Here is a 66,175-nt window from a genome sequence, read left to right as displayed (position 1 = left end):
ATGCTTTTCCACATACAATACCACTCTCCAGTTCTTTAACCTTTCACACCATAATCTTGGAAATATCTTATTGCTTAAGTGGCCATACAATTCAAATTATTCTTTATAGAAACCATCATATTGCTTTTATTTTTCTTTTATATTATAGAGTTAATTACACAAATGGGTCCTGTGGTTTATATCTAGTTTCGTCTTTGCGTACTAACTTTTTTTTAACAGGTTTAGGTTTTATGGTTTCAATTTTGTAACACCTTTGGGTACTAAGACCAAAATTAGTTAATTAATGACTAAAATACCCTTGCATTTTTTTAAGTTTATCAATGTAAAACATTTGAATACTAACAACTAATTTTATTTAAGTTTAAATCAATTTTACAAAATCTATTTATTTTTTTATTTTCATCTTTTTATTATATCTCTTAATTAACATAAAATCTATTTATTTTTTTTATTTTCATATTTTTATTAAATTTCTTATTTAACATAAAATCTACTTGTTACACCAGTATTTTTTTAAATAGAATTTTTAAATAAAATCTACTAGCTATATAGTTTTATGTAAATTAAATTTCTTACTCATTTTAAATAATGTAAACCTTACTCTTTTTCAATATTGGATAGATATGATTGATAATAATAAATATCTTTTATGTAAAAAAAATTAAGCCATTTTTAACTCGTTTTTTTGTTCATTTACATTTTACTATTTTAGAAAAGTATTTAATTAACATAAAATCTACTAGTTGCACCAGTAAAATCTACTAGCTATATAGTTTTATGTAAATTAAATATTTTTTTACAAAAAAAAACGAGTTAAAAAGGCTTATATTTTTTTAGTTTTATCTAAAATACCTAGCTATATAGTTTTATCTAAAATACCTACCTATATACTTTTATGTAAATTAAATATTTTTCTAAACTAGTAAAATGTAAATGAACAAAAAAAAAACGAGTTAAAAAATTGCTTAAATTTTTTTTACATGAAAGATATTTATTATTATCAATCATATCTATCCAAAATTGAAAACGAGTAAGGTTTACATTATTTAAAACGAGTAAGAAATTTAATTTACATAAAACTATATAGCTAGTTGATTTTATTTAAAAATTCTATTTAAAAAAAATGCTGGTGTAACAAGTAGATTTTATGTTAAATAAGAAATTTAATAAAAATATGAAAATAAAAAAATAAATAGATTTTATGTTAATTAAGAGATATAATAAAAAGACGAAAATAAAAAAAATAAATAGATTTTGTAAAATTAATTTAAACTTAAATAAAATTATGTGTTAGTACCCAAATGTGTTACATTGATAAACTAAAAAAAAGGATGCAAGGGTATTTTAGTCATTAATTAACTAATTTTGGTGTTAGTACCCAAATGTGTTACAAAATTGAAATCATAAAACCTAAACCTGTTAAAAAAAAGTTAGTACCCAAAAACGAAATTAGGTATAAACCACAGGAACCATTTGTGTAATTAACTCTATATTATATACACACATATATAATGATATATTTGTTATCCATATTTTAGTATCATTTAAACCAATATAAAATATATATTACTCCTACCTAATCGCATAATCACAATTTACACAAAACCTATTCGTAAATCATTATCAAAATCGAAACTAAAGGCAACATCACGTTTGACTTAAAATGAAAAGATTTTAAAGTTTCTTCCATCAATTCAACAATACACATATCGACTCAATATACATATCATTTCAAGTTAATGATTTTCTATGGTTGTCAATTTCCTCCTTATTGAATCGTGTTTGGGGTATTGATTCAATACACATGCCAAATCAAACATTAGGGTGGCTAATTCGGTTGATCTCACGGGATGGCTCCGAGGAGATCAAAGATGATAATAAATTGAAAATTTTATTTTTTCAAAATGATTCATGTTTATTCTCTAAGTTATTTAGTTTGTTTAAAATTTGAAGTTATAGGTATACGTTTCGGATGTGATTTGTATCTCGTCGTAACACATGTGCTAACATCAATTTCTTAAAGTTCAAAATATAGTCTCATCCGATGATAAATAAATAAATGAACAAGCTAGATTACTTCCTAGGATTCTTAGGCAATCTACGCTTTGTTGGAAACTCTCTCTCTCTCTCTCTCTCTCTCTCTCTCTCTATACACACACACACACATATATATACAGGGGAATTATAGAGAGAACTCACTTGAGTTACGAAAACTCAAAAAAACCTTATGTAACAAACTTTTTTTTCTTAAAAAATTAGGGAATGTAAGTTACATGTTTTTGAACGTTTTAAGCAAAAAAATAAACAAACAAAAAGCGTCGAGTGGTTTTTTTATTATTTTTTTGAAAATTCTGTGTTTTTATATATATGCTAAAAACTGAATTTTCAATTTTTTTTATAAAAACCCACTCGGCGCTTTTTGGTTTTATTGGCTTAAAATGTTCGAAAACATATAACTTATATCCCTAATTTTTTTAGAAAAAAAAATTTGTTACATAAGGTTTTCTTGAGTTTTCGTAACTCAAGTGGGTTTTCTCTCTATCATTCCTGTTAGGACCGGTTTTGACTCCGAAACGATTGCGAACCGAACGTGTGACGTGCGGAATCCGTACACGAACGTGACCGAACACACGAGATGTAATATAACTGTGATTCTATTAGAAATCTGAAAACGTACAGCACCTTGAATCACGTACAACGAGCTTTCTCTCTCTAGACTCTCTTTCTAGCCTTTAGCTCTCTAACTCTTCAAAATATCAAAAGTCTCTAAAGTCTAACACAAAGACTTCTATTTATAGGCCTTGGAATTAATGAGACTTCTCATTAATTACCAAAATGTCACCATGCTATTTCTAACTAGATATTACATTATAAGCTTGAATTAAACTGTTTCAGCTACGTTCTGAATTGATGGAGGCGATAGACATTACTGCACCAACAGACTCCCCCTTGGATATTGCCGCAGTCAATCCGTAACATCTTGTCTTTCTCTCTCTCTCTCTCTCTCTCTCTCTCTCTCTCTCTTTCTCTCTCTCTCTCTCTGAGTCTTCTTGAAGCTTTAACATGTTTTCATCAACGTAGACTCCCTCTTGCTTGAACAGAATCCCCGTGGATCTGTCTTCAGCTTCAGCTCCCTCTTTCTGTAGACTCTTTTCTTCAGGCTCCCCCTTTCATCAAGCTTCTGTGCTTTTGTGATCGACACCTTGCTTTCCGTGTACAAGCTCTTATGGGATAGTTACATGGCTCCTTGAATCCACCCTTCCTCTTGTGTTGAGCTCATCTTCAGACTCCCCCTTAGACTCGGCTGTCGGGATCGTAGTCTGGTACAACATCTGCAAATCTCAAATATTTATAAGTAAAACATTTTGATCATCCACGATTGAAAACCCTGGCTCTCTCAGCATAATCTAAAATATTTTGACAATGAAAGCAATTTCGGTTTTCCAAGAATCGTAACCTGGCTCTATTAAACTTTCTAAATCAAGATCCTGACTCTAAAATATAATAATATGAATATTTCCAGGATTACTTGATTCTCTCCCTTAATCAACAATCTTTATTGATTTGGCAGTTTTAGCCAACAGGATCGGAAACTGGCTCTTTTACAGATTTTAACAATATGAGCATCCAAATCCCTCATAGTTAATCATCCAAGTCCAACTTAATGACCTTGGAGATATCACAAACTGTTTTTTATTTTTGATTTTAAAACTACAAGTTTCAAATTAATGAACTTGATTTATTTTCAGAAACATGATCAGCATACTAGATTTTGAAACTTAGCACTTAGACATTGGTTGTCGAAAATAAAGCAGAAATCAAAATCTTTTTGTATTTTTCTGAAAACATAAAGCAATAAATAATTATTTACAAACATATTTACAGACAATATTTTTGTTTGAGTTTGCGTCAGAGGATCATATCAGTTTATGACAAATCACTAGCACCGTTAGCACCGTTGAGCTTTAAACACTTTAAGTTCTAAACGATTCACTTAGATTGTCAGTATACTGATCCACTTAAATTTTCACACAAACTTCAATTGATTCGAGATACGAGATTAGTGTTTTAAGAACTTCACTTATTCGCGTGTCCCACCTCGGAATATACTCCCGTATCAAAATTCCCTAGATTCAGTCTTACAGGTGAGTATACCAATCTGATATCTGTTCTCTGGGTTAGTGCGAAACCTTGAGAGCTCAGGTATGAACTTCCGTTCAGTCAAAGAGATGAAGGCTCGACTTTAGGTGTGTTCCCTTTAGGGAATCTTTCTTCAACTGCAATTGATTCATATCTTTCGATATTTTTCAATTTTTGTGCAGAGTGTAAGCTTTAAAAGCGCGTAAAGTATTATACGAGGTCTATGCCATTGCTTTCGCAAAATCAGAAGACCAGGTATAATACCCCAGATATCAAACAGTATAAAGACCTAGTATCTCAGAATCAGACAATCTCTCAAACAAGATTTCGGGGGTTACCCATATATCCGAGAGATGTTCCCCACGAGATAAGTAAAGTATTGATATTTAGGTTTATATCTCGAAAACAATCTACTAAGCGTGTAAAAACCTACTGGCATATCATTAGTGAGACCGTTTATCACATTAAAACATTCCATTTCTTTAGCGTACTGTGATTGTCTACTGATGTACTATCATTTCCTCTTTTTACACAAAAACTCTTTTTCATTTTCTCATGTTTTTGTCGTTTTTCAATATTTTTCAATTCAAAATGAGTTTTGAGCTTTTTCAAATTTTCAAATGTTTTTGTATTTTCTGAAATTTTTACTCCCCCTAAAATCCAAAACATTTAAAAAAAATTTGACAAACCGACACTGATAGCTTTGTCTTGCTATCCATTTTTTCTGTTTTTCGTGCATTGATTTTGCAGAAAATATAATGTACCCCCATAATTTACAACACGTTGATTTTTTACAGTTTGAAAACTGTTTTTCAATCTTGTGAAATTAATCATGTTTGTTCCGCCGTGAGGGTTTCGGCATATTCAAGTAACAAATTTTTGTAATTTTTTTCGAATTTTTGCAAATTTAAAAACAAACATATTTTTAGTTTCTCAAAATTTTGACAAAATAAAAACATATTTTTGGTTTTTTTAAATTTTTCAATTTTTTAGGGTTTTTGAAATATTGTTTATTTATGTACAGAAAACAAACAAACTCCCTGTTTCTCAGTTGCAGGGACCAGCAGCCTCTTCCTTTCGTGCCAGGCTACTCCTACATTCTTCTTGTTGACATTCAGATTTCTTTGGAAGCACCTGCACATTCAATAATTGAATTATTTGAACAATTTAGCCCAGGTCTGTTTGACCTTAGGCATTTCAACACAACATGCATCATTTAATTTTGGAAAATCTTTGTAATTTTATATAAAGACTTTGTCAATTATGACTTCAACTTTTTCATCATTTACCGAAGCAATTTGTTTCTTTACAGACCATGTTTGACCTTTTGGAGTCCCTCTTTTGTAAAAATGTGATTCTTTTTTAACATTTTGATTTTGAACAACATTTGGTTTCCAAAACTCGTTTGGTTTTGTTGCATCGACAGTTGTTTTCCATCTTTGTGTTGTTCTTAATCTGGGTGTGTGAGAATTCCACGTCTGTCTAGAATCGAACCTATTCGGGTTTGATTTCCAAGTTTGATTCGAAACAAACTTGTTTGTGTTGTACCTCCAAGTTTGTTTTGAATCAAATCTGGTTGACCTTTGTTTCACATTCTCAGATTTCTGTCTTTCAACATCATCAGATTTCTTTTTCGACTCAACATCAACAGGTTTCAGATTTGGACACTTGCGAGCAAGATGTCCTGTTTGATTACATTTGAAACATGTTCTCTTTGAGACATCTTTGACCTGTGGTTGTTGTGTTTTCTTTTGAGCATAGAACTCTTCATTAGACTGTCGTCTAAATTGGAGTTCTTTCTCTTCTTCGGAACTTGTTTCGTGAACAAAATTCATCTTTTGTTGATAATTTGGAATTTCATTCCGTTTCCAATTTTGTTTCTTTTTATAACCCAAACCAGCCTTCATGTTTTTCTTCTTGAAACCAGGTTTGTTATAAAAAGTTTTATGATCTTTTCCAGCAAACTTTGGAATTTCAGATTTTTCAATCTCAACCATTTTGAAAACTTTGTCAATCTTTTCTGAAATCACATTCTGAATCGGGAATACAACATCTAAGAATAATTTGTCCGATCCAATCATGGAATAAACCAATCCTTTTGAATCATCATTCAAATTTTTCTCAGATTTTGAGTTTTTCAGATATTCTTCATGAAAACTACCTTAATTTTCATCCTGTGATTCAGATTTACCTTTTTCAACCGACTCTTCTTTCAACACACTTTCAACGACCTTACCTACCACCTCTGAATCACTTGAATCATCAGATTTGGAATAGGTTACGTCAATGTTATCTGGCAATTGATCTACCATGTTGAAAGCTTTTTCGACCTTCTCATCATCATAAAACGCGAACTTTTCTGGTGGTGGAACTTGATGAAACTCTGAGCCAATGCCCTTTTTGTTTTTCTCAGAATCATCATCACCCGGTTTTAGATTGAAAATTCTTTCAAGCACATATGATGATGCATGATAACTATGTAACTTGTTGTTATCCTGTTCTAAATCAGCTATTTGACGCTTTAGCTTAGCAACATCCTCAATGTAAGAATTGACAACTTGTTGCTTTATTGAATACTGTCGCTTAAGCGTATCAGTTGTTTCAGAACAGTATTTCAATCTGGATTGAACAAGTTTCATTTGACTCTTCACATTTTCATATGACTCTTTTGTAATGTGATAAGCCAATTTTATTGAATCTTACTCCTTTTTCATTTCTTGAAAAGCATTTTCTTTTTGTAAACATTCATCTGTCATTTTTGAAACCTTTTCTTTTAAAATTTCATTTTTTTCTAAACTCTTGCATTTTTGTGTAAGCTTTTCGTCATTATCTTTTAAAACTTTTTTGTTTTCAAGCATTTCTTTGCATTTATTTTTGAAAACTTCTTCTATTTTGGTAAATTCAAGATCTTTTGTTCTGAATTTTTGAACTTTTTCAGTACAAGCTCTGCAAATTTCCATGTCTTTCTTGCACTGTTCAACAGTTTTGTTTAAGATTTCAAATTCAGTTTTTACCTCAGTGATTGGCACCTCGGCTTTCACTTCCTTTTGTGCCTGATCAGCTTCACTCTTCTTCTGTTCCTCTTCAACAGCTTCATCAACATCAATCACTTCAACCGAACTTTCAAGCTTCTTCTCAGCTTCTTCAACCTGCTATTCTTCAGTAACAGCTTCTTTTTCAACGACTTTTTCTTATACCTTCTCTTCCTCAGCAATCTTCACATCTTCTTCTTTAACAGCTTCAACTTTGACTTCCTCAGCAACCTTCTTCAAATCATCAACCAAATTTTCAACATTCTTTTTCGTTCTTTCTTCATCCCTCTTTATTAAACTCGCGGTCATCACGTCACGAATTATCTTGTACAGCCTTTTCAAATAGGTTTTATCTTTCGCAACATTCGAATAGTATTCGCCGAACAGAGGAATTACTGCAAGAACATCTTTGAAAACCACTTCTTTTCTGTGAACGACAGGATCACCATTTCTGTTGACATAGCAATCTCTCTTCTTGTCATATCTTCCACAGTATTTTGCATCTTCGTATTCTTCTTGCATTTTCTCAATCCTGTATCCTGCAAAGAATCTTTCTCTTTCGGTTTTCTCACTCAGAATTTCTTCTCGAGTTTTCTCCTTTATTTCAGCAACAAAGGCACGATGTTGGCTCTTTGATATAGTTCTGCCATGAGCCGTGAAACGATTATCAACACGATCTTCTTCTGGAAGAATCTCACTCCAATCATACCCTTCATCATCATGGATTACAGCACATGATCTTGACTTCTCTTTGGGATTATTTTCGATCATTTTCGTCTCTTCTTTGCTACGGTGGTAAATCACCTTTCGGTAATAATCATCATTGAAAGGATGTTCATTTCCATCAACTGCAGAATTATTGCATTCTCTCTTGAAATGACCTTTTTGCTTGCATTTGAAACAGGTCACTTTAGATTTATCAAATCCCAGCTTAGTTGATGGACCACCAATTGATTGCTTCCCAGTAATATCCATATACCTCTGAGCTCTTCGAATGAAACTTGCTTGACACCAGCGTATGTCAATGAGTTTAATTTCTGTTGGATCGATCTGGTCGTAGTCTTCCTTTGTCAGCTCTGAGTTTCCAATTTTTCCAGATACTAGACCTTCGTAGGACTCTAACACAGATGCCAGAAAACTCATTTGTTGTTTTGCTGCATTGATGCTCATAGCCGGATAATTCTTCAGTTTAAGAGCGATGTTGCAGAGAACTTCTTCAGATTCTTCAGGGCTTGCTTTTGAAGAAGATGAATGGTATCCAGGATTGTAGCTTGATGAGCTTGTTTGTGGTTCTTTCGTCTTTTCAACGCTGAATTCGGTCTTTGGTGATTCACCAACTTTCACCGAAGGTGTGCTAGCTTTGTAATAAAGACCGACATTCTGATGATGCGAAGAACCGCTCATCTTGCTTTGCTTTTGTAGCTCAAGCTCATGACTTTCTATCTTTTCTATCAACACATCAAGAGTAATTGAATCATATAAAACATCATTTTTCAAGATAAAAACAAACGTTTGCCACTGATCAGCTCATGGTAACGCTTCAATTATTTTGTCAATTACTTCTTCTCGTATTTTTACTATCCCAAACCTATCAAGCTCAATTTTTAGATGACAAAAACGTTCAATCATTTGCCTCACTATCTCTCATTTCAAACTATCAAACAAATCAAATTCTTTTTTTAGTAAAGTTATTTTGTTTTTCTTGATTTGTTTACCCCCTTCGGCTTTAACCCTTAACGCTTCCCAAACCGATTTTGATGACCCATCATGATTTAACAAAGAAAATATATCATCTCGGATAGATTGTTGAATCAAAGCGATCATCTTCTGCTCATATGAGAATTTCCGTTTGTCTTCATCGAAAAGATCATTGAGATGAATCTCTTCTTTCTTGTCATTGATCGGTCGACTGTATCCAAACTCTAAGCAGAACCAGCTCTCGTGAGCGTATGCCTTGGTCCAGTTCAGGAATCTTTCTTTCCACCAAGTGTAATCCTCTATATTCTCAAGCTTAGGTGGTTTCGAATAGGTTCCATAGAAGTTATCATGTTTTATGTTATCATTGATTGTTTTTGTTATTGATTTCGGTTTGACGGTTGATGTCTCAGACGATTCGGATGTAAACGCGTTGTAGAACGTGTTGTAGAACACTTCAGCCATGTTATGAACTTCTCGAATCACAGCACCTTTTAATCACCTGAATCACAAATACACAAGATTAGTTCAAACACTTATCAATTAACTGAATCGGACTGGTACTCGAAATGGTGAATATTCTATGCGAACTGAGGTTCAAATTGTCAAACCGTGTGAACTGCTATGACCCGGATCAAATTCAAATGACCTGACCCTATTTCGTGCGAACTGATGGACTTTGAAACGACCTAAAGGGCTATAACCACTTCACACGACCTGAGTGACTATCTCAAACGACTTGGAAAGTCTATAACCACTTCACACGACCTGAATAACTATCTCAAACGAACTGGGATTAATTTCATACGAATTGATGAACCTTTCAAGTGAACTGAGTCAATTATGTTCAATTCGTGTGAAATGGAAGACTTTTGAGGTCAACTCGTGCGAATTGAATGATCTGTCAATCACTTCATGCGAACTGGAGGATACTTTCACACGATCTGACTGAAACTCACACGAACTAGGGTTTTTCACGCGAATTCGGACCAAAAATCTTAGATTTCTCCCAAACGGCTTTGAATTAAGATTTGAAACTTTGTAGGGTTATAGATCAGGTATTTTCGCACATCATATCCAAAAATCAGCAATTTTGAACCGTAAAATCTTGTGTAATTTGGCGATTTTCAGTTAAAAGCGTGAAGATATGAAAAAGATGAAGAAATAGATCAAATCTGATGCAATTTGGATTTGAATTTGATGAAATCCTGTACGAATCTGTGTGAATGATCCGTGCAATCGAGCTCCCGCTCTGATACCACTTGTTAGGACGGGTTTTGACTCCGAAACGATTGCGAACCGAACGTGTGACGTACGGAATCCGTACACGAACGTGACCAAACACACGAGATGTAATATAACTGTGATTCTATTAGAAATCTGAAAACGTACAGCACCTTGAATCACGTACAATGAGCTTTCTCTCTCTAGACTCTCTCTCTAGCCTTTAGCTCTCTAACTCTTCAAAATGTCAAAAGTCTCTAAAGTCTAACACAAGACTTCTATGTATAGGCCTTGGAATTAATGATATTTCTTATTAATTACCAAAATGCCACCTTGCTATTTCTAACTAGATATTACATTATAAGCTTGAATTAAACTGTTTCAGCTACATTCTGAATTGACAGAGGCGATAGACATTACTGCACCAACAATTCCCTTTTATATATGTGTTTGTAACATTTGACTCTCATACCACCAATATTGTTCGTTCAGTGTTGATGCTTTACCCATCCAAGAACTCATAGATTTGTTTTTGATTGCTCTGGTCGGGAGTTCCCAGGAGGTCAGGTCACCCATCCCAGTACTACTTTCACCTAAGCACGCTTAACTTTGACTTTTTCATATGCTCGACAACTAATGTACCCAAAATGTGTTGGTAATTTAACAAGGTAATTATTCCTTATGAACCAGAAATTTCTTCTGACCACGACCAATGTGAGATTTGCCTAGGTTGTTACAATGGTCCATATTAACCTTATATGTATCGTTACTATATATATAGTAAGGATCATGAGAAAACTCTCCTTCATCAAAACTAAAAAACTTCTTATTATTAATCCAACAAAACAAATCGTTCCGTGAAGAAAGACTAAACTAAAAAACTTCTTATTATCAATCCGAGTTAAATGTCTGGTTGGTTCCTGTGGTTTGCGAAAATTACAGACTTGCTCCCAATGGTTCACTAAATACAGAGTTGGTCCTAGTAGTTGTAATTTTTGCACTCGGGTGGTACTTATCACTAACCTCTGTTAAATTTCTCAATTAAGTTGATGTTAAATGACCAAGTTACCCTCAATCATTAAAAAAATAAAAGTAAAAATAAGAAATAAAAAGAGATGGGCCCACCCCATCATCTTCTTCTTCCCCCCCCCCCTCTCTGACACCAGTAACCACCATCAGCCGGGCAACCACAACCACCACCTCCGAACACCAACCTGAAACCAGCACCGCGAACCAACACCGCCGCATACCACGACCTAGGGTTTCGTATTGGTCAATTAGTGCAAATTGATGAACTATAATCTGAAGCATAGTAGTTAATATTAATACATAAAAATCAAGTTTGAACATGAATTGCTCAGGGGTTATCTAGTCATTTCACATACATTTAACTAAGAAATTTAACAGAGGTTAGTGATAAGGACCACCCGAGTGCAAAAATTACAACTATTAGGACCAACCCTGTAATTAGTAAACCATTGGAACCCAGTCTGCAATTTTCATTGTCACGACCCCCGACCCACCCTGGACGGAATCAGGTGCCGTGAGCAGTCCAGTGGTATCGGTGATTATTTTGAAAAACATTGCAGCGGAAATTTCATCAGGACCGTGAGTTAGGAAAAATATCAGAGTTTAGAAAACACCGGATTTTTTTTATTTATTAAATAGATAGGATAAACCCATGTTTTATAATGGTAGCTTTAATAAAGATAAATTTGAGTTACATAAAACAATATTTTTCTTAATTTGATTTAATTAATAAAATAAACCACTTCTTGAAGTCCTTTAGTGCCGGATCCAATCCTTACTTCAATTTACTATAATTACCTGAAACGCGTTTTAAAAAGGTTTTGTCAGCGGGAAATACTGAGTGAATCATTCAGTTTACTAAAACGACTCATTTGTTATAATTTACACTATTAAGAGAGATTACAATGTTTCTGATATCAACCCAACTACCCACAGTATTTGTCACTCGACTCATTTCGGTGACTGTGGTCATATCCCCCATTGGCTGCCCCAATGGTGACGAATATCACTAATTAGGTTCGCCCACCTAAAGTGATAACAACAGTAGTAATGTGCACAATACCCCACATACCGGCTGTAATTTGGTGATTACATAAACTTAATCACTGTAATTATAACTTTGGAAAAATACTTTGGAGTATTGCAAAACAATTGATAAAAAGAGAATGACTCACATTATAAGCATGCAGATTCATACGGGCAAAGTTTAATCTACAGATAAGCCTTGATATATTGCAGATTTAAACAGGCAGAGCTTTAGCCTATTGATTAGCCTTGTAACCTAGTGCACACGAACTAGGTAAATAACTAATACAGCTTTTACGATAACTCACGAGATTAAAACCCTCACAACGAATGACAAAGTGTAATCACTTAAACATCCATCGGATTCACAACGAATGACAGAGTCTACCCCGAGTTTGGGCGGCACTCAAACATCCTGTCGGAATCACGACTAATGACAAAGGATAACACTTAAACATCCTGTCGGATAGTTTCAGTCGATCGGATATCGAATCGTAGCAGCGATCGAGTTAATACCCGGTATCGTAGCAGTACCCCGATATCTTAAATTTGAATTTTGAGTGGTGAGAATTCACTTTTGTGAATTAGTTTTGACACAGACGAACAGCTTGTGAACTAAGCTATTTATAGCTGAAAATTGACCCCCTCGCATGACGCGAGGGGTCCCATAGGGGGCGCCGCGTGACGCGACGGGCCACGTTTCATCATAGGCTTGCTACATGCATTTATAGGTTAGCTGATTCGATGAAACGATAATTTCAAATTTTGACAGCAAATTATTATGGATAATCGTTGAGTAGGGAATACCCCCCCCCTCCCCCCGAGTTTTAGGAGCCCTGATCCTGATTCTGATTGTTCTGAAAATTTTAGGAGTTGTGCAGGATTACTTGGGTGTCTCAACTAGGGTTTCCTATTGGGTAAATAAAATAATAGATATGACTTTTGTTTACAAAATAGAATAATAAATAATAGTTTTGGGTAAATCACAAAAAGGAAATAAAATGGTGAGAAAAGAGAACGGATCCACTGTGTAACTTTAGGGTTCAACTAGAAAATTTCCTGGTATAAATTTTGGGTATAACTTCTAAGCTATATAAAAAATATATAATGCACTCGTGGTAAGTATAGTACCCCTAAATCAACCTTGTCCCGATGTCCTGAGACAGAATCCCATCAAACTTAGTCGGGCAGAGCCCTGACATGCGTTATGGGACTCAAATCAATCGGAAAGGGTAACGGTGATCGGGAGTTACAATACTTAAAACGGAACATGGCTTTATTATTATAGTATAAATAATAATAATAAAAAAATAAGAATACATGAAAGATAGATGGCGAAGAAGAGTGTAAAAAGAATAAACTGAAGATGTTTGAGGCCACTTCTATATATAGTATCTTCAACTACTTGGGAAGCACTCAAAATATTATTTCCTTTAATTTCGGCCGGCCACGTACTGTTACACATGTCTACTTTAGTTTTAACTAGTTGGCGTTCCGCGTGTTGTGGCCGATCAACCAAGTTTACAACATAGATGAACTATAAAATTCATAGGTGAAATTTATTTGAAGTGGTTAATGTTATGTCTCCTTCCTCTCCTATGACCATTAGCCTACTGTTTCTTGAATTTTGATCATCATCATAATGATCCTAATTACCACCATTGATTCTGTTATCTATTGGATTTCTAACCAGAGTGGAATGAAGGTTTGTTTAGGGGCTGCTATAGATGCGCCAATTTAAGAAAACTGCATCTAAATCGACATTAAAGGAATTCGACTTCTTTGGGGCATAAAATCAAACACCTAAAGTGAAATTAACAACAAATTTAACACTCACCTTCAAGCATCGTGTTTTACTGCATATAATCTTTCAAAGTGTTTAATTTAGTTGTTGATGTTTTAGAAGGGTAAACTCCGATTTTGAACCAACATATCGACTCGTAAATACCAGTTTTTCCCTGCAAGAAATGAAGTACGAATATTATGGTAGATTATTCACTGACCTAGCTCTGAAAAGGAACTTACTGGATCTTTGTCGGAACCAGAGCCTTAGTCGGAATCTGAATCTGCACGCCACCTCTTGAGCCATAATCACCGATCAGCGTACTCGAATCAACACTATCACCCTCGCAGCCTCTCGTACCTTATCGCCGTTGTCGCCTGATTCTGCGTCACCACTATCGTCGGAAACCTAGGGGTTCGACGGAAAACTCTTGACCGACTCCCCTTTTCACTCAGTCTCTTCGTCGCTCTCCCTTCCTTCTCTGCAGAGTGCCTGTTCGCTTTCACCATCTCTTTCTCTTTTACTGACTATATATGTGTGACTATATATGTGTGGTGTCTTTAGAATGAAGCATGAGACTTAAGTGGTAAAAGTGAAAATCATGTAAAGTGGCCTGTAGCACTGTAGCAGTGCTACAGTGAACTTGAGTTGTTCTTTAATATATATAATAATAATTTTGATTATTTAATATTTTATTTCTTTACACGTTCATATCTATCATAATAATATTATTATTTTATTATATATATATATTATAATTAATTCAACTGCTTTACTTATTGTCGCTTATAACTTCTAAAATATGACGTTCTAGAAGATAATAAATATGTCTTTAGAACGAGAATATTTTTATCTACATTTGGGTCTAAGTTTTATTAAAAATGGAGTAGATCCAAATACAATGTATTTTTACAATTTAATTATTATACGGTTTATAGGTCCGTCTAGATACTTTATATTTCTTACAGTTAATTTACTCATAATCTACCTGTTTATTTATATAAGTTTTTATATACTTTTATTTTAATAGAACATGTCACCCATATACAGGCCAATTAATTAGAATAATATTTCAACCAACTATATATTATAGTGTTTAAAACTATTTGGGTTGAATATTTATACTAAAAATAGACTAGTTACTAGTGGTTGATAAATTTAACCAAACCTATAATTCTTATAAAAATAGGGATGTTACATTCATAAACCACAGAGACCAACCAGGCATTTAACTCTTAATCCAACAAAACAAATCGTTCTGTGTAGAAAGACTAAAATGTTGCTAATATATCCGTGAAGAAAGACTAAAATGGTGCTAATATATCAAGTAATCTCATACATTGTACTAGGTTAGAACCCCGTGTATTACACGGGTTGAATAAATGTAATTTTATATATTAAATAATAAAAAGTTATATCTTTATGAAATTCGCATATTGTACGGGTTAAATAAATGTAATTTTATATATCAAATAATGAAAAAAAAGTTATATCTTTAAAAACCATGTGTATTACACAGATTAAATAAATGTAATTTTGTATACTAAAAACGTCGTATCTTTAAAAAACCCGTATATAATCGGGTTGAATAAATCTACCAAATGATAAAAAAATTACATCCTTAAAAACCCCGTATATTACACGTGTTGAATAGATCTAAAAAGAGTTATTTCTTTAAAAACCATGTGTATTAAACAGATTAAATAAATGTAATTTTGTATATTAAATAATAAGAACATCGTATCTTTAAAAAACCCGTGTATAGCCGGGTTGAAAAATCTACCAAATGATAAAAAAAATTATATCCTTAAAAACCCTTAGTATTACACGTGTTGAATGAATCTAATTTTACATAACAAATGATAAAAAAGTTATATTTTTTTCAAACTTTGTGTATTACACGGGTTATAAAAATTTAACTTTGTATAGTAAATAATAAAAGTTAAATTTTAAAAACCCAGCGTTTTACACGAGTTGAATAAATATAATTTTGTATACCAAATAATAAAAAAAGTTATTTTTTTATAAACTAGGATAACATTTAATTTTAATTTATTATTTATATATATTTAATATAAGATAAGTAGGAAAGAGAGGTATTTATTTTAAAAATATATTAAATTATCAATTTAGATTTGAGGATAATATTTTATTAAATTATGATAAGATTTAATATTAATTTATTATTTATTTATTTAGTTAATATAAGATAAGTATATATATGAGGATGCCTTCAATGAATGACATGTGTCCAAAAGTTGGTTTCTTTTATTATAGTAGACTAGCGGTAAGACCCGTGTGCAAACACGGGTCATTTCTTAGAAACCATGCATAACATATATTGACAGAGAGTAAAAAAATAATTACTGCAGACTTACAAAATTGATATAAATTAATGATTAATAGCTTTATTCAACAGCAATTCCATTATGTTGAGAACAAACTACTTTACAAAATTACTTTAATGATAGGGTGACTTGGGATTTTTAAAAATGTTTGTTTTTGTACTACTTTACAAAATTACATAGAATTCGAGAAAACGAAACAACAAATTAAACAGATATTGAGTTATTCAAAGTTCTGTTGAATACTAAATGAGATGTTGACCAAAATTAAAACAGATGTTGACCAAAAGTCAATCAGATGTTGACCAATAGTCAAACAGATGTTGACCTTAAACAGATGTTTGGTTTAACGCCACAGATCTGTTTATGGCCAAACATCTGTTTAAGTCCAAATATCTGATATAGAAGGCCAAACATCTGTTTAAGGAAACATTTGTTCAAGGTGAAACATATGTTTATGACCAAACATCTTTTTAAGCACAAACATCTGTTTAAGTCTAAACCTCTGATATAAAAGGCCAAACATTTGTTAAAGGCCAAACATCTGTTTAAGGCCAAACATCTGTTTAAATCTGAACAGATATTTAACTTAATTAGATCTACTGTCTTCTCACACTGTTTTCCTCTACAAAACACTGTTGAACCTAACATGGGTTTCCATTAACTATTAACCAAAAGTCAAACAGATGTTCAAACCACTGTTTGTTCTTGTATTTCCATTAACTATTGACCAAAAGTCAAACAGATGTTCAAACCCTGGTTTTGACAACATGAAACACAACATCATCATGCCAAATACAGTCATATACATCCATCCATTATTCTGAATTCATAAACCCATAAATGCAGAAGAATGTCACATTTGCGATTAATAAAGCAAGTTTCTACTAATTGCAGTTACTATTAGCAAAAAGAAGCATGATATCATCTATATATAAAACATAAAGTGCTAATAACAGTGTTTTATCATGTTAGCTATACATAGCAGCAAAACATCAAGTTAATAATTTAAAAAAAAATATACAATTTCACTATCAAAAAATTCATAATTATAATATCTGATATCAGAACATACTTAAATGTCGTTGTTAAACTGAGGTAACTTGATTTAATATGATCTTCTGTTCCGAAGACACGTATGTGAAGTGCAACATATCACCAAATCTTAACTTATTCTCAGTCATAAACTTTCGCCAACCGTCCAACGCATAACGTGGCTTCAAATCATTTAACTCCGACTTAACATCATAAACCTCTACAACTCCAACCATGTTTTGAGCTTTCAAAGGATGAAGATCAACAGAAAGACCTGCTCGTCTGGCAACTTCAACAGGAAGATGCTACATGTATTGTGTGGAAAAAAAATAATAGTTAGACAAATAAACATAAATCATTAGTTTGTTATAAAAAACGGTATACCAGCCTATAGTCTCCTTTGCGATCAAAATGAAAGAACTCAGGGTCGAGAAGATGTCCAGAATGTTTTTTTGCAGTCTTTATAATCTTATTTCTACAGATAAGCTTTTTCTGAACATTGGCGGCTCTCTTCCCCTTGATGAAAAAGTAAACATATACATGTGAATTAAAGGAATGTTGAATATATGAACAGAAAAAACAGTTTATATAAGATATACTGATTAAGTGGCGAGTATAGATACCTTAACTTTGTGAGCAGATGAAGAACATCCAGTATGATCACTTGTGTCGACAGGTAAGGCAGCATTTCCCTTAGTCATATTCTTGACCGTCTCCTTTCTCTCAGAAGTAACTTTACCCTTCTTCTTAACCTGTTATCATACAGTGACTTTAATAACCATAGTAATATAACAATCTTTAACACGGTAAACTTACATCTTATGTTTTATTCAATCGTGAAGACATGCGTCTCTTCGACGTGCATTCGGCATTCGTTCGTAACTTCTTCTAAATAATACATTATTGGATAAATGTAACATCAGTAAACAGCATTACTAATAGTTGTAAAAACATTAAATTCTTATATGTGTTAAATTAAAAATAAATAATTTTAATAATTTAGTAAGTACCTGAGTAACAGTTCTTCCTTCACCTACAGACACAACTTCTTCATCCTCACAGATGTACTGGTCAACATTAATGAAATAATTAATATAATGCTAAAATAATTAAAACTTTTACTGCTAATGCTAAATACATACGTACCTTGAATGCATTCTCAACATAATCAGCCTTCGATATCTCAAGTACACTATCATCATCAGATTCAGCTTTCTTCGAAGAGCAAATCTCAATCTCATCTCTATATATAAACTACTACCTCAAAAACAACATCATCAATTCTGCTAAACACAAGCAAATCATCCTTAAGTATCCCAACATCCTTGCACAGTTCAGGCCATCCTCTAGCAAATACAAAGTTTGTATCAACCTTAGACACCTCAACATTCCAATAGGAACCCTTATAACAGATTTGAAATTTGCCACTTGGTGGGCTGTTTACATAAAACTGTTTAATGAAGCAGTCTTCGATTACCTGCATAAAATTAAAAATAATGAATACTATATGTGAAGTATGTAACTTATGAGAATAAGTGCTGACACGTTTAAGATGCAAAAGGATTGAAGTTAAGATCAATAGTCATACCGTAGAACCAAATCTTGCATAACGATTAAACGTGAAATAAGATTCACCACACATCCCATCAACAAAACATGAAAGTTCAAACCCAAAATCACCTAACGCTTTGAAAACCAACAAAGTATCCCTCGGCAGATTGAGATCTTTAACAACATTGTCCCAACCGTCAGTTATTATTGGTGTTGAATTTTCTGTTCTGACCTTCATAACCCATTTTTTACCAGACTCATGATAGATTCGCAACTTATTTTTTTTTGCCAACAATCTCCCCACTTTTGATTAGCAAAGGCTATAGGTACATCTTGTATATAATTTTTAAGTAGTGTAAGAAAATATAAACCATAACAACTGTTAAATATATATCTCAATAAAAATAAATTATGTATATAAAAACATTTCATACCAGTTTCAAAGATTCTGGGTTATCAAGAAACTTGACAAATGTAGTATACATGACAAAACCTGAATCAGTAAAGATGTTAAAACATTGAAATTAAAAAGTTGGCTTCGAAGATGAACATTAACTTTTTGTATTAACAGAGTATCTACTGAAATTAATCATAGAAACAGAGTATGAGTTAAAAATTTTCTGCAAATAATAATTATTTTAATATGTTATCAACAAATGATTCAAACACCTAACTAAACCCTTCTTGAATGTATAGCAACAAACTTAAAATCGTATTTTTAGCAAGATAGGATTTGATTTTTTTTTAATTAAAATCGGTTAAACAATATAAAGTATTACAATATGAATTTACATACCAGTTGTTGAAGAAAAAACAACAAAACCTCCAGTGATTCAAGTGTAGAAGACGGAGAATAAGAAAGTTGAAACCCTAGAAAATGACTGGGAAGAAGAGATTTTTGAAAGAAGTCAGATGATAGATGTTTGATGTGTAATAATGCTAAAGAAATAATGACATTTGTGTTTTCGTTTTCCCATATTTTCAACAAATGAAAAATATTTACACATAGACCCCTTATTGAATTTGTTATTTATATTTACAAACTTAATAAAAGATGTCTAACAAAATGTGTTTGGAAACCTCTGTTGGTCGTTGGAAACAGTGTAAGTCAAACAGTTGTTCGATAAACAGAAGTTATGACAACAGATGATAACTTTCAGCAGTTGTTTTATTTTTAGCTAACATCTGTCCACGTCAGAACCTCTGTTATCATAATGCATGACAGTCAGCAGTCAGCACTATAGTAAATGAACAGTCATTAGGAAAAATAGAAATTATGATAACAGAGGGTACCATTTAGCAGTGGATGTGTTTTTAGGCAAGCATAAGTTTCAAAAACAGTTGTTTTCAATCAGTGTAATTCAACAGTGGTAAGTCTAACATCTGCTATTAGCCCAACCACTGTTAGGAATGACTGAAATAATTAAAATGAAGATGCGACAACAAAGATTAATACTATTTAAATTTATGTCATTTAGTCAACAATGGTAAATCAAACAGTCGTTAGCATACACAGTTGTTTCATCATTAGCAGATTCTTCAAAAAACTACTATCAATGATCAAATTCTGAACATTTGTTTTATCTTTGCACTCATCTGTTCACCATCAAACCAACCCCTGATGCTATTAAACCTCTGTTGACTTACCAAGCAGATGTTCAGACATAATGCAACATCAACATAATCTGTTAACCATCTAACCAACCGTTGATACTATTAGACCTCTGTTGACTTACCAAACAGATGTTCAGACACAATACAACATCAACATTATCTCTTCGCCATCAAACCAACCCTTCATATTATTAAACTTCTGTTGACTTACCAATAATTAAACTAATTCAAACTAAAAAACTAAATAAATAAAACTAAAAGGCAACATAGATTCATAAGTTTAAAATTTATTCATTTATTCATGACATTAAAAGTCCAAAAATTACATCACATACTGAACAACATTAAAGTTCAAATCTAACAATAACAACAAGAATGAAGAAACTTTAGCTTCAACTCCATCGATTGCTGAACCTCTCGATGTATGTCCTTCAGCATCGCCATGAACTCCACGTCTCTATCACCGCACTCTATATTACTAACAACACAAAGCTCACGAACGGAAGTTGAAGGCATGCGCATAACATCTCTGGAAACCTGCTCTCTAGTGAGCAGGCCAACCTGCAATCCATCAAAACATCTCTTCAACTCTTGAAGAGTAGCCCTGTCTTCATACACCTCTTCCTCGATTTGCCTGACAAAACGCTGCTTGAAATCATCCGATTTTGCATCTGTGAATGAGGCCATATGAATAAACTATATAACTCGACTTTCCTGAAAGTATGATATCTTCTTAGGAAAACGTGATGAAAAAACAGGTGAAGTGATTATGAGTTTATATACTGAACTTTGTAATTATCAAAACGTGTAGATTTAATATATATAAACATAATCTGCTTCATTAAACAGTCTTTTAATGCAAAAACCTTTTCAAAACCCCAACTTTTATGGAAAATCCGTAAAATTAAATACCAAGAAACCCAAGGGATAAAATATCGAAATTCAAAGAACAAAAGCAGATTATGAAAATTACAATTAAACGATTCATTTTCCATGTAAACGCGTTTTTTAAACTCTATAAAAAACCGATGATTCGTTTTGATTCAAAACATCAACAACTCGTCCTACAAATCACTTTCTGTCAAAAATAGTTCCAAATCAGAAAACCTACAAAAAATCTACATGGAAAAGTTCAGTTTCTACCACTAGCCAGACACCACCGATCTTAAAACACAATTCTCGATGTGGTCACTCAAAGAACAAAGAACAAACCAAGAAGTAAACAGGAAAGTTGACATAATTAACAACACTAATAACAACAAAACCTGGAACAACATAGCATTGCTCGATGAAGTCCTCCACTCTCCTCCATCAGACTTCCAGAAGAATGCAGAAGAGTTTCTTACACAACTTCTAGAACAGGATCAGAAAATCTGCAACATGCTAACTGACCTGAAATTAAAAAGAGAGCATGAAATCACATGGAGAAAGGCTAGAGTCTACGAAATCTTAGCAAGTGTTAATCCTAGCGTGTAATACTTTATAAATATTTCATTCAAATTCAATATTTTTCTCTGTAGTAGTTCATTTTAATAATATAAACATGCATCTTAACAGTTAATAAAAAATAAGAAACAAACCTAAAATGCAAAGGTCTCTTCTCAACTGGTGTAGCACAACTGACCTTTTCACGATAGAAGATACATATCGTCGGCTGAAGTTGCAACTCTCCCATCAAAGAATGTAACATATGCAACTTTTCATGATGTTGCAACAATTATATTGCAACATCGACATTGAAAGGTTGATGTGTCATGGCCAACATCATTGATACGACGATGTTGGAACAATGATACCGGAACGATAACATGTAAACAGAATCATCAAACATTCGAACAAAATTGTGTAATCGGAGAATAGCGGCTAAATCACGAGAGTCGAGAAAGATGCATTTGAGAGAGAGAGAAAGACACGCTTGCAGATATCAGCGAGAGAGATTTGAATGTGCAGCCAGATAATTATGTCTTATTTATAGAATGGTTTGAATTTTGAATTTTGAATGTGGAGCCAGAATTTGAATTGGAGAAGATGTTGATTAGAGAGAGTAATTGATTGAAGAAGATGATATGTTATATATTTGGAGCCACTGTAATTTTGAATTTTTAATTTGGAGCCATAATATTGAATCGTTAGAGGTTTTAAAGTTTGAATTTTTAATCATCAGTGGTTTGGTTACAGTGGTTTCATTACATTCGTTTGAATGGGCAGACCTTTGAATGGGCAATGGTTTTGATTACAATGGCTTGAATGGACAGTGGTTCGTATGAGATTTTGAATGGGCAGACCTTTGGAATCAAAATATGGGCCAACTTTGAATTTTAAAGTCTTTTAATATTAGGCTTTATGATGTAATAATGAGATAAGAAAAGCCTTGTTGGACATGCTCTCAAGCTGACACATCAGCTTTTCTTATGTCACTTGGATTTCTCCTTTTATAAAAAGTATAGATAGATTTGTATTACATGGTGCTAGTAAAGTTGTATACACTACATACACCCAAACTTTAAAATTAATATTAGAGTAAACTGCAATTTTACCCCCTGTGGTTAGGGGTGATTGGCACCCTTACCCCCCCCCTTAACGAAATAATTGCAATTTTACCCCCCACTGTTCACTATTATGTCGCAACCTTACCCCATGGCCTCAAATTTGTTGACTAATCTGTTGACTATAACTTGAAATGACTATAATGCCCTTTCATATTACCCCCTGTCTTTTGTGCACTCTGTGATATTACCCCCTGCCACCACTGCCACCGCCGTTCACCACCACAACCACCACTGTCACCTCCAACCACCAAAAAACTGGATATCCCTTTCATATATAACACCACTACTGCCGTCACCGTCATCTTGTTGTATGATTTTCATGTTTTTGCATTGTATGTTTTAATCTCTGTTTGGAGGAGAATTGAATTGTTATCATGTTTTGTTCATTCTTACTAGTGAAATATGTGTACTTTGAAATTGTGATGTTCTGTTAATCTGATCATATTATTTTGAAATTGCATTTTTTTGAAAACTACTTCCAGTTCACATGGTTAATGATTAATGAACTTTCAAGAAATGTGCAATTTGGGTGCAGATTGCGTAGCAATTGTCATAATGAAAGCAGATATGGCCCAATTTAAGAAAGTTTATGTCATACCTCAGTCTGCACATTCCAAGAACATATCCTAAAAGCTTACAACTTTCTTTCGATCATTTTGTGTTTGATTTCCCCCAAGATCATCATCACCTTTATCACTAAAAACAATTAATGGATTCAAACATCGAGCAACAGATTCACTATCATCTTTCTTAACGACTATCAGAGATTATGATTATGATTATCACCGTTACCCAAAACCACTAACAGAAAACATCATCATTCTTATTGTTTTTAAACAACTAACAGAGTTCACATGAATCATTATCATCAAGCACAACTCTTAAAATGATAGCATTCTAACCTGGATTCCATGTCGTAATAGTGTGTGTGCTGAATAAAAGAAATGGAGTTCCGAGTTGAGGAGATGTGAGCTTCCGTCAAGCAATCAGAGTGAACCGCCTTCGAAATGGTCGGAGTGGGATGAGGTTGCCAGAGATTTGATCGGAGAAGTGAGGGAATAGCCTGAGGTGTTGCATGGTTTTTAGAGAGAGAATGGTTAGAAAGAGAGAGAGAGGATAAGAGAATGTTTCTAGGGATTTTGATTTCCCCCAAAATCCTACACACTCTGTGAGATTTCACATATAAAACTTGTGAGGATTTTCATCCAAGAAGTCTGATGTGCGTGAAGTGTGCTATATTTTTTATGTATATTTTAAGCCCTTTTTACACTTTTAGCCAAGTTTTAAATTTACAAAACACGATATTTACTAACACTAAACACACATATGGGCAAGTGCACCCATCGTGGACGTAGTATAGTGTTGGTAAGATACCGAGGTCGTCCAAGGACACAAGAGCTTTTAGTACCGGTTTATCCTCAACGTCTAACCAAATCAAAATGTTAGAAAAGATTTTTAAACTAAGAAAATAAAACTAACTAAATGCTTAAAAATAAAAATAAAAATAAAAACAGATAGACAAGATGAATCACTTGGATCCGACTCGTGTATTAGTATAACCTTTGATTATTTTCGCACTTTTGCACTTGTTTAAGAGATTATCTTAGTTATTGTAGTAGGCCCCTCTTTTGAAGGCGACGTTACCCTCAACCCAGTAGTTTGAGTCAGCAAGGATACAATCCTAAAGGGTCGGATTATTGAAAGATAATGAATTAAGTTATTAATGCAAATTATGGTAGGCCCCTCTTTTGGAGGTGACGTTACCCTCGACTAAGTAGTCTGAGTCAGCAGGGATACAGTCCTAAATAGCCGGGTTATAGTATTAATAGTAGTTAACTTATGAGGGGGTCAAAGAGTTTGGATCCCCGCCATCCAATACCTTTGGGTATTGAAGGAGATCCTACTAAATTTGACCCAGGTCCCTTGCAGGACCTCTAAACGCTGAACAAGGGCAAGACCCTTACCAAACCGTTCCCTTAACCCCCGACCAGGTAGCTAACATACCTCCATAAAGGCCGTGGAGATATGAATGGTGAAAATATTTTATTTTATGTAGACAGTAAAATAATGCCAAGACACCACGGACAAACGATAAGGAAAAGTCACCTTCAACATAAGCAACTAGTTATTAAAGTCATTAATACAAAACCAAATAAAAAGTGCAAAATATGAAAAATAAAAAGTATTATACTAAACACTTGTCTTCACCAAGTGATGTAAGAGACTTAGGCAAACATGGCCTTGATTGTCAAGAACTCTTACGATCAATCTTGGATCCCGAGACGACTCACACACTCTATGATGGACAATGGATGATGGTGGTGGATGATGGTGTTGTGATGGTGGTGGGTGGTGGATGAAGTGTGAGAGAGGTGGTGTGCCAAGGGATGAGTTGCAATGAAGCCAAGCACTCCTATTTATAGGCTGAACAGAAGCCTGGGCACGGCCCCGTGCCCGTCTGACAATCTCTCTCCTCATTAATTGTAATTCGCAATTACAATTAATGCGCCTGCAGTACTTTCGTCACGCCCCCGTGTTCACTGGGCACGGCCCCGTGGTGGGCAATAGAAGCTTCTATAGGTTTGTCTTATCTGCTGCTTCTTGGGCACGACCCCGTGTTGGCTGAGCACGGGGCGTGTTCAGTCTTCTGCCTTCTCTGTTTTGCTTGGGAGGATGTTGTCGAGGGGTCGGGCTATCCACTTATGTTCCTTTTCTTGTATTTATGTTAGATTTAGATGTCTTTTTGCTTCTTTTGTTAATTTGAGCTCATTTAATCCTGAAAATACAAAAGGAAGACAAAAACACTCTTTTTCCAACATTAGTACTTGAAAAGGGTTAGTTTTATGCCTTATTTGATGTAATTTATATGTTGCATTTTACACACATCAAATATCCCCACACTTGAATTTTTGCTTGTCCTCAAGCAAAACTCTTTAATATGTGGCTTACACTCCCAAATGGAATGGGTAGAAGAGAAGGTTTTTGGCTTGTCATAGAGTGTCGGGAATCCAAGATCTTTATTGGGTTTTATTTTTATTTATCTACAATCCTATTTGTTATGATTTATTTAGAACGTTTCATAAGAGAAATTACTTATTTGGGCATAACATGCCTTTTTAAATTTCCATTTATATACGAGTTCACATACCTCACGGGAGAAATCACTCACACTCGGCCGAAGGTGTATTTTTAGTGAATCACTCGAGAGCGGCATGGAACTTATTCCTACCATAGGCTTGCCAAGCAATCAATCCTCCTCTTTTTTAACTTGTTACCTTTGTAAATATCAAGAGGACTTTTTGGGTAAAGGCTTGGGCTAAAGGTGGATGGTTGGGTTAGTCATTAGTAGAAAGGGGCGAAAATCGTAAAAAGCGTCGGTTTTCGTAAAACATTTTGTTTTAGTGACTTTTTATTCTTAATGAAGTATTTCTTCAAACAAGCTTTTGAGGAGCTTTGTTTGTTTATTTCTAACTTCATTGTAAGAGGATTTTTTTTTTGGTCACATGAAAACCGAACTTGTTACTAAAATAAAGGGTAAAAATTAAAAAAAAAAAAAAAGGTTTTTGGTGGGTAAAAAGGGTTTTGGGTTAAGAAATGAAAAGGTTTAGGCTCAAAGGGGTTAACTAGGGGGAGTTTTTGGGTAGGTGAAAAGAAAAATAAAAATAACGGTTTTGAAAGAAAAAGGGTTAGTCCTAATGCCTCCATCATTTACTTACTTGGGTTTAAGTTGGTAAGGACCGGGAATGAATTGTCGTGGCAAGTTCTAGAGTCGTAAGAACCAAGCGGCTATTCACACAAGAAACGAAAAATGAGCATTTAGCGTAAAGATGTATATTTATATGCTCAATAAAGGCTCAAAACTCACTTTTGTAGGAATGGGTTTTTCTATGTGATCAAGTATATATAATCGAATTTTAACTAAGCTTGCCATGTCGTTTCATAGTTTTCTTATGTTGGTTCTTTTTATCACGACGCTATCGGTTGTAAATTTGTAAAAATATAACCTTATTGGTCTTAGAATTCCCAACTTAAACTTTAGACAAGTAAAAAAAAATGAATTTTTTTTTTTTTTGAAAAAAAATGGGGTGATTAGCGGTTCCAATAGAGTTTTGTGTAAGGCTTGTTATTAGGACTTGCAAAATTCAAGGTTTTAGCATCCCCCCACACTTAAATTACACATTGTCCTCAATGTGTCCCAAAAATAAATTTTTAGGTTGATTGAATGTGTAACATGGTGTTAAAAGCAAAAATTTATGTTACTGGCAGTCTAGACACGGCCCCGTGTTCAGGCGCCAGTAACGATAATTAAAGAAAAGAAACAGAAGCCTGGACACGAGGGCGTGTCCGGTGAGCACGGCCCGTGTCCAGTTACCTGAACTGGGCATTTTTCTGCAGGGTGTTCAGCACGGGGCCGTGTTGGCTGGGCACGGCCCGTGCTGAACCTACTGTAATGGAGAAATTGTTATCGGGTGGCCTTGTTCTTGTGCATGGGGCCATGTTTCTCGTTTCCCTTATCATCCTTTACCACCATGAGTGTGTTTTATTTATTATGAACCATTCAAACCTTAAAACCATTATTCCATTGAGACCATAGAGAGATCTTACATAGTCCTAAATTTATATTAAGCTAGATAAGAAAACACAAGAAGCATTAAACCATGGAGTTCTAGCCTACACGTTATTTTAATTTAGCAAAATTTCCAAGAAGCTAGTAGTCTTGGTTAGATATGGCCTTATAGAACTCCTTCTTCCGGGTGTGGCTCTCCTCACATGTCGGCGAGCCACTCCTCCACCTCCCTTGGAAGGAGAAAAGGGGGCTCATTAGCGTTAGTTTGAGGAGTTGTGATTTCCACCGGGATCTCTTGTTGATGCTCCATGGGAGGTTCCGCCGGAATGTCGTCCCACCCGGTAGGGTTGTTAACTTCGAGCGCCAGGTTCCAATCCTGTTGAGGGAGGACCGGTTCCATCGGGGGTGTTACAAGAATATTTAACCTCTGGTACAAGAGGTTAATCTCTTGGAAGCTACTCTCAAGTCCCACCGTAAGATCGTTAATACGGTCGATTAGGACCTCCTCTACTGACGTCATTTCATCGAGAGCCTCCCTTAATGCTATGATATAGTGCATAAGTGTAGCTTCAATGGAGGGCCTCCTTCCTCTTCGGCTGTTTGATGAATGCACGGAAGATGTTTCGCTGTTTTCACTTGACATTCTACGAAAAATAAACTGAAAATAGTTTATTTGCTGGAACAGTAGACCGGACACGGCCCCGTGCTCATTGAGCACGGCCCCGTGTTCATCTTTCTGCAGAGTTTTTGAGCAAGGAAACTTGAAGTTTTAAGTTATTTTCTGAACTTGTGGGGTCTTTTTAAACATTAGTAACTTAAAACAATGTTATACAACATATTTTTGCTAAGATTCCTTGAACAAAACTCAACAATCCCTACCACAAAGCTTGAAAATTCAAACTTTAATGGAGGTTCTTGGAGAAAGATGAAGAAGAAGGAAATGGTTAACAGAGGAAAGGACAAGACGGGTTGTTGGAACCTTCTTTTAGAACATACCTAGGATAGTTGAGAGAAGATTCCTTCAAATCTCTGTCCCAAGATGGTCCAAATGTGCAGAATTCTTGGCTTCATTTATAGAAAACGACAGCAGCCTAGACACGGCCCCGTGTCCAGTGGGCACGGCCCCGTGTTCAGATAGAGTTCTGACACAGTTTGTCTGTATTCTGAAGTAAGGGTCAGAAGGGAATCTTTTGGTGAACACGGGGGCGTGTTGGCCGGACACGGCCCCGTGTCGAGAGGCTGGTTATGAAGTTTGTCTAGTCTTTTTAAGGAACTTTATTGTATCGGGTGGTTCCTGACTGGTTGGAACAACCCCAAAGTGCCTAAGATACCTTAATTGTCCTAGACTAAGGCGAGAACGCAAGAGGTTGTCGGTGAGGGTAATTCCTATTTTTATTCTAGGTGGACAAGTCCAACCCTTTCCCGGGCTCTTGTTAAAGAAGGTATATGCCGAATCTCTCAGGTCTATGTATGCACCGAACGAAGTCGATGGAGAGTCCTTCACGGCACAATCGGCACAGGGACGACTATCGTCCAAGCCTTCGCTAGGTATGAAGGTATTTTTGGGAGCAACGAGGTTGTTGGAATGCGATCCCAACATTTCTTCATCGTCATCGTCTTGGGGTGGATCAAGGAAATCCTTCCTAAGCTCTTTAGACCAATTTAAAATTAGATCTTCTAGTTGAAATAACTCGTCAAGGAGCATTTCTCCTAGAATATCTGGCTGGGCGCATTCGAGGGAGAGATAGTGATTATTTTTACTTTCGCCCCTCTTAAGGTTGTAGGGAGACGGTGGGTCTCTGTAGTGGGGCCTATAATTTAGAAAGTAACATTCTAATTCTTTATGTTCGCCTCCACATAATTGACACCGCGTACCATAAGAGTGCCGAAAGTAAAAAGAATTACCATCACTGATGTTTGTGTCAGAAATTACCAACCGCCGGGATCTAACGGTTCTGTTTTCAGTAAGTGAATCTTGGGCACGGGGGCGTGTTGAGTGAGCACAACCCCGTGTTCAGCTTACTGTCTGACTTAAAACAAGATTGCCAGTTCCAATGATTGAGCACGGGGGCGTGTTCAGCGGGCACGGCCCGTGCTGAGCTCTGCAGAAGCTGAAAAACTAAGAAAATCCTAAAAAATTAAAAAGAAAAATAAAAAAATGATTAGGCCGTTGATTCCTAACTTTCTTAAAATCCTTGTGTCCCCGGCAACGGCGCCAAAAACTTGATGTGCGTGAAGTGTGTTATATTTTTTATGTATATTTTAAGCCCTTTTTGCACTTTTAGCCAAGGTTTAAATTTATAAAACACGATATTTACTAACATTAAACACACATATGGGCAAGTGCACCCATCGTGGATGTAGTATAGTGTTGGTAAGATACTGAGGTCGTCGAAGGACACAAGAGCTTTTAGTACCGGTTTATCCTCAACGTCTAACCAAATCAAAATGATAGAAAAGATTTTAAACTAAGAAAATAAAACTAACTAAATGCTGAAAAATAAAAATAAAAACAGATAGACAAGATGAATCACTTGGATCCGACTCGTGTATTAGTATAACCTTTGATTATTTTCGCACTTTTGCACTTGTTTAAGAGATTATCTTAGTTATTGTAGTAGGCCCCTCTTTTGAAGGCGACGTTACCCTCAACCCAGTAGTTTGAGTCAGCAAGGATACAATCCTAAAGGGTCGGATTATTGAAAGATAATGAATTAAGTTATTAATGCAAATTATGGTAGGCCCCTCTTTTGGAGGTGACGTTACCCTCGACTAAGTAGTCTGAGTCAGCAGGGATACAGTCCTAAATAGCCGGGTTATAGTATTAATAGTAGTTAACTTATGAGGGGGTCAAAGAGTTTGGATCCCCGCCATCCAATACCTTTGGGTATTGAAGGAGATCCTACTAAATTTGACCCAGGTCCCTTGCAGGACCTCTAAACGCTGAACAAGGGCAAGACCGTTACCAAACCGTTCCCTTAACCCCCGACCAGGTAGCTAACATACCTCCATATAGACCGTGGAGATATGAATGGTGAAAATATTTTATTTTATGTAGACAGTAAAATAATGCCAAGACACCACGGACAAACGATAAGGAAAAGTCACCTTTAACATAAGCAACTAGTTATTAAAGTCATTAATACAAAACCAAATAAAAAGTGCAAAATATTAAAAATAAAAAGTATTATACTAAACACTTGTCTTCACCAATTGATGTAAGAGACTTAGGCAAACATGGCCTTGATTGTCAAGAACTCTTACGATCAATCTTGGATCCCGAGACGACTCACACACTCTATGATGGACAATGGATGATGGTGGTGGATGATGGTGTTGTGATGGTGGTGGGTGGTGGATGAAGTGTGAGAGAGGTGGTGTGCCAAGGGATGAGTTGCAATGAAGCCAAGCACTCCTATTTATAGGCTGAACAGAAGCCTGGGCACGGCCCCGTGTCCACTGGACACGGCCCCGTGCCCGTCTGACAATCTCTCTCCTCATTAATTGTAATTTGCAATTACAATTAATGCGCCTGCAGTACTTTCGCCACGCCCCCGTGTTCACTGGGCACGGCCCCGTGGTGGGCAATAGAAGCTTCTATAGGTTTGTCTTATCTGCTGCTTCTTGGGCACAGCCCCGTGCTGGCTGAGCACGGGGCGTGTTCACTCTTCTGCCTTCTCTGTTTTGCTTGGGAGGATGCTGTCGAGGGGTCGGGCAATCCACTTATGTTCCTTTTCTTGTATTTATGTTAGATTTAGCTGTCTTTTTGCTTCTTTTGTTAATTTGAGCTCATTTAATCCTGAAAATACAAAAGGAAGACAAAAACACTCTTTTTCCAACATTAGTACTTGAAAAGGGTTAGTTTTATGCCTTATTTGATGTAATTTATATGTTGCATTTTACACACATCAAAGTCCAATTTCAACACAACTTTCTGCAAAAAGATTGAGGATTTAAACAAAAGATTAAAAACCCATGTGAGATTTCACATATAAAACTTGTGGGTTGTAAAAGTTGGTGTAGATTTTGATACCTTCATCTTCTTTTTTGTCTTGAATTTGCAGAGATGTGTCTGAGAATCCAAGAAAAAGGATGCAGGCTTTTAAGTGGTGGTTGTGGTGGTGAATGGCGGTGGCAGTGGTGGTTATGGTGGTGAATGGCGGTGGCAGTGGTGGTTGAGGGTGGTGGCTGGAGGTGGCAGTGATGGTTGTGGTGGTGAATGGCAGTGGGAGTGGTGGCAGGGGGTAATATTAGAGAGTAGTACACAGGGGGTAATATGAAAGGGCATTATAGTCATTTCATGTTATAGTCAACAGATTAGTCAATAAATTTGACGTCGGGGGATAAGGTTGCGACATAACAGTGAAAAGTGGGGGGTAAAATTGCAATTATTTCCTTAGGGGGTAGACATACCAATCACCCCTAACCACAGGGGGTAAAATTGCAGTTTACCCTTAATATTACTATTATTAGAAAAAGATTTCCAGTTATGTTTTTTATGAATTTGAGAGCCGTTTTGGATCGGTCATGACACCTATAAATCTGAAAAATAGTAAAAAAAACTGATCAACTGTAATTGCTGATCTCTCTCTCTCTCTCTCAAAAAGCTGCTATCTTTCTCTCTCTACTCGTCAATGGTGAATCATTACTGTTGCTGACCTTTGTCTTCAAAAGCTGAGTAAATCTACACATACAACCCTCCTCAACTCCCTGGGTAATCGCTGTTTAATCATGTTTCTAAGTGTTTCAAATTGAGCTAAAAAAGCTATCTTTTAGCTTACACTGAGTGACTGTTGTTTCATCATTAACTCATTGTATCAACTGATTACATATTTTGTTAGGTTTGTGTCAGATCCGTTCAAATTTAATGTAAAAAAAAAAAGCAAATTTTGAAGACAATTGTAATGTTTTGTATGTTGGTTTGTTGTTGTGATTTGATTATTTGATGTTTTGATGATTGTAGGTTGATCTGAAGATAATCTTGCTGGAATTCTGTTAATTCTGTTGAATAGTTGAAAAAAAATCTCTGATCTACTTTAGCTACAGTTGTTGCACATTTGCACTTGTTTCTTTTTGTGATTTGAGTTTGATGCCATGATGTTGTGATTGGTAGTTAACTTGTATGTTATGAACTTATGATAAGTTTCTGCTTTATTAAGTTTGTAAAATTATAACAAAATGGATGTGAGAATCCCATGGTGGTTATATAAGCTGCAAATATTTTCGGGCCATAGACCGCCGCGCAATTGGTTACTTCTATGTGTTGTTAGTGTTTTTGTGCTTGTCGCGTTGTTAAGTTCGTCTTCTTCTGGTCCGTTCAACACGCGTACCACTAGTGTAGCACCTGAAGTGTATACAAACAATAGAAGATTAAAGGAGCATACGGCAAGTGATTATATCGAGCTAAAAAGTTTTTCGCCTGGAAATAATGATATGAAGGGATTTAGGTTTTGTGGAAAGGAAAGGGAGGACTACGTTCCTTGCTATAATGTGTCTGCAAATCTGTTAGCTGGGTATAAAGACGGTGAGGAGTTTGACCGGCATTGTGAAGTGTCACAAGACCAACCACACTGTTTGGTTCGTCCGCCAAGGGATTATAAAACGCCCTTGAGTTGGCCGGTTGGGAGAGATGTGATATGGAATGCAAATGTGAAGATATCTAAAGATCCGTTTCTTTCTTCTGGAAGCATGACAAAAAGGTAATTCTAGAAATTTAAATTTTGATTAAAATGAATTATCGTTCACGTATTTTGGTTAATCTTCTTTAGGTTAATGCTGCTGGAAGAGAACCAAATTTCTTTCCACTCGGATGACGAGTTGATCTTTGATGGTGTCAAAGATCATTCGCGCCAAGTTAAGATCAATAGTCATACCGTAGAACCAAATCTTGCATAATGATTAAATGTGAAATAAGATTCACCACACATCCCATCAACAAAACATGAAAGTTCAAACCCAAAATCACCTAACGCTTTGAAAACCAACAAAGTATCCCTCGGCAGATTGAGATCTTTAACAACATTGTCCCAACCACCAGTTATTATTGGTGTTGAATTTTCTGTTCTGACCTTCATAACCCATTTTTGCTAGACTCATGATAGATTCGCAACTTATTTTTTTGCCAACAATCTCCCCACTTTTGATTAGCAAAGGCTATAGGTACATCCTGTATATAATTTTAAGTAGTGTAAGAAAATATAAACCATAACAACTGTTAAATATATATCTCAATAAAAATAAATTATGTATATAAAAACATTTCATACCAGTTTCAAAGATTCTGGGTTATCAAGAAACTTGACAAATGTAGTATACATGACAAAACCTGAATCAGTAAAGATGTTAAAACATTGAAATTAAAAAGTTGGCTTCGAAGATGAACATTAACTTTTTGTATTAACAGAGTATCTACTGAAATTAATCATAGAAACAGAGTATGAGTTAAAAATTTTCTGCAAATAATAACTATTTTAATATGTTATCAACAAACGATTCAAACACCTAACTAAACCCTTCTTGAATGTATAGCAATAAACTTAAAATCGTATTTGTAGCAAGATAGGATTTGAATTTTTTTTTTTTTGAATTAAAATCGGTTAAACAATATAAAGTATTACATTATGAATTTACATACCAGTTGTTGAAGAAAAAACAACAAAACCTCCAGTGATTCAAGTGTAGAAGACGGAGAATAAGAAAGTTGAAACCCTAGAAAATGACTGGGAAGAAGAGATTTTTGAAAGAAGTCAGATGATAGATGTTTGATGTGTAATAATGCTAAAGAAATAATGACAGTTGTGTTTTCGTTTTCCCATATTTTCAACAAATGAAAAATATTTACACATAGACCCCTTATTGAATTTGTTATTTATATTTACAAACTTAATAAAAGATGTCTAACAAAATGTGTTTGGAAACCTCTGTTGGTCATTGGAAATAGTGTAAGTCAAACAGTTGTTAGATAAACAGAAGTTATGACAACAGATGATAATTTTCAGCAGTTGTTTTATTTTTAGCTAACATCTGTCCATGCCAGAACCTTTCTTATCATAATGCATGACAGTCAGCAGTCAGCACTATAGTAAATGAACAGTCATTAGGAAAAACAGAAATTATGATAACAGAGGGTACCATTTAGCAGTGGATGTGTTTTTAGGCAAGCATAAGTTTCAAAAACAGTTGTTTTCAATCAGTGTAATTCAACAGTGGTAAGTCTAACATCTGCTATTAGCCCAACCACTGTTAGGAATGACTGAAATAATTAAAATGAAGATGCGACAACAAAGATTAATACTATTTAAATTTATGTCATTTAGTCAACAGTGGTAAACCAAACACTCGTTAGCATACACAGTTGTTTCATCATCAGCAGATTCTTCAAAAAACTACTATCAATGATCAAATTCTGAACATTTGTTTTATCTTTGCACTCATCTGTTCACCATCAAACCAACCCCTGATGCTATTAAACCTCTGTTGACTTACCAAGCAGATGTTCAGACAGAATTCAACATCAACATAATCCGTTAACCATCAAACCCACCGTTGATACTATTAGACCTCTGTTGACTTACCAAACAGATGTTCAGACACAATACAACATCAACATTATCTCTTCGCCATCAAACCAAACCTTCATATTATTAAACTTCTGTTGACTTACCAATAATTAAACTAATTCAAACTAAAAAACTAAATAAATAAAACTAAAAGGCAATATAGATTATTAAGTTTAAAATTTATTCATTTATTCATGACATTAAAAGTCCAAAAATTACATCACATACTGAACAACATTAAAGTTCAAATCTAACAATTACAACAAGAATGAAGAAACTTTAGCTTCAACTCCATCGATTGCTGAACTTCTCAATGTATGTCCTTCAGCATCGCCATGAACTCCACGTCTCTATCACCGCACTCTATATTACTAACAACACAAAGCTCACGAACGGAAGTTGAAGGCATGCGCATAAGATCTCTGGAAACCTGCTCTCTAGTGAGCAGGCCAACCTGCAATCCACCAAAACATCTCTTCAACTCTTGAAGAGTAGCCCTGTCTTCATACACATGTTCCTCGATTTGCCAGACAAAACGCTGCTTGAAATCATCCGATTTTGCATCTGTGAATGAGGCCATTTGAATAAACTATATAACTCGACTTTCCTGAAAGTATGGTATCTTCTTGGGAAAACGTGATGAAAAAACAGGTGAAGTGATTATGAGTTTATATACTGAACTTTGTAATTATGAAAACGTGTAGATTTAACATATATATATATATATATATAAACATAATCTGCTTCATTAAACAGTCTTTTAATGCAAAAACCTTTTCAAAACCCCAACTTTTATGGAAAATCCGTAAAATTAAATACCAAGAAACCCAAGGGATAAAATATCGAAATTCAAAGAACAAAAGCAGATTATGAAAATTACAATTAAACGGTTCATTTTCCATGTAAACGCGTTTTTTAAACTCTACAAAAAACCGATGATTCGTTTTGATTCAAAACATCAACAACTCGTCCTACAAATCACTTTCTGTAAAAAGTAGTTCCAAATCAGAAAACCTACAAAAAATCTACATGGCGAAGTTTAGTTTCTACCACTGGTCAGACACCAGCGTTCTTAAAACACAATTCTCGATGTGGTCACTCAAAGAACAAAGAACAAACCAAGAAGTAAACAGGAAAGTCGACATAATCAACAACACTAATAACAACAAAACCTGAAACAGCATAGCATTGCTCGATGAAGTCCTCCACTCTCCTCCATCAGACTTCCAGAAGAATGCAGAAGAGTTTCTTACACAACTTCTAGAACAGGATCAGAAAATCTGCAACATGCTAACTGATCTGAAATTAAAAAGAGAGCATGAAATCACATGGAGAAAGGCTAGAGTCTACGAAATCTTAGCAAGTGTTAATCCTAGCGTGTAATACTTTATAAATATTTCATTCAAATTCAATATTTTTCTCTGTAGTAGTTCATTTTAATAATATAAACATGCATCTTAACAGTTAATAAAAAATAAGAAACAAACCTAAAGTGCAAAGGTCTCTTCTCAACTGGTGTAGCACAACTGACCTTTTCACGATAGAAGATACATATCGTCGGTTGAAGTTGCAACTCTCCCATCAAAGAATGTAACACATGCAACTTTTCATGATGTTGCAACAATTATATTGCAACATCGACATTGAAAGGTTGATGTGTGATGGCCAACATCATTGATACGACCATGTTGGAACAATGATACCGGAACGATAACATGTAAACAGAATCATCAAACATTCGAACAAAATTGTGTAATCGGAGAATAACGGCTAAATCACGAGAGTCGAGAAAGATGCATTTGAGAGAAAGAGACACGCTTGCAGATATCAGCGAGAGAGATTTGAATGTGCGGCCAGATAATTATGTCTTATTTATAGAATGGTTTGAATTTTGAATGTGGAGCCAGAATTTGAATTGGAGAAGATGTTGATTAGAGAGAGTAATTGATTGAAGAAGATGATATGTTATATATCTGGAGCCACTGTAATTTTGAATTTTGAATTTGGAGCCATAATATTGAATCGTCAGAGGTTTTGAAGTTTAACTTTTTAATCATCAGTAGTGGTTTGGTTACAGTGGTTTGATTACATTCGTTTGAATGGGCAGACCTTTGAATGGCCAATGGTTTTGGTTACATTGGCTTGAATGGACAGTGGTTCGTATGAGATTTTGAATGGGCAGACCTTTGGAATCTAAATGTGGGCCAACTTTGAATTTTAAAGTCTTTTAATATTAGGCTTTATAATGTAATAATGAGATAAGAAAAAACCTTATTAGACATGCTCTCAAGTTGACACATTTATGTGACTTGAATTTCTCCTTTTATAAAAGGTATAGATAGATTTGTATTACATGGTGCTAGTAAAGTTGTATACACTACATACACCCAAACTTTAAAATTAACATTATTATTATTATAAAAAGATTTCCAGCCTTTTATGTTTTTTTATGAATTTGAGAGCCGTTTTGGATCGGTCATGACACCTATAAATCTGAAAAATAGTAAAAAACTGATCAACTGTAATTGCTGATCTCTCTCTCTCTCTCTCTCTCTCTCTCTCTCTCTCTCTCTCAAAAAGCTGCTATCTTTCTCTCTCTACTCGTCAATGGTGAATCATTACTGTTGCTGACCTTTGTCTTCAAAAGCTGAGTAAATCTACACATACAACCCTCCTCAACTCCCTGGGTAATCGCTGTTTAATCATGTTTCTAAGTGTTTAAAATTGAGCTAAAAAAAACTATCTTTTAGCTTACACTGAGTGACTGTTGTTTCATCATTAACTCATTGTATTAACTGATTACATATTTTGTTAGGTTTGTGTCAGATCCGTTGAAATTTAATGTAAAAAGAGCAAATTTTGAAGACAATTGTAATGTTTTGTATGTTGGTTTGTTGTTGTGATTTGAGTATTTGATGCTTTGATGATTGCAGGTTGATCTGAAGATAATCTTGCTGGAATTCTGTTAATTCTGTTGAATAGTTGAAAAAAAAAAATCTCTGATCTACTTTAGCTACAGTTATTGCACATTTGCACTTGTTTCTTTTTGTGATTTGAATTTGATGTTGTGATTGGTAGTTAACTTGTATGTTATGAACTTATGATAAGTTTCTGCTTTATTAAGTTTGTAAAATTGTAACAAAATGGATGTGAGAATCCCCTGGTGGTTATATAAGCTGCAAATATTTTCGGGCCATAGACCGCCGCGCAATTGGTTACTTCTATGTGTTGTTAGTGTTTTTGTGCTTGTCGCGTTGTTAAGTTCGTCTTCTTCTGGTCCGTTCAACACGCAAACGACTAGCGTAACACGTGAAGTGTATACAAACTATAGAAGATTAAAGGAGCATACGGCAAGTGATTATATCGAGTTAAAAAGTTTTTCGTCTGGAAATAATGATTTGAAGGGATTTAGGTTTTGTGGAAAGGAAAGGGAGGACTATGTTCCTTGCTATAATGTGTCTGCGAACGTGTTAGCTGGGTATAAAGACGGTGAGGAGTTTGACCGGCATTGTGAAGTGTTACAAGACCAACCGTACTGTTTGGTTCGTCCGCCAAGGGATTATAAAACGCCCTTGAGTTGGCCGGTTGGGAGAGATGTGATATGGAATGCAAATGTGAAGATATCTAAGGATCAGTTTCTTTCTTCTGGAAGCATGACAAAAAGGTAATTCTAGAAATTTAAATTTTGATTAAAATGAATTATCGTTCACGTAATTTGGTTAATCTTCTTTAGGTTAATGCTGCTGGAAGAGAACCAAATTTCTTTCCACTCGGATGACGAGTTGATCTTTGATGGTGTCAAAGATCATTCGCGCCAAGTTGCAGAGATGATAGGATTAGGAAGTGATGCAGAATTTTGGCAAGCTGGTGTAAGTTATATAAATTTATCTAAGGATATTTATAGTTATTATTTCGTTTTTTAATTGATTACGCTTTTTAAACAGGTGCGCACGGTGCTTGATATTGGTTGTGGTTTTGGCAGCTTTGGGGCGCATTTGCTATCTTTGAAACTAATGGCTGTATGTATGGCTGCGTATGAGTTAACCGGTAGTCAAGTTCAGTTATCTCTTGAAAGAGGCCTTCCAGCAATTATTGGCAACTTCATTTCAAGAAAACTTCCATTTCCATCGTTGTCATACGATATGATTCATTGTGCACAATGTGGTGTTTCATGGGACCAAAAAGGTAGTTGTTTTTGTATATAGTTAACTTTCTCGATTTGGGTAAAACCGTAAGTAATACTAATCCCTTTACGATATTGGTTTTGTGAATCAGATGGAATGTTTCTTATTGAAGTTAACCGGATACTAAAGCCAGGCGGCTACTTTGTATTACATGGGACTTCAATAAGCACCGAAAAAGGAAGATTGATTGAAGAATTAAAGCACAAAATTTGTTGGACTTTGATTGGTCGACAAGAAGAAACGTTCGTCTGGCAGAAAACTATTGATCCCCAATGCTACTTATCTAGGTGAGACTAGTATATAACCATTAACCACCTTTGCTGTTTATTCAAACATAAATTTCACATTTAATATCCTTTAAAACGAAACGTATTGAAATTTATTCGGTTTTGATTCTAGCACACAGGGTGTCATTCCTGTTTGTAGAGAAGAACAAGAGGATACTCACTCGTATTATCAGCCACTTGCATCATGTGTAGCTGTGACAGCCAGCGAACGTTGGGTTCCCGTTCAGAACAAATCTTCTGATTCCCATATTACCCCTGCTGAGCTGGAAATTCATGGAAAGTATCGTTGTTACGCAGCTTAAATTCATTTTAATCTGAGCACAAGCTGACTCTGGTCCATTATTTTCTGCAGGAGTTCAGCAGGATGAATTCTATGAAGACTTTGAATCTTCAAAATCGGCTTTAAGAAATTACTGGTCGTTACTTACACCGTTGATTTTTTCTGATCACCCAAAAAGACCCGGGGATGAAGATCCGTTACCTCCGTATAATATGATAAGAAATGTAATGGACATGAATGCGCGTTTTGGGGGATTGAATTCGGCGTTTTTGGAAGCAGGAAAATCAGCATGGGTGATGAATGTAGTGCCGTTTAAGGCTCGTAACACGATCCCTCTTATACTTGATCAAGGTTTTATTGGTGTTCTGCATGACTGGTAAGGAATTAATTTAATTCCATTTGATAAAAATTTTACCAAAAAGGGAAATGTTGCATATCTTTTACAAAACTTTTTATATAAATATTTTTATATAATTTTCATACTTTGCCAAATTCCAAACTGGACTATATATTCCTTCTGTTTTAATAATCATAGATGTAAAGGACTAAAAGCATGTGACACTCTGTTTTAAGGCCAAAAAACAAAACAAAACAAATAAAAATAATCACAATGGCATGTGAGTCTCTGCAAAACTTTCCTACTCTTGATGTGCTGGATATGATTTACTTACAGGTGAAAATGTTTTTTGTTACTTCAACATCAATGAAACATGATATGTTTGGTGATAACTTTTTGTGTTTGCCATTTTTGGCATATTTCAACCAACAAACTTTAAACATAAGTTTCATATTTGTTTCCTTTACATGTATTTAAACATAGGTGTGAACCATTTCCCACTTATCCAAGGACATATGACATGTTACATGCCAATGGGCTCCTCTCACACCTTATATCAGAGGGATGCAGCATCACAAACTTACTTCTAGAAATGGACCGTATTCTACGCCCCGAGGTACATTATATATTCGTCAAAACATACATACGTTATACGATTATCAAGTAGCCGTATTGGCATCTAATTGGATTCTTTTTTCTTCAGGGATGGGTTGTTCTTTCGGATAAACTAGGGCCCATAGAAGACGCGCGTGTGATTACCACACAAATACGATGGGAGGCAAGGGTAATCGATCTTGAAAATGATAGCGACCAAAGGTTACTGGTTTGCCAAAAACCATTTGTAAGAAAATGATTACTACAAAAGTTTAAACTTCACCTGGACCATTCTTCTGTATAGAATCCAATGATGTGTTACACAGGCTCAAGTTGGTATCTTGAGATTGAAAAACAGAAGCAATTGTAAGCAGTAGATTACAGAAAGTTTTGCTACCACATATCTTCAGATTTTTTTTTCTATTTTCTTTATTATTATTATTTTTGTTCATTAATTGTTGTAATTGTAACTGCCCTGTAACAAAGTTTGCTTAATATGTGTTACTACAAGATTTACTCTCATTTCATGTTCAATATGTAATCCCTAAATACAACTATACAAGTGTTGAATAATGTTGCAATTCACCTATCTCTCCTTTTGTCTCTAGTAGCCATTTTCTGACCATATCTTTCAAATATGTCTCCTAAATCAAACAAACCAACTTCTCTCAATTTCTTTGACATAACATCAAACATGACAACACCTTCTTCATTGGAATAGTAGTGCAAGAATCTATTGTAGTCGAACCGAGGCACCTCGAGTCCTCGATTCATCACTCTCTCGATATACTTGGTTGCTTCTAACGACTTCCCGGCCTTAACCAACCCGCCCACAAATATAGTGTCAAAATTGATTAACGGGTCGTCTCCTTTTCTCCCTCTCTTCCCTAAATGCCCTTGCAACAGCATTACATATGTGTGCATTGTAGGCTCACACCCTCTCCTTATCATCTCCCTAAAAACATTTGTCGCTTCATTCGCCTTTTTCAACCTCAAAAGCCCCTTGATCAACCCATGATAAACGCTTATGTCAGGGTTATCGATCGCTTCCGCGATCTCATACGCTTCACGAACCCTAGCTTTACTCAAAAACCCATATATCAACGAACCCAATGTCATACAATCCGGTTCTATCCCTCTCTCACGCATTTCATCGAACACCACGCGTGCTTGACTAAGCTTGTCCTTCTTACACATCCACTTAATCACAAGCCGATAACTCGAAAGCCCCAACTCATCAACCCGATCAACCCTAACCGACTGAAAAAGCCGCATCGCTTCATCAAACCGATTCGTCTTAAAAAGGGTATCCATCATCTTCTCAACAACATCAATCCCCACCACAAACCCCTCATCCACCATCAAATTCCACATCTTTGAACCTTCAACCAAATCACCGACATCACAAAACCCACAAATCAAACACTTGTAAGTAAACCCATCTGGCTTAACAACCCCTTTCAACTTCTGAACAATGTACTTAGCTTCTTCAACAAGTTTACACCCACATAAACTCTCAACAACCTTATTCAAAGTCCCCAAATCATACCCATATCCAAACCCATTCATAACATGAAAAAAGTCAACACATTTCTTCAGTTCCCTGGCAGAAGCTAAAGTTTTAACCACTATTATGTATGTTTTATCTGTAACCAAAGTACGATTACCGGTTTCTTGAACAAAGTCCCATAAAAGGTCTATGTTTTTTGATTTTCCGATGATGTCAAGCATCTTGTTTAGGGTGGTTGGATTGTGATTGAAGTGTTGGGTTTGGGAAAAGATGTGAAATTTGTAAATGGGTTTCCAGGAATATGGGAATTTGTTGCAGATTTGGAGGAAGAATTCATGGGTGAGGTGGAAATTGCAGTGGGAGAGGGAGGTTTGGAGTCTTGATTCGGGTGAGTGTTGTTGTTGGTAGAGGATGGTGGAGACGCGGAGGAGGTGTGATGGGTTGACTGGTGGTGGAGGAGTGGGAGTAGTGGTGGGTGGAGGTGAGACGGCGGCGGCGGTGGTGGTGGTGAGGCGGTGGTGGAGAGAGGGGAGGGTTTTGATAGGGGTTTGAAATTGGAATCGCCTGATCATATTTTGGGCATCGAACAGAGAGTATTGTTGTGGAGACTGGAGTCTATAGTTATTACTTATTATTTCAAAAAAAAAAAAAAAAAAAAAAAAAAAAAAAAAAAAAAAAAACTTAGGCTACAGGGTATAATGTGCGGGGACTCATGCGGTGAGTGGGTGTTATCGATCGGTGACCACCCCCATATGTTTGAGTTACCGAAATTTTGACACTTTTCGATGTATATTCATCGATTTGGGAAGAGGAGGGAAGGAGGAGGGAGGGAGGTTTAATGGTGGGTCTCAACCCCTTTCAACCAATCACAATTTTTTTATTTTTTAATCTACTCAAACACCCTAGGGTGATTAACGATACCCCTGATTGAGTGCAAAATGGGAAGTGGAATGAGGAGTTGACATGACATAATATTATTGGGTTGGATTTCACTCAAACACCCTAGGGTGATTGACCATACCCTCCACCCTTAGTAACGTTTATAGTTATTACTTTTTCAAGTTATATTTTTCTTTATTTTTATACTTAGCAAGCTAGAATTGATTCTTCGCGTTGTGGGGCAGTTTTTTTTAATGTGGTTTGAGTGTACGGGTTTTTTTTTTCAATTGTCTTTGAAGAGAAAATAATGAGTGATTACATTTTTATCCTTCAGATACTTTCAAAGTTGTTTTAGAATTTAAATGTAGTCAAATTTAATAGCGTGTTAATACGGTTGAACCCACATCTTATCACAATTTTGTATTTACTAATTGTAGTTAAATCTCATGAACTGTTTCAAATCAAACTTTTCAATTAATTATAGACTTCTAGTAGATATACACACTACACAAATACAAAATTGTGGTAAGATGTGGCTTCAACCGTATATATACACATTAGTCAATGAGCTAACCCTACATTGACTAAGGAACACAATGTTTTAAAAACCGGTAAATACCGGTATTACCGTTTCCAGATGTAAATCCGGTATGAAACACTCCGGTAAATAAGTGAAACGGCATAAGGTTTCTACCGGCGGTAAAATCCAGTATACCGGTTTGAAACGTAATACCGGTACCGGCACATGGTTATTTTAGTTTGTGTTGTTACTTATTTTTGTTATATATGTTACTTATCTTACGTAATTTTTATATATTATGATTATTCGTGACTAAAAGTTCTTATTTAATATTGTATGAAACGAAAATAGTTATCATCTAGTTGATGAGGATGGTGATAATAGTGAATTTCATCTTTTATCCGATCGTGAATTTGATGTATTCAACACTCAAATGGCTTAAACATATTATACACTTTCATTTAAAATAGCTTGTTGGAAAATTGAATGATTTTCGATTATCTTTTGAAGTATTTTTTATTATGGATTTACTTTTAAATCATCTTTTAATATGTAATCATGCATTTTTTAATTAAATTTTGAGTTGACGTTGTAGTTTATGAAATTATAGAGTTAGCTAGTGGATGAAACAATGGTTAACCGGGCAAGGTTAACACACTGGTCTCGTCAAGAAGGGTTAATCCCTTCCTCTCGAGGATCGCTGGCTGGATCGCCTGCCGGTTGATCTCCTGCACAAGAAAACAAACCGTGACTCGTAACAAAGAGGATGGGGTGCGGGGTGCTCCTTGTTACCACTCTCCGGCGTGAGAATCAGTAGTCTGCTTGGGAAGCAAAGTATGATAGTAGTAGTAGTGAGAGAGTTGTAAAGAGATACCTCAAACCTGGTTTGGGGTTGGTATTTATAGCCGAGGAGTGAATGAGGAGGTGGATGGATAGACTGACGGCATGCTGCACCTTTGCAGGTGTGTGTCAGGCATGTCGGCTGTGGAGGTGACGCCACGTTAGTCTGTCGCCTACGTAGACCTGACAGGCGGCTGCCATTGGTGCTACTTGCTCTGTGGTGTCAGTCCCACTTGCTGAGTGTACAGGATGCGGGGCGGGCCGCATCGCTGTTTGCGGTAACTGTAGACGTTCCGGCTTCTCACTCTTTGATCAAGAAATACGTGAGATGCGGTGCCAAGCCGCATCGTCGTCCGTGGTGACTGTTGCTGTTATCCAGCTCCCTTGTATTGATAGAAGTGTTCACTGGATGCGGTGCTAGGCCGCATCGCTGTGAACGCTTCCGTTTTCATACACCAGATGCGGTGCCATGCCGTATCACTATACCGTTCTCATATTCCAGGTGAGTCCTCCTCCATCATTGGGCAGATTGGATTTAACCACTGTGTCGGCGCGTTCCCGCACGGACACAGGTAGGTTGTTAGCTAGTGAGGGTTTTGATAAGGGTAATGGTCACTCGCGGTCGATGCTGACGCGAGATCTGGGACCATACCCCTTCAAGTCCCCCAGTCTAGTGTTGCTGCCATATGCAAGTTGCATGTGGGAGGAGTACTGGACTATGGTGTCTAGAAGGTAGTTTGGAGTCTGGAGAAGATCCAAGGCCATGTAGATGGTCTTTGCTCTTCGTAAATCAAGCTGGAGATCTGGAAGGGTCATGTGATGCCTCTTCCGTACCAGTGAGGTGGTTTGAGTTTTTAGTACTCATTTCCTTTTCTTCTACATCTCTGATGGCTGAACCATCAAATCCACACAATGTGGAGGGTGAAAACCCTGAACAGCCGGTGGCAGCGGCTGATGAAGATGAAGGCGATGATGGTGGTGCTCCTGGTGGTGGGTTACCGGTATTGAAGTGGTCAAGGGATCAGTTTAGGATCCTGATGACCAGCATACAAATGGCGGATGAGTGGGGTGCCACCTACCCACAAGAGGGTGACACCGGTGCCTATGCTCCGACGGGATATATCACCCTATGGGCTGAGTTTTTTTAACGATGGCAACCTCCGATTGCCGGTGACGGTGTTTGTTGCCGAGGTGTTAGAGCACTATCACCTTCACATTTCCCAACTGAGTCCATTTGGGATGTTCCAGATCAGGAACTTCGAGTACACTTTCCGTGCTCATGGTTTGGACGTCACTGTTGAGAATTTCCGGCGGTTTTACCAGTTGACGGTAAACACCGGTTTTTTCTCTTTTAACCAGAGGTATGGGAGTCCCAAGCTGATGACCCCTCCGAAGGGTCTTACCAAGTGGAAAAAGAGATTTTTCTACGTTAAAGCCTGTGCGGTGTATGCCAACATGACCTTTCGGGACGTGAGTGTGGGTGTTACTTCGGAGGATATTCCTGTCCCCACCGCAAAAACTGTGGATTGCTGCGGCCTATTGAACTTAAGAAATTGGACAACAATCAGTTGTGGTTGTTGCGAATGATGCTCACCAGGCCGGATAGGAAGGCAAGGCCTGTTGTGCGGGAAAAAAGTGGTGGTAAGCATTTATCACCCTTGTGCGGTTTCTTTGTTCCCTTTACTCGTTCTTACTGACTTTGCATGTGTTTTATCAGCTGATGCTCCTTTATGGAGGGTGTTTGAGCCGGACTTTGAAGGGAAGGTTGAGTTGATTGCGTGTGGGGAACGGGAAGGTTTTAATTTGGAAATTGTTGGCAATTTCCGCGTTCCCACGCGTGAGATAATGAATGCACCCGTGCCAGAAGGCGAAGGTATCTTCTAAGATTCCCTTGTTTTTAAAGTTCACCCTTGTAATCTGCTTGCTTGATTGTTTAAATGCAGGTACCCTTGGGGATCTGGGGAAGTTTGAAAAACCTGTCCCTAAGAAACATGTGGAGAAGAAGCAGGTGAAGAAACCCGCGCGGGGTCGCGGTAAGGAGAAAACTGAGGGTTCTGCCGCCCCTCCTTTGGTGTCGAAGGCCGCAGGTATCTCTCGTTCTTGTTACCACAGATATACCGATTACGTGGTAGTATCTGACACCCTTGAGGGTTTAGGTGTTCCAGGTGGTGGTGCGGCTGCAGGTGGGACTGCTGCGGGTTCCACCCTTGCGGGCGAGAAGAGGAAACCTGAGCAAAAAACTGCTGGTGTTGGTGAGGTGAAACGTTGGAAGCTTCAGTCCAAAAGGGCTGGTCCGACACAAAAGAAGTCTGCGGTTGCTGCTGGTAAGTGTATAACTTTTGCAAGTGTTTTGTATGCACACTTGTTTTCTGATAGTTGTTTTCTTTGTTTTGTAGAACCGCAAGATAAAGATTTTTCTATCTTTGATGCTCCTTCGTCTCCCCCGCGTACCACGGCTGCGGATGCGGGGGTACCGAAGGAATCTGCGGCACCTTTTGTCAAGGTGGTGCCTGATCCGACCGTGTAGGCGGAGAAGACTGTGGAGAAGGTTGCGGCTCAGATTTTTAATACCGTTGATTCTTCCAACAACCTCATTTCTCCAAATGATGCTGATGATTTAGATTTGAGGTTTTCTGATGCTGGGAAGCAAAAATCTGGTGCTGAGCCGCAGAAGTCTCCCGCCGGTGAGAAGGTTACTAGTTCTGCTTCTGTTGGTGCGGGTTATGATGGGCCTCCTATTCAGCCTGGGGAGTCTGAATTGGAGTATTATTACCGCACCTATACGCAGGATCGTAGTACGAGCTATCACCGACCCCCCTGGACTGTTATGCAGGGGGATGATATTTCCAACGATCCTTCTGCTTGCAAGGAGATTCTGGGTGGCCTGGGCACCCCATTTGAAACTGATCGTGCCCGTTCTGCACCTCGTGAACTGCGCATCAAGCAACTTTCCACCATGCTTGTGGGAAGTTCCATAGTGGCGAATGCCATTCTGGAAGATTACAAGGTGATGGGTCGCAGGGAGGAGGAGGCTGCGCGCTTGCAGGCCGAGGCGGAGGAGTTGGTCAAGGTTGCTCGTGCGGGTGCAGAGCAGCTTAAAAAAGATAGGGCTGCTTTTGAAAAGCAGAAGCAAACCGAGGAGTGGGCTGCGACTGCTGAGCTCAAACAGGTTCGTACTCTTGCCAAGTTACTTTCTGAGGAGCGCAAGAGTTGGAAACAAACTCTTTCTAGTGAGCGTAAGTCATGGAAAGAATCTTGGGCCAAGATGAATGAAACAGTGTTTCGTGTTCGTCAGGAGTTGACGAATGCCAAGGCAGCGAATGCTGCTTTGGGCAAGGAGAAAGCTGCGGATGAGGCGATTGCTGTTAAAGCCCAGCAGGCGGAGGCCTGGGCTGTAAAGACGCTTGAAGAGGCCAAAGAGGCTGGGGCCCGTACTGCAAAGGCCCTTGAAGAGGCCAAGGAGAGGGAGATTCGTGCTTCTAAGGCTCTTGAAGAAGCGAATGCTGAGCGCACCCGTTTGAATCAGGTTGTTGGCAGCCTTCAGGTATGAGTTGCCTTTTCAGTTGAACTTTTCTTTCTGCCTTTCGAGAATGTTTACTAATTTTGTGCAAACTGCTTCTTGCTTTTGAAAGGCTGATGTGCAGACTCGAGAGGCCAAGCTTGCAGACATTACTGCCCGCGTGACTGTAGCTGAAGAGCGGGCTAATTAGGCTGTCGAGGCCAGAGATGCCCTGACCTCTTCGTTTAACCAGCTTGAGGCTGACCGTGAGTGGATGCGGAGTCACGGTATTGCACATGTAAGTATCTCGTGCCTTGTATTTTACTTGGATTAGCACGTGATGATCTTATTGTTCTTTTGTTGCAGTTTGTTAAAGCTATCATGGACGCGCCTGAGACCGCAATTGGTATAGACTTGATTAATCAGCGTGCCCGTGATGCTGGTTTTAAAGCTGGTTATAACCGCTGCATCGGCCATATAAACGTCTTGTCTAAAGGCGGCTACACTAATGAACGGTCCGGGTTTCGCGATGTGGACACCGAAGCGCTTCTTGAGGTGGCCGTTGCATCATTTTATGACATGTCTCTTTCTTCTGTTGAGAAGCTTGATGAATGCTTAGATGCAGCGGACTATGTAGACCAGTTGCGGATGCTGTATGCCGATGCGAAAGAAGAAAATACTGCTGGTGACGGCCAAGATGGCGCGGGTACCAGTGGTACAAAATAGGACTAGGTTGGCCTGCGTGCCCCTGTTTTGTTTTCCTCTTTGTATATGTTAGAACTTTATGTAAATCCGTTGTGCACCACGTGGGTGCATGAATTTTTTGAATATAAAGTTTAACTGTTGCTCAATTTGTACAAGTGTTGTTACTTCTTGCATGTTTGAACGTGTGTATGCGGAACTCTACCCATTGTGAATGGGGTTGAGTATACTCTATACCTTTGTCGTATGAGTATGAGTCAATTCCATTGTTTGCCTTATTAGGGTTTAGGAATTGTGTAAGTTTTGTAAAAACTTGTGTATCCGGAACTGTACCCGTTGTGAATGGGGTTGAGTATACTCTATACCTTTGTCGTATGAGTATGAGTCAATTCCATTGTTTGCCTTATTAGGGTTTAGGAATTGTGTAAGTTTTGTAAAAACTTGTGTATCCGGCCGGATAGACACTTAATGTTTTGCCTTTGCTGGCCTATTACAATATTTGTGTGTGGTTAGCACTTTGTGTGGGTATCGCGAATGAAGATTTTGCCAATCTGTTTTTGCAGATACCGCAAAGTGGAACACGCATTTGTAATAGCAGTAACAAACAATATTGCATTGAATTGCTCGTTTATTTATTTGCAAATGGCCTACGGCCCGATAGGTTACATAGAAATGTAAAAAACATGGCTTACATGTAGCAGCGTCTAAGCTGTTGTGCATTCCATGTGCGTGCGATAGTTTCGCCTTCTAACGTTTGTAGTTTATACGCGCCTTTGCCCAATACTTCTTTGATGAGGTAGGGCCCTTCCCACTTGGGGGCAAGTTTTCCTGGGCGCTCAGCGTTAGATGCTTCGTTATCGCGAAAGACGTAGTCTCCCGGGTTAAATGTACAAACCCGCACGCGTGAATTGTAGTATTTTTCAAGCTTGGTTTTGTACTTGGCCTCATTGATGGCAGCGTTTTCGCGCCTTTCTTCTAGGAGGTCTAAATCAGGTCTGCGTGCTTCATTGTTGGCTATTTTGTTGATAGCCAACATTCGAGGTGAAGGAAGACTTATTTCTGCGGGGATTACCGCTTCTGAGCCATAGAACAGGCTGAAGGGTGTTTCCCCGTTGCTTGTTTTTGCTAGGGATGGCAATGGGTCGGGTTTGGGTAATCCCAAACCCAAACCCGATTAGATAAGCTTGTCCCAAACCCGTCCCAAAACCCGTCGGGTTTCTAGCGGGTAAATACCTATCGGGTATCGAGTATACCGGCGGGTTTCGGGTAAACCCATTAATTTAAAAGGATTACTCGTTGGGTATACTCATCTCAAAACCCATGGGGTATCTACCGGGTAACTACTAACCGGTTACATTTTGTATTGTTATTATAAAAATATATATCAAATAACTACAATGTATACGGAATATAATACCTATATGTGTAAAAAATGGATGTATCATATATATATACATATAATATAAAGAAATTATATCGGGTATACAATCGGGTAAACGGGTACACTTTATCGGGTAATTGGGTCGGGTAAACGGGTATATCACTAAATCCCAAACCCGTCCCAAACCCGATTAACCGACCCCAAACCCGTCCCAAATGTGTCGGGTTTCGGGTTTACCCATCGGGTACGGGTTTGATTGCCATCCCTAGTTTTTGGGCTTGTTCGGTGAGCCCATAAGATGCTTGGGAGTTCATCAACCCAGCCACGCCTGGCTATTCCCAACCTTGCTTTGATGCCTTCGACTAAACTTTTATTGATACTCTCAACTTGGCCATTCCCTTGCGGGTGTGCCATGGAGGAGAATATGTGTTCAATATATAGTTCTTCTAGCCATTTTTGAAATTCGTCGGCGGCAAAGTTGGTGCCGTTATCGGTAACGATGCACATTGGTAGGCCAAAACGGCAGATGATGTGTTCCCAAATGAATTTCCTCGTTATCATAGCAGTGGTTGAGGCAAGTGGTTTTGCCTCTACCCATTTTGTGAAATAATCGACAGCTACTATGATAAACTTAACCGCGCCTGGTGCGTCTGGGAATGGTTCGACCAAGTCGATTGCCCATTTCTGAAAGGGCCATGCGGTGGTGACCGGGATCAAGTTGCTCTTGGGGCGCAAGGTCTTGGGGGCATGCCGTTGGAAATTAATACACTTGCGCAATTCTTTGACGGCATCCAGGTGCATGCCGCGCCAGTAGTACCCAGCATTCATGATTTTAGCCACTACCATGCGTGGTCCTGCGTGTATGCCACACATTCACTTGTGTATCTCTCTGATGAGGTATGTGGCATCTTGGGTGTCGACGCAGCGTAGGAGTGGGCCCAGATATGATTTACGGTATAGGATACCGTCTCCCATTTAATAATGGCACGCCTTGTATTGCAACTTGTGTGGTAACTGAGGTTTGGACACAGGGGTGCGTTCAGTGGGCACGGCCCCATGTTCAGCTATTGTCTGACTTAAAACAGGATTACCAGTAACAAAGATTGGGCACGGGGGCGTGTTCAGTGGGCACGGCCCCGTGCTGAAGTCTGCATATGCTGAAAAATAAAGAAAAATCCTAAAAAAAAATAGAAAAGTAAGTAAAAATGATTAGGCCGTTGATTCCTAACTTTCTTAAATCCTTGTGTCCCCGGCAACAACACCAAAAACTTGGAGTGTGTAAGGTGTGATATATTTTTATTGATATTTTAAGCTCATTTTACACATTAGTCAAGCTTTAAATTTATAAAACACGATATGCTACTAACATTAAACACACACTTGGGCAAGTGCACCCATCGTGAGCGTAGTATAGCATTGGTAAGATACCGAGTTCGTCCAAGGACACAAGAGCTTTTAGTACCGGTTTATCCTCAACGTCTAATCAATCTTAATTTTTTGAGAAAAGGTTTTAAACATGAAAATAAAAACTAAAAAAAAGTGCAGAAAAAAATAAAATAAAAACAGATAGACAAGATGAATCACTTGGATCCGACTCGCCTTTTAAGTATCCTTTGATGATTTTCGCACTTTCAGACTTTTTAAGAGATTATCTTAGTTATAGTAGTAGGCCCCTCTTTTGAAGGTGACGTTACCCTCAACCCAGTGGTTTGAGTCAGCAAGGATACAATCCCAAAGGGTCAGAATATTGAAAGATAATTAATTAAGTTATTAATGCGAAAAGTGGTAGGCCCCTCTTTTGAAGGTGACGTTACCCTCGGCTAAGTGGTTTGAGTCAGTAGGGATACAATCCCAAGTAGCCGGTTTAATGTATTAATAGTAGTTTACATATGAGGGGGTCAAGCCATTCGCACCCCCGCCATCCAATACCAGTGGGTATTGAAGGAGGTCCTAGTAAGCTTGACCCAGGTCCTTGTAGGATTTATACACTGAACAAGGCAAGAACCTTACTAAACCATTCCCTTAACCCCCGACCAGGTAGCCAACATATCTCTATATAGACCGTAGAGATATGAATGGTGTAAATCTTTTACTTTATATAGACAGTAAAGTAATGCTAAGACACCACGGACAAATGATAAAGAAAATTCACCTTCAACATAAGAAACTAGTTATTAAAGTCATTAATACAAAACCAAATAAAAAGTGCCGAAAGATTAAAAATCAAAAGTAATACATAAAAGACTTGTCTTCACCAAGTGATGTAAGAGGATTAGCCAAACATGGCCTTTGATTGGCAAAAACTCTTACTATCAAGAGTAAATTACAAGTTTTGTCCTTTATGTTTGTCCCAAATTTCAGGCGTTGTCCTTCACCTTTAAAATTGATGAGTTTTGTACTTAATGTTTCAAAATCTTGCATGTTATGTCCTTTAGCCCTAACCTAGTTAAATTTTTCTATTGAATTATATCACACAGGGCTAGTTTAGTGTTTTTATCAAAAAATTAACAAATATACAAAATTAATAGAACATAAGAAAAATCTTGTCTGCTATAGCTCTCTTTCTCTCTAGATCTCTCTCACTACCTCTCCCACCGCCCCCATTAACCACCAACAGCCACCCTTAGCCACTACCCTCCACCACTCTCCAATATCACCATCACACCACGATTCTCCTCGCTGAAACCCTAGTTGCGCCGCCGCCTTCATCTCACCATTACATATCGACTGTACCCTAACCCCAAATAGATGTCGCCTTCATCTCACCATTACAGATCGTCGCTCTAAAATATGAGTATCTGGTACACCTGAGCGCGTTCCTTAGTCAGATCTGTGACCCACGAGTCCGGTGGTCTGCATAATCGACAACATTTGGTTGGATCTGGTAGAGAGCAGGACATGTTAAGGAATTTTGAGCACTATCCGTTGTAGTGCTTTAAATTTTGAGTTTTGATCTCATCTGGTTGTAGTTGCTTGTTTCTCAACTTGTTGCTTTTGTTGTTGAACTTTTTTTAATTTTAATCGGTAGATGATTAACTGTTACTGTCGAAGATGTGTATGTCTGGGCTTTTGTTGTTGAATTTGTTTAAAATTTATGTCTGTATTCATCGATACTAATAATATTAATATTAACAATCAGTGTTGTTTTAAAGATGTGTTTGTCTGGGCTTGAATATTGAGTTCTTGTTTTGTTTTTTGAAGCCCAAATATTGATTTTTGAATAAAAATATTGTAGATCTGGTTTTTGGAGCTAGGTGTAGAGAGCAGGACATTTGGTTGGATCTGGTAGAGGCTCAGCAACAACAATTAGTTGAGGAGCAGGATATGTTAATGAATCTGAATAGTTTGTAGATTTGGGTATTAATGAATCTGATGGTGGATTGAAGGGGTGGATGTTGATGGTGATGTTGGAGACGGTGGAGTAAGTGGTGATGATGGGTCAGGCGATGGTGGATATAGTGGGTGATCGGCGGCACGTGAGGGTGGGAGTTGGTGGTGGTCGGCGGCACGTGAGGGTGGGAGGTGGTGGCGGCAAGTGATGGGAAGTGTTCGGTCTGCAACTTTTGAAGATGGTGGGGTATTTATTTTAAGTTAATTACATAAATTTCCCTAAAAACGAAATTACAAAACTGCCCTCATGTGCCTTGCACATGATCAGTTTTAACAAAAAAAAAATAACTGGGTTTGCTCTAAAGGACATAACATGCAAGATTTTTAAACATTAAGTACAAAACTCATCAATTTTAAAGGTAAAGGACAGCGCCTGAAATTTGGGACAAACATAAAGGACAAAACTTGTAATTTACTCTACTATCAATCTTGGATCCGAGACTACTACACACTCTAAAGGTGGATGATGGATGATGGTGGTGGGTGTTGGTGGTGTAGTGGTGGTGGAGTAGTGGCAAAGTGGGAGAGTAGTAGTTTTCTAAGGGATGCCTTTGAAGTGAGCCAAGCACCCCTATTTATAGCCTGAACAGAACCCCGGCCACGGCCCGTGTCCAGCGGACACGCCCCTGTGGCCATCCTTTTCTCTTCCTTCATTAAATGCATTTGTCAGCATATGGCTCCACACGGCCCGTGTTCAGCGGGCACGGCCCCATGGGCAGAAGCGTATCTATACTACCAAGATTTTGCAAGATTCTGCGTATCTTAGCGTTGACCACGCCCCGTGCTGAGCTGGGCATGCCCCCGTGGTGGGCATAGAAGCTTCCACAGCTTTGTCTTTTCTGCAGGCAGCTGACCACGCCCCCGTGTCCAGTGGGCACGGCCCCATGGTCAGTCTTCTGTTTCTTTGTTTTTGCTTTGGGGATGCTGCCAAGGGGTCGGGCATGTTACGTTTATTCCTTTTTTTTGTATTTATGTTGGTTTTGGCTGCATATTTGTTCCTTTTGCTCGTTTAAGCTCATTTGGTGCTGTAAATTCAAAAGGAAGACAAAAACATACTTTTTCCAACATTAGTACTAAAAAAGGGTTAGTTTTATGCCTCATTTGATGTAATTTATATGTTACATTTTGCACACATCAATAATCAACAACAAGTTTAAAAATTGGTTATTAACAACATCATTAAAGTGGTTAATAAAAGTTTTTTATTAAAAGTTAATGAATTTTATAATAAAACGGGTTTTATTAAAAAGAACCTTGAAAATTTGGTTTCACTAAATTATCATTGATTTGAATGCATGCAAATGTATGGTACATAAAATTTTCTAAACTAGAATTTTGAAAAATTAAAAATCCCTTTTATAAAACAAGTCAAACACCATCCTTTTATATAACACTCGAATCACTTGGGAACTCTTTTGTGGGATAAAGGTCACCTAACCACATTTGAGGGAACTTGTGTGTTTGAGGTGGGGTTACCATGTTTGTGGGATAAAGGTCACCTAACCACTTATATGTGTAAACTCACATGTGTGTGTAAGTTGGACGACTTGATTTGGAAACCATGTGCTTAGGGTTACCGAAGCATGGCGTACAACGGTGTTGATGAGATTAAACATGCCAACTAAACATAAAGATGTTTAACCGATTCCATATGGCTAGAAGTTGCAATCGTCAAACGTTGACTACCTTGTTAATTTAAATAATTGGATAAAGGTCACCTAACCAACATTTAAATGTAACGTTGGATAGGGTATTAATGATTAAAATATAATAATATCAAAAATACTAAAATTAAACTTTGTTAAATTTTGTAGATGGCCGCTAACAATTACCCAAACCGTCCGTAACCTATCACTAAGAACAATCTTTGAAAAGGATCGTCTCAACCATAACAACTTCATCGATTGGTATCGAAACTTGAGAATCGTTCTCAAGCAAGAGAAGATATCCTATGTGTTGAATGAACCTATTCCCGATGAACCTCTTATGGAAGATGAGGATGCCTATAACGATTGGATTAAGAATACCGTGGATTCTATGCAAGCCTCTTGCCTCATGTTGGGAATTATGATTCCCGAGATTCAAAAGGATTTTGAAATTCATGGGCATACGACATGATTACCCAATTGAAGGAAATGTTCCTACAACAAGCAAGGGTAGAACGCTTTGAAACGGTTCGGGCGCTTCATGCATGTCGAATAGAGGAAACCCAATCGGTCTCATCTATGTCTTTAAGATGAAAAACCACATTGATCGCCTCGAAAGGCTCAATGTGGGTAAAAAGGCTTTACCCATTTTAACGATCAATGAGGGTGGCAACAAGAAAGGGCATCACCCCGACTCCAAGGAAAATGTTGCAAGAGGGAAAGGGACTTTTCAAAGGGAAAAGAAAAGAAAGGCTAAAGCAGAACCACTGAAACCAAAAGAAAGGAAGGCAAAGGTTCCCATGAACGATCCATACTTTGAGTGTGGTGAGATAGGGCATTTGAAAGGGAATTGTCCAACCTATCTCAAGGAGTTGAAAAACAAGAGGGATGCAGGGAAAACCTTAGGTACAATCTTTATGATACATGTTGAGCTTAATGTTATTTCTTCTAACACATGGGTATTAGATACCGGATGTGGAACTCATGTTTGCAATCTGTTGCAAGGGTTCAAAAGAAATAAGCATTACAAGAAGGGAGACATTAGTCTCTTCATGGGCAATGGAGCGAAAGTTCAAGTTGAAGCCCGATGAGACTATGTTTTGAAACTTCCAAGTGGTTTGGAAATCGTTTTAAAAATGTTTTGTATGCTCCTAGTTTAACTAGGAACATTATTTCAGTTTCCCTTTTAAGACAATATGGTTTTGATTTAAAATTTATAAACAATGACATTTATGTTTCGATGAATGACATGTTTTACTTTAAAGTTATGCCTTCAAATGGTATTTATGAATTGGTTCATGATAATACATCATTTGATAGTTCAATGTACCAAGCAATTACCATAAAAACTCAAAATGGATTTGAGTGAGACCTATCTTTGGCATTATCAACTTGGTCATATAAATAGAAATCGCATGCAAACACTTCAAAAGAATGGTCTTTTGTATACAAATGTAGTTGGTTCATTTGATACATGTGAATCTTGTTTACAAGGTAAAATGATTAAGAAACCCTTTAATGGGAAAAGGCAAAAGATTTATTTGGAATCATACATTTGGATGTATGTGGTCCTTTTATGCCAATGAGTAGAAATGGTGAAAGAAACTTCATTACTTTTACCGACGATTATAGTCGCTATGGTTATGTGTACTTGTTAAGACACAAAGATGAAGTTTTGAAACGTTCAAAATCTTCAAAAGTGAAGTAGAAAATCAACTCAATTAAAGTTATTTGTTCCGATAGAGGAGGAATCGAACTCAATTGGATATGGTTCGATCTATGATGGCTAGGAGCACATTATCTCTATCATTTTGGGGTTACGCTTTGCTCTCCGCAGTCCGTATACTAAATATGGCCCCAACCAAGAAAGTGGAAAGGACACCTTTTGAAATATGGTATGGAAAGCCTCCATCATTATCATTCTTAAGGGTGTGGGGTTGTGAAGCTTATGTTAAGCAATACACCCCAAAAAAATTGGAAGTCCGATCCACTAAGTGTATCTTAGTAGGATATCCTAAAGATGATATAGGATATTATTTCTGCGATCCAACCTAGCAAAAGTTATTTGTTTCTCGAAAGGGTAAGTTCTTAGAAGCTAAGTTCCTTATGTAAGGGACTAGTGGTAGAACGGTGGAACTTGAGGAGGGTCAAGAACCACAAGTTGATACACGTTTGGTTCATACTAGCGCTCAACAAGAGGTTGTTGAAAACGATCAAGAGGTTGATCAATACACAGAAAATGTTCGCAGATCTGGTAGAATTAGTAGTCCACCTGAAAGATATGGATTTTTCATGGATGGATGTTATGTGGTAGATTCAGATGAACCAACCACATACCATGATGCTATGTCAAAATCCGATTGTGACAAATGGCTTGAAGCCATGAACGTAGAGATGCAATCCATGTATGACAACCAAGTATAGGAATTGGTTGTGCCACCTCTTAACTCCAAAGTAGTTGGAAGTAAGTGGGTTTTCAAGAATAAAACTGATATGCGTGGTAACTTGGATACTTATAAAGCGAGACTTGTAGCAAAAGGTTTCACTCAAACTCAAGGGGTTGATTATGATGAGACCTTCTCGCCCGTGGCGATGCTAAAGTCAATTAGGATATTATTTGCCATAACTGCATATTATGATTATGAGATTTGGCAAATGGATGTCAAAACGGCTTTCCTTAATGGATATCTTGATGAAGATGTCTATATGGTTCAGCCTGAAGGTTTTGTCGATCCAAAACATCCTAACAAAGTATGTAAGTTAAAGAAATCAATCTATGGATTGAAACAAGCATCTAGAAGTTGGAATCACCATTTTGATGAAGAAATTAAGAATTTTGGATTCATCAAGAACAGCGATGAAGCTTGTGTGTATAAGAAAGCTAGTGGGAGCACCATCACTTTCTTAGTATTGTATGTCGATGACATTCTACTATTTGGAAAATGATATTCCAACCATGGAAGGTGTAAAAACCTGGCTTAGAAGTTGTTTTTCCATTAAAGATCTTGGAGAAGCCGCCTATATTTTGGGAATAAAGATCTATAGGGATAGATCAAGGCGCTTGCTAGGTTTAAACCAAAGTGCATACATTGACAAAGTCTTGAAAAGGTTCACGATGGAGAACTTTAAGAAAGGTTTGTACCTGTTCAAAAAGGGACAATATTGAAAGCGTTTCAATGTCCAAGCTCAAAGGATGAGCAGGAAAGAATGAAAGGAATCCCATATGTGTCTGTTATAGGATCCATTATGTATGCAATGATATGCACTAGACCGGACATGTTATGAGCGAAATCCAAGTAACGGTCACTGGATGACTGTTAAGAGCATATTGAAATACCTTAGAAGGACTGAGGATATGTTTCTAATATATGGATCTGGTGAAGAGGAACTCGTTGTAAAGGGTTACATGGATGCGAGTTTCTAAACTGATCGAGATGATTCTCGATCATAATCAGGGTAGCATTGTCCACTACAGAATCAGAATACATCGCCGCTTCATTGATCAAGATGATTCATATGGTTCTACCACTTGAATTATTACCGATCTAGGGGTAGTCCCTACCATTCAAGACCCCTAGAGATCTTTTGTGATAACGAGGGTGCGATTGCTTAAATCAAGGAACCTCGTACACATCAAAAGACTAGGCACATTAGCGGAGTTTCAACTACATAAGGGATGAAGTTGAAAAAGGAAAGATATGTATTCGGAAAGTTCACACTGATCAAAATATTGCGGATCCAATCACGAAGCTCCTTGAACGGGCAAAGCATGAAGGGTCATACTTATGCCTTAGGACTTCGATATTCTAATGATTGGATTTGATCTATTTTGTATTTGGATATTGGAACAATTGTTATTTTAACTCTCTATGGTATTTTGAGTTATGTTCCATTTTAGTATGTTTAAATCCATGAATAAGTTACTTATTCTAAATGTCCGTAGTCGATCATACTTGTGGGAACAAATATGAATGTAAGACTATTATGAACTTGGATTGGTGGATATTCATTTTGTATGAATATAGAGCAAAGTGTTGCTGACTTCATAGATATTTGTGGGATACAAATATTGGACTGACCCGCTCTCAAATGTTACTGCATGGAATCTTTTGTGATTGATCATAAGTAAATTTGAGTAAAGCCGAATATCATAGTATCCTCTGACCTGAGATACATATTGGGTCTTGATATTCACCAAATATTATACCTTGACTTAGTTCTTCGCTGTCTGTAATAAGACAGTACATAAGGCTAAGCTCAGGTGTGGTACAAGGTGATTGTGAGAGACGTATGTAGTCAAGAAGGGATTTGTTCCTCTTATTCGTTGAGAGTAAGATGTCTAAGCCTGCTAAAGTTAAATCAACAGAGAATGATCACACTATGTCTCTGGATTTGACATGACATCTGTAACAAAGGGATAAATGATAGATTCACCTAAATCATGTTCAAGTAAGGGACTTGAAAGGGATGATGTTATTGAATGGCACTTAGTCATACGTATTAGGGGTAGTAAACCGTTGTTAGGCGGTATTTACTGCTTGCATCAATCTTCTATGTATCTTGTGCAAGTGGGAGATTGTTGGACTCTGTATGCCCATGACACATATGAAATTGACGTGGCTAGTACGTCATGATCCAAGTCAGGTCATACCCAATAACAAGCTAGAAAAACACCTATAATATTTACTTATGATATGATCAAACAAATAAATATTAACACTTATAATATTTAGAAATTGGTTTTCTAAATAATTGCACTTGAGAAACTAATAAATTATATGGATAATTTATTTTGAGAGAACATTTCATTTTGTTATTTAATGGGTTAAATAACATTATAAAAGGTTATGAGATATTGCATAAAGTCTTGTAAACATGTGATGTTATATTTATAAAAGTTATAAATTAAAACCAAGACTTAAAATGTAAAAAGGAAAAATTCTCATTGGTTGAATTTGGTGGCCCTATGGCTGGCCATAGGGAGCTTCTAAGGTGGGTTTTCCCACTTCCGATACATGCAAAATCTCACACAAGATCATAACTTGATTTGATCATTTTTCTTTCATACTTTTTTCTTACAACATTCAAGTGCAAGAACACTATTTTTCCTCTCAAATTTTCGGCCCAAGGTGGTGTTCCTAGAGGGGTTCAAGTTTGATTTTTAAGTGTAGAAATCCTAGCAAAATCAAAGTGCTTGTTGGAAGGCTTGGGGTATACAAGCTTGAGGTCTTCTCCTTTGAAGATTACCATTCAAGAAGCATCATCCTTTTCACCTACTTGTTCTTTGAAAGGTAGTATTCTAAAACACCCTATGGTTGTGTTTTTAATAGCATGCATGTTCGTATATGGATCCGGGTTATTGGGTTTTGCATATAAAAGAGTTTTTAATAGCATACCTTGTTGAGCGAGGACGACCCCTTCAGAGAATTACTTCCCAATTCAGATCTAAAACGAGACAAAAGGGGTCGTCCTTGCTCAACAAGGCTACGGAATGGATATTAAAGAGAAGAAAAGAACTGTGCTTTGTGGTATTTGTAGACGACCTGGCCATAACCGGGCAAGATGTCCCGCTAAGCCTAGAAGAACGAATAACGATCACTAAGTTGGTTGGTTTTTTTATTTTTTTTTTTTTTTTTTGACATTTTTTTTCTTTTACTCTATTTGAAATTAAGATCGATTGTGACTCGACTTTATTTGGCATTTTTAGTTTTGTTTGTATTTGATATTGAAAACGGTAATGCATCAAGTTTAATATTTGATTAGCTTTATCATGTTTTTTATTTCATTGTTTAGATTTATTTTAGATTATTTATGGCTGTTGTTAATATGGTTAAGCTCATAATATAAATTTAGAAAAATAAAACTAACGATTGAAAAAAATAAAACAAAAAAACAAATAAATGGTATATAAAATAAGAAGATAAAAAGAATATCATAAAAGAACAAACTCCATCGAAATGTTGAATTCTTCACGGGAGTAAATTTGCCATTTTTTCAAATTTTGTTATCTAATAATAAAGAGTAAATTGCCATTTTAGTCCCTGAGTTTTGTTCAAATTTGCCATTTTGATCCAAATAGTTTTTTTTTTGCATCTGGGTCCCTGACTTTTACATTTTGTTGCCATTTTGATCATTTTGTTTAACTCCATCCAAAAACCCAGTTTGTAACAGGGGTATTTTGGGGATTTTCTTAAAAAATGTTTTCAGTTGCCATTTTGATCCAATTCCAAAAAAATCAAAAAAAATTCAAAAAATTCTAAAAAATCATAAAAATTCTAAAAAATCATAAAAATTCTAAAAAATATAAAAATAAAAAAATTCTAAAAAATCATAAAAATTCTAAAAAATCAAAAAAATTCTAAAAAATCCAAAAATCATTAAATGTTTCGGCACGAACCGTTTCGACCCGTACCGTTTCGAACCGAACCGTTTCGACCCGTACCGTATCGAACCAAACCGTTTCGACGCGAACCGTTTCGAACCCGTACCGTATCGAACCGTACCGTTTCGACGCGAACCGTTTCGAAGCGTACCGTTTCGACCTGTACCGATTCGACGCGAACCATTTCGAGCCGAACCGTTTCGACACGAACCATTTCGACCCGTACCGTTTCGAACCCGAACCGTTTCGAGCCAAACCGTTTCGACGCGAACCGTTTCGAACCGAACCGTTTCGACGCGAACCGTTTCGAACCGAACCGTTTCGACCCGTACTGTATCGAACCGAACCGTTTTGACACGAACCGTTTCGAACCGTACCGTTTAGACCTGTACCGTATCGAACCGAACCGTTTCGACCCGTACCGTATCGAACCGAACCGTTTCGACGCGAACCGTTTCGAACCCGTACCGTATCGAACCGTACCGTTTCGACGCGAACCGTTTCTAACCGTACCGTTTCGACCCGTACAGTTTCGATGCGAACCGTTTCGAGCCGAACCGTTTCGACACGAACCGTTTCGACCCGTACCGTTTCGAACCCGAACCGTTTCGAGCCGAACCGTTTCGACGCGAACCGTTTCGAACCGAACCGTTTCGACGCGAACCGTTTCGGACCGAACCGTTTCGACCCGTACCGTATCGAACCGAACCGTTTCGACGCGAACCGTTTAGAACCGTACTGTTTAGACCCGTACCGTATTGAACCGAACCGTTTTGACGCGAACCGTTTCGACCTGAACCGTTTCTGACCGTACCATTTCGAACCCGAACCGTTTCGAGCCGAACCGTACCGTTTCGACGTGAACCGTTTCGAACCGAACCGTTTCGACCCGTACCATATCGAACCGAAGTGTTTTCGGCTTCGAAACGGTACGGGTCGAAACGGTTCGCGTCGAAACAGTTCAGCTCGAAACGGTTCGGGTCGAAATGGTACGGGTCGAAACGGTTCAGCTCGAAACGGTTCGGTTCGATACGGCACGGTTCGGTTCGAAACGGTACGGGTCGAAACGGTTCGGCTTGAAACGGTTCGGCTTCGAAACGGTACAGGTCGAAACGGTTCGCGTCGTAACGGTTCAGCTCGAAACAGATCGTGTTCGAAACGGTTCGCGCCAAAACGGTTCGTGTTCGAAACGGTCCGCGCCGAAACGGATTTTTTGGATTTTTTAGAATTATTTGGATTTTTTAGAATTTTTATGTTTTTTTAGGAATTGGATCAAAATGGCAACTAAAAAGGTTTAAATTGAAAAGAGTAACTGGGTTTTTGGATGGAGTTAGGCAAAGTGATCAAAATGGCAACGAAATGTAAAAGTCAGGGACTCAGATGCAAAAAAAAATCTATTTGGATCAAAATGGCAAATTTGGACAAAACTCAGGGACTAAAATGGCAATTTACTCAATAATAAATGACTTAATAAGAAAGTAAATAAAAAATAAGAGAAAACACTATTTTGGTAAATAATTTTGAAAGAACACTAAAATGGTAAATATTTTTTCCCATAACACCACTTTGGGAAAAAACTCGTTGTTTAATTAGAAACTTATAAGTTATTCCTTGTTAGGAATGTCGTAGACTACATGCTAGCGAATTCACGTTCTTGGAACAACATCACGGAATCACGATAAGCTAGCTTTGCACAAGGACGTCAAGGTGAGTTCATAACCCCCACTTTTTACCGTTTTACATTTTTATAAATGTTTTCGGGGGTGGAAAGACATGCAAGTTTGCGAACGACCAGAATGTCTTCGATCTTCTTTTCCTCAGATTGGGTATCGGTAACGAGAGCTAGAATAGCAGGATAACCCTTTTGTATACACTTCTGGGCTTTCATTGCCGAGATGATGCAAACCGTAGTACCACTTCGATAACCCTGAACGGACAAAGAATCTCCACTAAGGAGTGGAATACGAACGACCTTCTCTTTACAGAGAATTTCAGCTCGGTATTTGGATAACCACTCCATACCGACAACTGCATCAAAGCTACCAAGAGTAACAGGACGGAGGTCAATGTCGAACACTTGACCTAGAAGGTCGAGTTTGCACCCAAAGTGAACATGAGACGCTTCAATTGGTTTGTCGTCAGCCATTTCTACAGCCTGTTTGGTTTCGAGAGGTGTCGGGGTCAATCCTAACAGTTTACCAAATTTCAAGGACACATAACTCCAATTAGCACCGGAATCAAATAAAACAAAGGTGAAAAGATTGTTAACTGAAAAGGTATCGGTCACGACGTTGCCATCGGTCCTGGCGTCACCCGAGCCAATAGTGAATGCCCTCCCTCGAGCACCATTTCCACCGTTGTTGTTGTCGTGATTTCTGGCGTTGTTGTTATTGTTGTTGTTCCCATTGTTGTTGGTGTTCTGGTTCAACTATGGGCAATCCTTCCTGAAGTAGCCCTTGCTTCCACACTAGAAGCACCCCTTTCGATTACCCTGATTCTGTTGCGGTTGTTGCCTCTGTTGTTGTTGTAGCTGTTGTTCTTGTTGTTGATGTTGTTGTTGTTGATGTTGCTGCTGTTTTGGGAACGGAGCTCTGCAGTCTTTTGCCATATGACCCACTTTGTCACACCTCTGACAGGTTCGAGTGCACTACCCATGGTGATGGTAGTTGCACTTATTACACTTTGGCTGCTTACCTGCGTAAGAACCCTGATTTTGATTTTTGCCTTGGTTCTGATTTGCTGAGGATGACTGGTTGAAATTACGGTTGTTGTTATCAGCCTTCTTCTGTTGTTGGTTGGGATTGGAGATCTTTTCTGAGTCGTTCCACTTTCGTTTGTTCTCGACAACAGGAGTAGGCGCAGCACCACGCTCTGGTAGTGCACCGCGTTCGACTTCTTTGTCAGTAATCTTGTAGGCTAGACGGATAATCCATGGTAAGTTATTGAGATTCGCCACAGTAACCATACTCTTGATCTGGCGCCAAACCATTAATATACAGTTCGATCCTCTTGTAGGTCGGGTTTGACAGATTAGGACACATCTTTGCAAGCTCGTGATATCGCTTCGTATAGGCTTCGATCTCGGATCCTACCATCTTTAAATGATAGTACCCATTCTCTAACTTTTGAATCTATTCACGTGGACAGTACTCCTCCCGCATCAATTCCTTAAAGTCGTCCCAAGTTGTAGTATTCGGCACCTCAATTCCAAGCATCTGAACTTGGGCGTTCCACCAAGTTAAGGCACCATCCTCCAGTGTGCCTGAAACAAACTTCACCCTGTCCCCAGCCGGACAGTTACACATAGAAAATGCTGATTCGGCCTTCTCAAACCAGTGAAGAAGTCCCACTGCTCCTTCAGTCCCACTGAAAGTTTGTGGCTTGCAATCTATAAACGTCTTGAAAGTGCAAACGGGCAGATTGTTCTGATTTTGGTTCATGTGTTGACCTGAAGGCAAAAGAATGTACAACGCACGAATGAGAGTTTGAATACACGCATAAAGAACAAAACCATCTTGTTGTAAATTTCGTACCAGCTTGCTGAGCTGCTAAAGCCTCGGCCACACGTGTGTTAATGAGATCCATCAACTCCACCTGAGTCATGACGATGTTGCCACGTCCACTGCCGTGGCGACCACCACATCCACTCATGATTCTTTATCCACAAGAAGAGTGGAAAGAGTAAGGATCAAGATTGAGTAGAAGTCAATCATCGCTATGACTCCTATATATTGTTGATTCCCCAATTATGTTGGATAATGGGTCAGAACCCCTTTACACTTGCTAAGCCTCACTAGGACTCATATGCACTCTTATATAGTGTACACTCATAATGATAACGTGATTTGCATGTTCATCCCAGTTCCTCTTAACTTGCGTCAAAAGATTCTCAGATTCAAGTGTTAAAAGTTAAGGTGTTTTCAAAACGATAAGGATTATGAAGGTCTAAAGATTATGTCATACTAAATATGCATCATAATGTAAACAAGTAATACATGTAATTATACTGTAATGCTGGGTATTTAATGCAATGCATATGTGTACGCTAGACGTATAATGTATACAATAATAAAAGACGAACCTTGCAATCTGGAGCGTAGTGTCATGGTCGCTTTCGGAACTGATTCACTATAACCAGTGGCTCGGATACCAAACTGTCATACTCCCAAAAGCCTACATGCGGATGTCACCGCGAGGCGTGTGATGTACCAGGATCTAGCCACTAATTAAGTCGAACTAATAGTAAATGACAGTAAAACAAACATCACATTCAACATGATTAGTGCATTTCAAAACTTGTCGATTCAACAAAACAATGTAATTAGCGGAAGCAATATAATCGTTTAAAAATGATTAAAATCATATTGTTTTAAAATGCGAAGTGTTTAACATTCACTCCAATAATACGCCCCATGACACCTTCCACTCTCCAGATAGCAAGTTGCAGCGTATGATGCATCTAACGACCTGCAAGCATACAGAAAAGTGTGTCAACATAAAGTTGGCCAGTTCACAGTTTTGTTTAACGAAAATCATGTATGTGTTTAGTTTAAGGACATCTTACGAATAATAAACTCAATACCGATTGACTGTTC

General features: G+C 37.3%; 4 protein-coding genes across 6 annotated transcripts; 2 read left to right on the top strand and 2 right to left on the bottom strand.

The window, feature by feature from the left end:
* Positions 1 to 2,636: 2,636 nt before the first annotated feature.
* On the bottom strand, positions 2,637 to 14,534 carry LOC110896864. Of its 3 annotated transcripts, none has more exons than XR_004875147.1 (3): positions 14,172 to 14,511; positions 13,984 to 14,104; positions 2,637 to 5,274 (listed from the first exon to the last, which is right to left on the bottom strand). XR_004875147.1 is itself a non-coding variant. In XM_035981079.1 (3 exons), exon 3 carries the CDS (start codon positions 8,574 to 8,576, stop codon positions 7,332 to 7,334), a length of 1,245 nt encoding a protein of 414 aa, XP_035836972.1. In that variant the 5' UTR covers positions 8,577 to 9,369; positions 13,984 to 14,104; positions 14,172 to 14,534; the 3' UTR covers positions 7,066 to 7,331. The 3 variants fall into 3 exon arrangements, 2 of the variants coding, with proteins under 2 accessions (XP_035836972.1, XP_035836973.1); XM_035981079.1 differs by lacking the exon at positions 2,637 to 5,274 and adding an exon at positions 7,066 to 9,369 and having other exon boundaries at positions 14,172 to 14,534; XM_035981080.1 differs by lacking the exons at positions 2,637 to 5,274; positions 14,172 to 14,511 and adding an exon at positions 7,066 to 9,369 and having other exon boundaries at positions 13,984 to 14,165.
* An 18,234-nt stretch (positions 14,535 to 32,768) lies between these two features.
* On the top strand, positions 32,769 to 33,485 carry LOC118485071 (probable methyltransferase PMT5). Its single transcript, XM_035981312.1, has 2 exons — positions 32,769 to 33,289; positions 33,359 to 33,485. Exons 1-2 carry the CDS (start codon positions 32,769 to 32,771, stop codon positions 33,483 to 33,485), a joined length of 648 nt encoding a protein of 215 aa, XP_035837205.1.
* Positions 33,486 to 37,681: 4,196 nt separating this feature from the next.
* Positions 37,682 to 41,380, top strand: LOC110895356 (probable methyltransferase PMT5). The gene is made up of 9 exons (XM_022142664.2): positions 37,682 to 37,836; positions 38,083 to 38,813; positions 38,883 to 39,018; positions 39,094 to 39,334; positions 39,425 to 39,620; positions 39,733 to 39,896; positions 39,973 to 40,276; positions 40,721 to 40,853; positions 40,941 to 41,380. The coding sequence occupies exons 2-9, from the start codon at positions 38,293 to 38,295 to the stop codon at positions 41,088 to 41,090; spliced, it is 1,845 nt and encodes a 614-aa protein (XP_021998356.1). The 5' UTR covers positions 37,682 to 37,836; positions 38,083 to 38,292; the 3' UTR covers positions 41,091 to 41,380.
* LOC110895357 (putative pentatricopeptide repeat-containing protein At1g26500) lies at positions 41,313 to 42,952 on the bottom strand. Its single transcript, XM_022142667.2, has one exon. The coding sequence runs from the start codon at positions 42,911 to 42,913 to the stop codon at positions 41,414 to 41,416; it is 1,500 nt and encodes a 499-aa protein (XP_021998359.1). The 5' UTR covers positions 42,914 to 42,952; the 3' UTR covers positions 41,313 to 41,413.
* Between the last annotated feature and the right edge of the window lie 23,223 nt (positions 42,953 to 66,175).

Source organism: Helianthus annuus, chromosome 12 (assembly GCF_002127325.2).
Source record: "Helianthus annuus cultivar XRQ/B chromosome 12, HanXRQr2.0-SUNRISE, whole genome shotgun sequence".
In the NCBI taxonomy this organism is placed as follows: Eukaryota; Viridiplantae; Streptophyta; class Magnoliopsida; order Asterales; family Asteraceae; genus Helianthus; species Helianthus annuus.
The sequence above is the reverse complement of the archived record's forward strand: the minus strand, read 5'-3'. Positions and strand labels throughout refer to the sequence as shown.

Excerpts from the sequence above, each read along its gene's own strand:
- LOC110896864 (XM_035981079.1), bottom strand. The coding sequence starts at position 8,576 with ATGAGCGGTTCTTCGCATCATCAGAATGTCGGTCTTTATTACAAAGCT.
- LOC118485071 (XM_035981312.1), top strand. The coding sequence starts at position 32,769 with ATGGATGTGAGAATCCCATGGTGGTTATATAAGCTGCAAATATTTTCG. Across the intron at positions 33,290-33,358 it reads TCTGGAAGCATGACAAAAAG|GTTAATGCTGCTGGAAGAGA; the intron begins GTAATTCTAGAA and ends AATCTTCTTTAG.
- LOC110895356 (XM_022142664.2), top strand. The coding sequence starts at position 38,293 with ATGGATGTGAGAATCCCCTGGTGGTTATATAAGCTGCAAATATTTTCG. Across the intron at positions 39,019-39,093 it reads CAGAATTTTGGCAAGCTGGT|GTGCGCACGGTGCTTGATAT; the intron begins GTAAGTTATATA and ends CTTTTTAAACAG. Across the intron at positions 40,277-40,720 it reads ATTGGTGTTCTGCATGACTG|GTGTGAACCATTTCCCACTT; the intron begins GTAAGGAATTAA and ends ATTTAAACATAG.
- LOC110895357 (XM_022142667.2), bottom strand. The coding sequence starts at position 42,913 with ATGATCAGGCGATTCCAATTTCAAACCCCTATCAAAACCCTCCCCTCT.